This window comes from Pinus tabuliformis, chromosome J (assembly GCF_031772625.1).
Source record: "Pinus tabuliformis cultivar Carrire ecotype Pingquan chromosome J, CPIR1, whole genome shotgun sequence".
In the NCBI taxonomy this organism is placed as follows: Eukaryota; Viridiplantae; Streptophyta; class Pinopsida; order Pinales; family Pinaceae; genus Pinus; species Pinus tabuliformis.
Genome location: NC_142295.1, coordinates 1,579,238,995 through 1,579,311,083, shown reverse-complemented (window position 1 = coordinate 1,579,311,083; position 72,089 = coordinate 1,579,238,995). Strand labels below are relative to the sequence as shown.

The 72,089-nt window shown below is 37.9% G+C and overlaps 2 protein-coding genes across 2 annotated transcripts; both read left to right on the top strand.

The window, feature by feature from the left end:
- Positions 1-37,725: 37,725 nt before the first annotated feature.
- LOC149233520 (ENHANCER OF AG-4 protein 2-like) lies at positions 37,726-52,392 on the top strand. Its single transcript, XM_089379783.1, has 9 exons — positions 37,726-38,322; positions 39,955-40,031; positions 40,698-43,265; positions 43,397-43,937; positions 50,657-50,765; positions 50,943-51,055; positions 51,139-51,323; positions 51,414-51,894; positions 52,009-52,392. The coding sequence occupies exons 1-9, from the start codon at positions 38,215-38,217 to the stop codon at positions 52,114-52,116; spliced, it is 4,290 nt and encodes a 1,429-aa protein (XP_089235909.1). The 5' UTR covers positions 37,726-38,214; the 3' UTR covers positions 52,117-52,392.
- On the top strand, positions 52,183-53,550 carry LOC149233519 (uncharacterized). The gene is made up of 3 exons (XM_089379784.1): positions 52,183-52,519; positions 52,635-52,805; positions 52,904-53,550. Exons 1-3 carry the CDS (start codon positions 52,183-52,185, stop codon positions 52,975-52,977), a joined length of 582 nt encoding a protein of 193 aa, XP_089235910.1. The 3' UTR covers positions 52,978-53,550.
- The last annotated feature ends 18,539 nt before the right edge of the window (positions 53,551-72,089 follow it).

The following is a 72,089-nucleotide window of genomic DNA, read 5'->3' as shown; positions in this document are numbered from 1 at the left end:
AGATGTTGTATGGTTGCCTCTCTGTCTTGTAATGAATCGAGGAAAGAATAACGATTGCATAGGGAAGTAAACATGAGACCCACTTGCTCAACAAAATGAAATATTAAAAATGATTTGTCTACCCCTGAACCATTCCAGCTGCATTCATGGAGTTACTTAGAGTTTAAATGAAACAAGCAGAGTGGAGATTTTTATAAGACATGGAGAAGCTTTATGAAGTGGGAATTTAATGGATATGGTAATTTTAATGGTGACGTGGAAATGGAAAGAGATAAGGTGGAATATAGGATAAGGTAAGATGAATATGGGTAATATATGAGACAAATATACGAGAGAATAAGTGGGAGATGAGTGTTGTTTTATTTTATAAAATATTATTTTATTTAAAATATAAAACCAAAATAATATTTAAATATAATGATTTTATATCCCAAATAAAATAAATAAACTTGAATAAAACTTTGATGAGGGCAATTGAAAATTGGGTATAAAAGCCAATTTTGTTTATTTTGTCAGACCCTCATAAATGAGCTTGAAACTCTACATACCAAACTAAACATGTTGGGGCAAAAATTTGGCCAAAATTTATGATGTGCTAACAAGTATCATTATTGTGTTTTTATCTTTCAGTTCTGAAAGTGTCATTGAGTTCTGGGCAGTGACCTGAGCTTTGGGCCTGAAAAGGTGGCACAAATCTCATAGTCACGGGCACAAGTATGGGCAGCAAATTCCTGCATACCCATGTTGTGGAAGCGTCTGGAACCTCCTAGACACATGCTTGTCCATATCAAGGGAGCGTCCAAGGGTTTAATGGTATAAAACTTCAGTTGGTCTCAGGGGTTGGTTACCTGAGTGGTTGGGATGGCTCCCGGGGGTTCTATTTCTAATGTGGAAGGTCTTTATGGTGTGTTTCTGTTGATTCCACTTCCTTAACTGACACATAGGGATTCGAATCATATCATAGTAACTTCTCCTCACATGTTTACCTCAGTTGGTCAGTTACTTGGGTAGATGTGGGAGGAGGGTGTTACAATTATTATATCTCGTGGGGTTATTTTAACAATGCTTTTCAAGGCCACCGACCATTTTGTAGAATAGGGGTTGTCATATACTTCTCCCATTCTCATTTTCTCTACATTGAATCTTCCATTTGCAGAGGTATCAATAATAAGGTGAAATTATTTGTGTTGTGTCTCCTTATATAAGATTAAAAAAATGAAAAATATTAACATGATCTAGATCCTTGACAATATATTGCATTGAGTTTTTCATTTGCCAACTATTATTGTCCCTTTGACCAAAAAAAATGAAGTTTATCCAGCATTTAACATTATCCATTGAAATTTAGTAATTTAAAATAATATTTAAATTAATTTATCTAAAATACTATTGGTTGAATCTTTCACCTCTTATTTTGTAATGATGTCAGGAAAGGATTTTAATGTACTGCATCATTAATTTGTATTATAAAACCAAACCTACAACCTCCACTTTGTACTTGTTGAGGATAGTTCCATATGTCTTTTCTCCACACCAACTCCATCACCTTTAGCTTGATAGCATTATTGTCATTAATGGAAAAGGAGCAATAGGAACAACAAGGTATGCAGGAACAACAACAAGGCAAAGAAGGAAAAAGAGAAGCAAGGGAAAAGGATACAACAAGGCAAAGGAACAAAGGAACAATAAAAGACCAACAACAAGAGAATGCAAGGTATTAACAAAGGAACAATGTTTGATATGCACGAACAAGAGCAAAGGTGATGGAAAATGCTTCAAGAGAGATGTTTTTGCAGAGATGCAAGGCAATGAAAAATCATGATCATTATTTTGATGCAAGGCAAAGGCAAAACTCCATGATAGAAAAAACAAGACAAGACTCAAGGCGGTTGAAGCAATGGCATGAAGACAAGATGGCTTTGTTCATATAGATGGATTTGGAGAATGAATGTTTCATACATATGCTTGCATTTCTTTCACATGTTGTGTGCATATTGTTTACATTGGAGAATGCTTGCACCTTGTGCATGTGTTGTCTTGTTATAATATTTATTTTGGCATTATGTTGATATTGGTGTACCTAATCATTATAGATGGCTAAAATAATATGTGGTGGAGCACTTATTTATTTTCTAACATTCAAAATTTGAAGATCTTGGAAATGAATGAGTGGAAGGCAAAGAGTCAAGCTTGCTCACTTCACATTCTTATATGGAATACAAGCAACCAACAAACTATCTTTATAAAATATGTGATTTTGGAGGACAGAGGTGGATGTGAGTTAGAGAGCATATGAGGGTTGATTGTTTGTGAGTTTCCTTACACACATGAAGCTTATGTGAAACATATTTGAAGGGGAGAAGAGGCATAAATAAATATCCAATTGTAGTTGGTTGAGGTAGGAGCCTCCTATGGGTCGTAACCTACAAAAAACATATGGGAGTTGGATCTTCCTTGCATGTTGTCGCTTACAGACAAATTGAGGTAGCAATCTCTTGTAGGTCAGAGCCTACATAAAATTAGATGTAATGAGGGAGTAGGAGCTTGCCTTTGCATCACAACAATAAAAAAAATCATGGTTTTCACCCTTTATGGGTTTCCACTTATATGTTTTGTTATTATGTGTCGATGTGATGTTTTGGTTTACTTATTACTTGTTGTTTTCTTATTAAATCTGTTAGTCATTATATGTAAATTTTCTCATTTAATGACTCAGTTAATGAGTAACAGAAAATAAAATTAATGTCCATGAATGTATTAAACTGATTCACCCCCCTCTCAGTTTAGTCAAGTTTTCATCAATTTGTATTAGAGTCGATTCCTTCAATGTAAGATTAATAGCTTGAAGGTAGATCTTGTTTAATCATGGACTACCAAAGTGTACTTGTAACACCCTCCTCCAACATATACCCAAGCAACCGACCAGTCGGGGTAAACATGCGACGAGAGGCCACTATGATATGATTCGACCTCCTAAGTTACGTTAAGGAAGTTGAACCGACGGAAACACACCATACAGACATTCAACATCAGCTACATGACCCTCAAGAACTAATCCAATACTTCAGACAAATTTCCCTTGGGGCCCATTGAACTTTTGGACAACTTAAGCCTCAATCGCTCTCATGTTATAAGTATGACAACATCCAAAAACCTAAAGTCTCTCTCACATGCTTGTCTAATAGAGACCAAAGACTAAATTTGTCAATGCTATGCTAGTGACCCCGAGATTTGAGCCACTTTTTCAGGCCCAAAGCCCAAGTCACTGCCCACAATTGAACCATCTCTTCATAACAGTAAAAAAACATGGAAATGATAGTATTAAAGAAAATACTTGTTTCATACCTTGACTGGACCCCTACTAGCCATGAAAAAAATTTCATCAAACATATCACGAATATGTAATCTACTGGTATAAATAATAGTTCTGAGCATAGGGGTCTCATACTTAGCTGAGAATCGCTAAGAACCATTGATGCCTCAATACATCAACTGCCATTCCATCCATTAGGTCATAGATACATTGATCATTCAATTACAAGTAAAAACATGATGAAATCCATACATGGCTTCTGTCATAAAACACATACATAACCAACATAATAGCAATAGAAATACTCATGAAAGTATATCCATATAGACCAAATATAATCCATCAAAATGCTCATAGAAATACAAGGAGAAATAACCTTTCATTAATGAAGCAAAATCCAAACCCAGGATGGGACTTCCACGTTCCACCTGACCGTAGAATGATTGAGCCAAATCTATCTTCAACCATTCACCCTCGTGCCATATTCCAAGCATGAATGTGGGATCTCATAGAACACATCAATCAAAACTCATCAAGGGCTTCCAAAGGCCATCCACCTCAACCCATCAACCAGGGATTCCACCTCACGGTCGGACATCACATAACCATCATCAGATTGGTATCCATCCAAGCCTTCCAAGGCTTCCAGAGTGTTTGTTCCAACCAAGTATTCTAGGACTTGTAACTCAACCCACAACTATCATCGGGCTTCCAGAGCACTTTTTCAACCAAGTCTTCCAAGACTAGTAATTCAACCCACTAAGGCCTTCAAGAATATTTGTCCAATCAAGGCTTCTAGGACTAGCAACTCAACCCAAGCTATTACAGGGCTTCCAGAGTGTTTGTCCAACTAGGGATTCCAAGAACTAATAACTCAACCCAAGCTAAGGAAACAAGAGAACCAACCAAAAACAAATAATGAAAGTAAACTCACAATCACCATGGCTATCCAGGAAATGGCAAGGCTACGCAATCCACTATCAATCTAGGCAATCCTCCATGCCAATGACAGATCGTGACCAAGAATCCACATGCATATGCCATGCATGCCAAAACTAGAGAAGAAAACATACATGCAACTCGGTACCTGAAAGAAAATCTGATGTAGCTTCTGATCCTGATACCTGCTTACGCTTTCTTGCTCTTCCTTTTCCTTCTTACACCAAGAATCCAAGTATGCCACACCCACCAAGAGTTCTCTGAGAAAACTCTAAGTCTTCAAGATTATGAGAGAGAGAGAGAATAATGAGAGAGCTCCAAAATTGAACTGGCAAAAGGTTACCAACTGATCCTCATAAGCCTTTTTATGAATGAGGCCTATATTTTCTTCATTTTCCATTATTTTCCTTCATTTTCCTCCTCACATGCAACATGTGACCTTTTACCTCCCTTTTCTCCTAATTTCCATTATTTTCATAAATAAATGTGCCAAAAATGCCATTTTTCCTTTCCAAATCCTTAGCCATTACCTTTTCCATTTTCGTTAGCCATGAACAATCTCAAGTGATCCCCATCACTAGGATTTTTCCCAATATTCATCTTGGAATAAGTGTCACATAAACTGTGGTTATTATTTTGCCTTTATTTACTTTTATTACATGGAATTTTCACCGGGGTTGTTACAGAACCCTCTCCCTTGGGAGAACACCATCCTCGGTGTTCAACAGCACCTATAACCACAAAAATGTTGTAAGCAAAATATACTGTCGTTGGAGCTTTATAACTTGGCTCGATGCAATATTTACAACAATCAAACTGCTGAGAAGCAAACCAACATGAAACATAGCAACATAACATCGTCATGATATGATACCCATACCACTTATTGGAGATTTATAACATAGCTCATGGCAGTATTTACATCCATATATATATGTACATAAACCACCATCATCAAAACATATACCACAAACCACACCAAAACACCAAGCCAAAAATGCTTTGCCTCAACCAACAAACAAGGAAGGATACATAGCCCACACCTGATCCGCCATCTCCCATGTAGCTTCATCTAGCCCAAAGTGCTTCGATTGCACCTTAACTTGCTCGATTACTCGGTTCCGAAGCATGAGCACCTTTTTATGCAATATACACTGAGGCTCCGGATGTAATTATACATCTAGTCCCACCTACAATATAGACCAATCAATCACATGATCAACATATTTAACATACTTCTTAAGAAATGAAACATGGAAAACATCATGGACTTTCATCGTCTGAGGTATTGCAAGTTAATAGGCTACTGGCCTAATCCTCTCAATGATACTGAAGGGTCCACAAAACCGTAATGCCATCTTGGCACATGATCCACTCCGCAAGGAGCTCTTCTTCGGTTTGATGGCAAGTACACCTGTTCCCCAACTTGGAACTCCTTGAACAACCTATTCCGATCTGCATATATTTTCTACCTATCCTATGTTGCCTTTAGATTTTTCTTTATAACCTGCATTTCATGTTCCATTTCTGCCAACATATCTCGTCCAATCAATACCCTGTAAACCGGATCACTCCAACTGATGGGAGTGTTACAACTCCGTCCATACAATTCCTCAAAAGGACTCATTGTCAGATATTCCTGATACCCATTATTGTATGCGAACACTACCAATGGAAGGTGCTCTTTCCACTTTCACTGTTGATGCATCACATACTTCCTCAACATGTCCTCCAATATCATGTTGACCCTCTCTGTCTACCCGTCTGTCTGTGGATGATAAGTCGTACTAAATGCCAATTCTGTGCCCAAACCTGCAAATAACTCCTTCCAAAACTTTGGAAGTGAACTTTGCATCCCTATCTGGCACAATCTTCTTCAGAACACCATGTAATCTGACCACATATTGGATCAATACCTGTGCTACGTTGCTAGCTGAAAATGTATACTTCACCAGAATGAAATGTGCAACCTTCGTCAACCTGTCCACAATAACCATGATGGAATCATATTGTCTCATTGTCTTAGGAAAACCTATAATGAAGTCCATGGAAATGAATTCCCATTTCCACTCTGGAATCGCGATCGGCTGTAGTAGTCCACCTGGATTCTTAAATTCTACCTTCACACGCTGACGATCAAACTACCTAGCCATGAACTCTGTTACATCCCTCTTCAAATTTGGCCAATACTAAAATCTCTTCTCTACTGTCAGTGTCTTCTGATAACTTGGGTGACCTGAATAAGGTTTCGCATTAAACTCCCTCAAGATCATCTTCTTGAGCTCACTGTTGTCTGGCACATATATCCTATCTTTGAACCTGACCAATCCATTCGCTGTAAGGCAATAAATCACATCTTGTGCACCTGCACCCGTACCCGTAACGCTACATGTACCTGTACTATCACATGCACTTGTACCTGTACCAGTGCTCTGCTGTAACCTGTGCCCAATATTCGTATATGTGACATCCTATTGACCTGCCCACAAGATCTTATACTGTAGATCTGTCTCATAGGATCTCAAAGTTGCTAAGTGAGTTACCTGTATCCGTCTGCTAAGAGCATCTGCCACTTTGTTTTCTTTACCTTTGACATACTTGATCTCAAAATCAAACTCACTAATTGTAGCCAACCACCGAGTCTGCCTACCATTCATATTCAGTTGGTCAAATAGATATCACAAACCACTATAATCACTCATTAATGTTAACCTCCTGCCTAGAAGATAATGTCTCCACATCTTCAATGCATGTATAATCGTTGCAAACTCAAAATCATGTGTGGGATAGTTTTCCTCATGCTCATTCAACTTCTGTGACTCATATCATACTACCTGTCCATCTTGCATAAGGATTCCACCAAGTCCTCTCTTGCAAGCATTTGTGCATACTACAAACTCTTTGTCTAGATTTGCAATATTTAGCATTGGTGCATGTGTAAACAACTGCTTGAGCTGCTCAAAACTAGCCTCACACTCCTCTGTCCATTCGAACTTCTTACCTTTACTCTGCAATGATGTGATAGGATAAGAAATATGTGAGAAGTTCTTAATGAACCTCCTATAGTAGCCTGCCAAACCCATGAAGGATCTCACCTCATCCACATTCTTAGGAGCTCCCCACTCCATGATGCCTCTTATCTTTTATGGATCTACTCCAATTCCTTCCTTGGAGACAACATGCCCCAAGTAGTGTACCTCCATTTAAAAGAGACTACACTTGTTGAGCTTAGCATACAATTGATGCTCTCCCAACAACCTCAACATTGTTGCTAAATGTTCGACATGCTCTTCCTCATTTTTAGAATATACCAGTATATCATCAATGAACACAGTAACAAACTTATCCAAATATGGACGCAACACATTATTCATCAAGCACATAAATGTAGCTGGAGCATTAGTTAAGCCAAACGGAACAAAAACAAACTAATAATGCCCATACCTGGCCCGATAAGTTGTCTTGTAAATTTCCTCCTCTTTGATGCGTACCCAATGATATCCGACTCTCAAGTTGATCTTAGAGAACACTGCTTCCCCCTTTAGCTGATCGAACAAGTCATCAATCCTCGACAACATATACCTATTCTTGATTGTCACTTTGTTCAACTGCCTATATTTATGCATAATCTGCGAGTACCATCTTTCTTCTTTACAAACAATACCAGTGTGCCCCAAGGTGCTACACTAGGCCTAATGTGCCCCTTGTCCAACATTTCCTTCAACTACAACTTTAACTAAACCAACTTAGGTGTGCTCATCCTGTAAGGTGCTTTTGATGCTCTAGCTACCCCTGGCACTAACTTAATAAAAAAGTTTACTTCCCTGTGAGGTGGCAACTCTGTAATGTCCTCAGGAAATACATCCTTGAACTACTGTATAACTGGGTACCTGCTCAACACATCTGCATCTTTAACGTCCTTACCCTTATCACTAGAAATGTGCACTGCATATAGCTTACACCCTTTCCTGTGACTACACTTTTCTTGCATAGCTATCACCATCCTAACTAATGTAGCTTTCTTCTTACCTTATAAGACTCTTGGTTCTCCATTGTCATCAACACACTAAATGGATTTGTCATAACAATCTACCTTGGTTATATAAAGATACAACCAATCCATGCCCAACAACATACTGTATGCCCAACGGTAATACATTCAAATGTGGTGCAGTAGGCATACCATTCAAATCAAGTGCACAAGCTCTTACCCAATTATGAACTTGCTTCTTCGTACCTTTATCCAACTGCACTAACCAAGACTTTGCATGCAATTACTTACTTAAACCACACTTATTGCACCAAGTCAGAACTAACATAGCTATAATTAGATTTAGGGTCAATAAAAATATAAATAACTTGATCACAAAGCTTGTCGTCCATCTCAATGATAGATGCCTGATGATCTGCCTGTTTTTTATCCAATGCTACATAGATATGTGGAATACTCTGACCAACATCCCTAATAGTCTGTGCCACCTGCGCACTATATATCTGAGTTTTACCATCTTGATTTTTTGGACAATATCTCCTGGGATGATCCTTGCCACAAATCCAACACTATATAGGCTTCCATCCAGTCTCCTTGTTATATTCTCTTGATTGAAATCCCTATCCTCTATCCGATGCATTGAACTTCTTAGGTTGTGAAACATTCTCCTTGTTACCTATATCCTGAGGCCTTGTTTGCTTTCTATCCCATTTTCCTTTGTTCTTTGCATTACCTCTCCAGTCTGGCTTAGTCTCAGTTTTGCACTTCTATTGTTCATAGCAATGCCTTAGCTTCTGAATGAACTCCTCCAATGATCTAGGCTAATCGAACTCAATCCTGACTTTAAATGCTACTATTAACCCACTAATGAACCTATGAATCTTAGCCTTTTTGTCTATGAGATAAGGCACATACCTCAGCAAATCCATGAATATGCTAGTGTACTCATCATCTATCATGGAACCCATATTTAGCTCATAAAATTATTTCTCCTTGCCATCAAAGCATCTCTCTGAAAAATACTTCTTCTTGGATAGACACTCAAACTCACTCCAAGTCAAATCCTCCTCATGAATACATCTGATGTTCTTCACATATTCCCACAAAATGTCCACTTTACCTTTGAGACTGAATGTATGATCCAGGAGGATCTCGTCAAATGAATTGCACAGGTTCATCATCAGTGTTTAGTGGTGTCCTCAGCATTCAGTTCAATGTCGTTAGTTTCGACAGTGTTTTTTATGGTTCAGGTTGTACAGGTGATGTCTAAGGTATTTCATGGTGTTCAGTTGATATGGTTTTGTACCTGGATGTCGACATGTGCTTGCCGTCAGTTCCGCCAGGACTTGGTCATCGACATGTGTTTTTCATTCCCCTTGAAGGATTTGGGTTTTGTTCTCCACTCACAGGTTAATCATCGACGTAGGTTTTGTCATCCATTTACAAGGTTTGGTTGTCATCATGAGACAAATGTCGCTTTGTGACATTTGGTGGTAAATGGGTTTTTCTGTATTTGATGTTAAGTCCTAATGTAAAACCCTAAAAACCTAAGTCTCAACATTGCAAAATATATTAAAACCTAAACCTATGTGTCTAAACCCTAAGTCCTAGACCATAACTCTAATCCTTACCTACTGGACCTTATTGCAAAAACAAACTATGTAATAAACCTAGCATAAAACTATGTTATATAGCCCTCTGCCTATTACAAACAAAACAATATAAAAACATATGACAATCCTAAACCGCCAACCCTGACCGCGTTGGAACTGTTAGGGGTCAGGCTCATGTGAGCGGAGTATTGACATAGTTAACCACAACATTGACAATCAACAGAACCGGTCATGCGAACATAAGAGTTTACATCGCAGAGTTAATGTAACCCCGCAGAGAGTTAACATTAATTGTGGACATGTGAGCAAGTGTCATTTCATCGCAGAGTAACCGTGTTGGAGGTTTTGCATAGTGGAAAGCCACTACGTGTAACCGCAATGACGGATGTAACGTGGACACATGTAAACCGTCAAGGCGATGCCTACGTCAGAACTTTTGGGAGAAGACTGCGGAGGTGTCCATTTGTGGTTAGCTCGTGACCTATTCACATGGAAACAGTTAGCCAGCGCACTGTCTGATAACCACCAACGGTTCTGTTTTTTAGTATATGGTTATTTTGGGTTGTTGTAATTAAAATGTTGGTTATGTTAATTCAAGGACCATGCCTAATGACCCTAAGTGTCATTTCATTTTAGACCAAAACCTAAAACCATTCAATTCAGTAAATTCATGCCATGATTAGCCCAAAGGAGTTCACTTGTACCTGCAGGCCTATAAGAGGCAGTTTTGTTCATTGAACATGGAGAGAGTGGTTTTGGAATTTGTATGCAGGTTCTGGAGGTCATAGTCGTTTTTGTTTTCAGTGTAACATGGGCATCCGGAGTCGGAATTGGGAACTGTGACAGGCATTTTAAAGTTGGTTCAGAGAGATATCCTTTAACAGTGACTAGAAGTGCCTGTGTGCAAATTCATTTTAGTCAAATCTCTGTGTAATCAACCTCTTTTGTTTCAATCCTAATAAAGTGGTCGCCCATATTGAAAGCAGACCTGGAGATGTAGTCCATCAGGGACGAACTCCATAATCAATTTTGTTGTCAGGTATCACTATTTTTATACTGTTTTCACTTCTTTTATGCATCTTACTTATGTTTAATCAGCTGTCGTAAAGTCTTTCTTCTCAAGCAATTTCCTCAATTTTCGCACTTTCAGTTAACAATCAATTCAATAATGGCTAATCAATTCTACACCAGTTTTAACTTATGATCATTTCAGATCATATAATTTGGTATCAGAGTAGGTTGCGTTTGTAGAATTTTCCATTCAATGTTAACCAGGTCAAAGTCACAACAAGGAGAAGGAATCCTTGAGCAGATTGATCCAGAGATTGGACATCGACAAGTCGTTCATAAGTCGACCATGACAGGATCTAATGTAGGTGAAAATACTGAAACTAAGATGAGTGATGAACAGTTTCAGCAAGCATTCTTGACCATGCAGGAGATGTTGGGAGAACTCTACGAAGACAAGAAAGCGAGAGATGCAGCTTCTTCTTCCAAGACATCGAAGAAGGACAAAGGTAAAGGCAAGGTTGATAAACCACCTTCACCTCCATCACCTTCATCATCATATTCGTCTTCTTCTTCCAGTGCAGAATTTGAAACAGAAAATAAACCTAAGAAAACATATCTTTTGAAACTATATGTAAAATTTGAGTTACCTATTTATGATGGCGAAATGAATCCTGAAAAGCTAGATAACTAGAATAAGCAGTTAGAACTGTACTGTCGTATTCAGAACATTTCTGATGATAAAATGAAAAATTCAGTTAGCTACACTTAGAATGGGGGGAACAACTTTAATCTGGTGGGAAAGTAAAACTCAGATAGATGTAAAGCGAAAAGGAAAAGTCATCTCTTCATGGTCTAAGTTTTTAAAAGCTCTTAGGAAACAATTCTATCCTTTAGGATACATGTAGCAAGCTGTTATTGATTGGCAAAATCTGAAGCAAGGTAAAGGGCAGAGTGTTTAGGAGTTTACTCAGGAGTTCAAAAAGAAAGCATTGGCACTTGGTATTTCATTGGATACACGTGAAACTTTATTAAAATACATTGGCAATTTACATTCATATTTGTAGCATACTTTATTGATGTTTAATCCTGATGATTTTGATGAAGTGTGTGTTCAGGCCATACATATTGAATCAGGTGGAAAACCATTCAAGTTTTCATCGCAGTCATCCAAAGAGTTGGAAATCAAAGATTCCAATGATAGTAAGGGGAAGAACAATTCGAAGAGAAAGAAATCAGTGATAGCTCAGAAGGAAATACCTACTTGTTCTCATTGCCAGAGAATCATTCATGATGAATCTAAGTGTTGGAAACTTCATCCAGAACTTAAGCCCAAAAAGTTCCTTAAGGAGAAGGATGAAAAGAAGGCAATTGCAACAGTCCAGCAAGATCTAGGTTTAGATTCAGGGGATGAAAGGAGGATAACCGCCATGGTTACGATAGGTAAAACTTCTAACATTGGTTAAAGTTCGAATACTATTGCATCTTCATCAAACATAAATCCTTCAAATGAGGATAAAAGAGTTGAATTGTTTAACATAAGGATAACTTCTAAGCACACAAAGATAGATACAATGTTTGACAGTGGATCACAAGTGAATTTAATCTCTGAATATTTAATTAAAAGTTTGGGCTTGGAAACACGAAATCATTCAAAACATTACCCATTAGGATGGCTAAATAAATCAACTCAGATAAAAGTCACTAAACAATGTCGATTAAGATTTTCCATTACAACTAATTACATTGATGAAGTGGAATTAGATATGGTTCCAGTAGACATATGTGGAGTTGTCTTAGGAAGTCCTCTTTATGATCGTGATGCAGTATTTTACAGGAGAGAGCATAAATATCACCTTAAGAAAGATGAGGTTGAATTTATTGTCAGGGCACATCAAAACAAAAATCACTTGAATTTAGTTGTTGCTAATTAGCTGAAGCAATTAATAAGTTCAAATAAAAGATTTGTAATCATGTGTGTAAAGGAACAACATAAGGAAAAACGTGACGTTTGTTTAGGTTATGAGACTCAGCTTAAAGATAGTTTGATCAAAGAGGTAGAAACTATTCCAGTTCTATGTAAAACCAAACATCTTACTCATAAGCAGGGAATACAACATGAATTACAGTTTGTGCCTAAAGCTCCTCTTCCTAATGTCAGAATGAATCAATTCAATCCAAGTTTGGAAATTAATAGTTACAGGGATATAGGTCAGTATTGGGGAAAATCAGTGTTAAATTTCTCTTATATTGTGTCACCATTTCATGTTTCGAACAGTTTGGAAACCTCTTTTCAAGTGGAGAGGAAACCTATTTGTTTTCATATCAAAGCCTTTTCTAAAGCAGTGTCAAAGTATCTAAGGGAAACTTATGCATCAGGGGAAAGTGCTAATCAATGGAAACATCATTTAATGAATAAGGAAAAAGTGATTCAAACAAATCAACAACTAATTCAATACTTTCAAAGACAAACTAAGTTGCAGCAGTTTTCACCTTACAGTTTGATGGGTTTATGGCAACAAGCTCACTTAGTAATCAGGAAGTAGGAAAGTATGTCAAGTCAAGTAGCTGGTTTGATGTCAAAAACATCTTTGATTGTCTATGTTATTCCACAAAATAGATTGTTAATACATGTTGATGGTATTGAACAATATCCTGTAGAGACTGTTTTCAAAGATGATTATGAATCATTAACTCATGGTTCTTCATGGAAAGAAATCAATTGCCATGTTCATAACAGGTTGTTTGACCATCGTCACAAGTTGTTCATAATACAGATGGATGGAACAGGTCACCAGTTCAAAATGTGCCATGGTCAGCATCATCAGGGTCATCACTTGCAGGTGATTGATCGAATGTATTGGTACATCATCAGGTCAAGGTGGAAAGTGAGGGAGCTCTATCCTCATCGACTATTTGTTTAGTCAAACTTTTGTTGTCCAAAAGCTTTCAAGTGGAGAGGATTGATCCAAGAGGATTGTGTCAGATCAGATCCACAGGTTCATCGTCAATGTTCAGTGTCATCATTGGCATTCAGTTCAATGTCGTCAATTTCAACAATGTTGTTTATGGTTCAGGTTGTACAGGTGATGTCTATGGTATTTCATGGTGTTTAGTTGATATGGTTTTGTACCTGGTTATCGACATGTGCTTGTTGTTAGTTCCACCAAGATTTGGTTTTCGATGTGTGTTTGTCGTTTGCCTTGCAGGATTATGGTTTTGTCGTCCACTCACAAGTTGATCATCAATACGGGTTTTGTCATCCATTTACAAGGTTTGGTTGTCGTCATGAGACAAATGCCACTTTGTGACATTTGGTGGTAAATGGTTTTTTCTCTATTTGATGTAAAGTCATAATGTAAAACCCTAAAAACCTAAGTCTCAACATTGCAAAATATATTGAAACTTAAACCTATGTGTCTAAACCCTAAGTCCTAGACCATAAATCTAATCCTTACCTACCGGACCTCATTGCAAAAACAAACTGTGTAATAAACCTAACATAAAACTATGTTATATAACCCTCGGCCTATTACAAACAAGACAATATAAAAACATATGACAGTCCTAAATCGCCAACCCTGACCGCGTCGGAACTGTTAGGGGTCAGGCTCATGTGAGCGGAGTATTGACACAGTTAACCGCAACATCAACAGTGAGCGGAACCGATCATGTGAACAGAAGAGTTTACACCGTAGAGTTAATGTAACCGCCAGAGAGTTAACATTAACTGTGGACATGTGAGCAAGTGTTAGTTCACCGTGGAGTAACCGCGTCGGAGGTTGTGCACGGTGGAAAGCCGCCAGGTGTAACCTCAACGACAGAGGTAACGTGGACACATGTAAACCGTCAGGGCGATGCCTACGCTGGAACCCCTGGGAGAAGACTGCGTAGGTGTCCATTTGTGGTTAGTTCGTGACCTGTTCACATGGAAATAGTTAGCCAGCACGCCGTCTGATAATCGCCAATGGTTCTATTTTTTAGCATATGGTTATTTTTGGGTTGTTGTAACTAAAATGTTGGTTATGTTAATTTGAGGACCATGCCTAATGACCCTAAGTGTCATTTCATGGTTAGACCAAAAATTAAAACCCTTCATTTTAGTAAATTCATGCCATGATTAGCCAAAGGAGTTCACATGTACCTGAAGGCCTATAAGAGGCAGTTTTGTTCATTGAACATGGAGAGAGTGGTTTAGGAATTTGTATGCAGGTTCTGGGGGTCATAGTCATTTTTGTTTTCATTGTAACAGGGGCATCCAGAGTCAGAATTGGGAACTATGATAGGCATTGGAAAGCTGGTTCAGAGAGCTATCCTTTGACAGTGACTAGAAGTGCCTGTGTGCACATTTAGTTTGGTCAAATCTCTATGTAATTGACCTCTTCTATTTGAATCCTAATAAAGTGGTCTCCCATCTTGAAAGCGGACCCGGAGACGTAGTCCATCAAGGACGAACTCCGTATTAATTTTTTTTGTCTAGTATCACTATGTTTATACTATTTTCACTTCTATTATGCATCTTACTTATGTTTAATCAGTTGTCCTAAAGTCTTTCTTCTCAAGCAGTTTCCTCGATTTCCGCACTTTCAGTTAAAAATCATTTCAATTATGGCTAATCAATTCTACATTAGCTTTAACTTATGATCTTTTCAGATTAATGTAGCCACTCTAGCTTTCATTTTCTCTGAATAGTCATGTAATCTAAAGAATTTCCTCATGCCAAGCAACCATGCATCTGCATCTTCTGGTTTCTTCATCTCTCCGTCAAATTTTGGTGGCTTTGCTTTCTTAAACTCATCGGGAAAATATCCCCTATCACTCCTCTTGTAAGGATGATAACGATGACGATCATGATGCCTATCTGAATTAGAACTAGAATAATACATGTGTTTATCCCCTATCCTATCTAGAGTGTCCAACAATCTTCTATCTCTAATTGTGTTATCTCTATCTGACCTATGACCACCATGCGACTGACTACCATATGCCCCATTAGTTCTATCCTCCAGCTCATAGATGATCCGATGTGGTCCCTGTCACTGCAAATCTGACAAAATATGAAGTATCACTGCATTTACCTCTACTTGTTTCTCCCATGTCTGCATGATTTTGTGATTATTTGCCTTACAACTCCTTATTTCTTCCTTTAAGCTTCTCAGTGTAATTTCCAAATCAGAAGAGTTCCCAACACCATACTGCTCTTCAGATTCATAGGGAGAGTCTTTGTAGTCAACCATATTGCTAGCCATTTGATATTTCTTCCCGCAAGGTATATCATGACAGCTAAACCAAATCACAATAATCCAACGTACCTTAGCATAGCTCGGGGAGGATACCTTGTATGCAAGATCAACAAATCAACGTGATACATGTATAACATAATCATGACAGTATATAGAAACTTGATACATAGGCATATGACCATGCAACAGTCATTCTAGCTAGGGTCGAGTCATCAATGCATGACCTTAACAACAACACATACCACGACCTCATGCATGACAAAAACCACTACATCATTGTACTCTTGACCACATGCAAACATGAACATGCATAAGAAATACGTAACCAACTACACATATGCATAGGCACATATGATCAAGCATGAGTGAATGATACTTGGAATCAAACCTGCAATAATGATACATGCACCCAAGCATACTACAATGATACATGGGTTACACTGTGCTTATAGCAAGACGACGGTTAGGAATGGAAGTTGAAATGACACCCGCCGACCCACTGATACCTTGACTGATTCGCCTCACCTTACTACTTCGAACTTGACTTATTCGACCCACCTTACTACTTCGAACTTTCATGCTTGCCCAGCGTTTTGTTGCCCAGCCTGAGAGGAACCTGAAAGGACTGCTTGCCCTTAGAGTCATGCTTCTTTCACCTTACCTCCGACCTTGATTTACTGCTTCTTCACTCGACCTTGAGACTTACCCCTTGATTGCTTGCCCAACGTTAGAGTACTGCTTGTTACATACGTTAATTCACAAGAGGTTAATACGACATTCAGACATAGAAGACTCACATAGCTGACAGAAGCACCTCACATAGCGGACAGACATAGCCACCTCACATAGCAGCCATCACATAGAGCATCTCACTTAGCCAATCATTTACAGCCGGTCATAGCCCAGTAGTAGTGTCCGATAAATCGTAGTAGACATAAATCGACATGTAACCATTCATACAATCACAATGATGCATTCCACAATAACAACCTCTAATTTCACATGACTACATCACTACAACCATGAACAACATCATGAAAATGCAACAAGCACATGGAATTCAAGGGTGAGAGACACACATGCAACTTACATGCATGCAAGACCAACAAATAGCCCATCCAGTCCAAGGGATGAACCTGGCTTTGATACCACTCTGTAACACCCTCTTCCTGCATCTACCCAAGCAGCCAGCCAACTGGGGTAAACATGCGATGATAGGCCACTATGATATGATTCGACCTCCTAAGTTACGTTAAGGATGTGGAACCAACGGAAACACACCATACATAAATTCAACATCAGCTACAAGACCCTTAGGAACTACTCCAATACTTTATACAACTTTCCCTTGGGTCCCACTTTACTTTTGGACAACTTAAGCCTCAGTCGTTCTCATGCTATAGGCGTGACAACGTCCAGAAACCCAAAGTCGCTCTCACAAGCTTGTCTACCAGCGACCAGAGACTAAATTTGTCAGTGCTATGCCAACAACCCCACGATTTGAGCCACTTTTTCAAGCCCAGAGCTCAGGTCACTGCCCAGAATTGCACCATCTCTTCAGAAGAGTAAAGCAACATGGAAATGACAGTATTAAAGAAAAGAATTGTTTAAGACCTTAATTGGACCCCTACTAGCCATGATAGGCATTTCATCAAACATATCACGAATATATAATATATAGGTTTAAATAACAGTTCTGATCATAGAGGTATCATACCTAGCTAATAATTGCTAAGAACCATTGATGCCTCAATATATCAATTGCCATTCCATCCATTAGATCCTAGATACATTGATAATTCAATTACAAGTAAAAACATGATGAAATCCATACATGGCTGCTGTCATAAAACACATACATAACCAACATAATAATAGCATAAAGAGTCATGAAAGTACAACCATGTAGGCCACATACAATCCATCAAAATTCTCATAGAAATACAAGGAGAAATAACCTTTCATTAATGATGCAAAATCCAAACCTTGGATGGGACTTCCACGTTCCACCCAATTGTAGAATGGCTTTTTGGGTGTGGAGCATAATTATATTCTTTATTCAGAGGTATCACCACATTGGACTCCATTTCGCAATGTGGCGACAATGCCACCTGTAATATTTGTGTTGCAATGGGGATCCAGGGGGGGGCGGTTGCGATCTTTTGGAGCCCCCCCCCAAGCGGGGGATTAGGGGCAGTGCCCCAGAAGCTAAAAATACATGTAAAATTGCCTTGTAAAATATTGTAATTTCATAGTTAATCTGGGTTTTTCATTAGGTGGAGATCTGATGGTAGAAGTTATGTTTAATTTAGGGTTTTTTTTCCCTAGAAGGCAACCCCTCACTAATCCCAGGGCAAAATATACTAACCCCAAGGGCCTTAAAAACCTAAAAAAATTGCCTGAAATTGCAAAAGAATGACATGAAAAGAAAGAGAAGGGGTAGATCTTCTACATGGTTTGGACGACACGAGAAATTATCCACAAAATCTCTCGCAATCAGCTGCCGAAGTTCGAGGTAAACCACTGGTTCAAAGCACAAAACTGAATGGTAAATATCAATTGGTGAAAATGACATGGTAAATTCTTGTTTTATGTTTATTTCATGATCATTAAATGAATAAACTTTAGCCTTTACCTATTTTTACCAATGAAACAGGTATGTTTAATCCGTTTGGTGGTTCTTTGAGCAGGTTTATAGCTGACTTACTGAATTTAACGTGCACGATCGTGAATTATATCTTTGACCACAGAGCATACTTTTATCTCTGTTTCAAGCTCTGTTAAACATTGAAAAAGGAACCCCCTTGGAGTCCTCTTTAAGCTCTTTTCAGACTCTTGAAATATGAAAAGATTGTCGAGCACTTGTCCTTTTCAGCTCGTTAACAGATTGGAAACGACATCTACTCAGTATAAGTTTAACCCTTTTCTGGACTGAGATAGATTATTTACAAAAAAGGAATACGTTGATCGAACATGGTCAATAGGTTCTCTCTCATATTATTTTACGCTTTTTCGGACTTGAGAGACAAATCTACGAAAAAGAACTTGTGGAGTTTTCTTTTTGTCCCTTTTCAAACTCTCTAAACATGAAAAAGACTGAGTTATCATTGTCGTTAAACTCGTTAAAACATCAAATAGTGACAAACTTGTCCATCATGACAAGACCGAGTTTCACCTTCGCTAGACTCATTAAAACATCACATAGCAATGGATTCACCCGAAGGGTGGAATTATACAACAAGCATATGTTATCCTCCTCAAGCTTGATAAAAAATAAAGAGGTACTAGTCAGCAATGACTAGGGAAAATGGGAAAAGGGGTAAACCACTTTATGGTAGCAGGTCACTCTTGAACATGACACTTTCACTTCATCTCTGTGACTACTTGGGTTGGGTTATCTGCTTGATGGTTATCATACCTATGGTCTATCATACCATCCATTACTTTGGTTTTGGGTCAATGCTGCCAATTCATTCAGTGTCGCCGACATGTTCAAGAGAAGTCACTCAGTTAAATTCATCCTTTGCAATACTTATAAACCTTCATTTTCATGATGCCATTCCTGAACCTTATGTCGTCAATCACATTCTGTCTCAAAAAATCATCACACTCATTTCGTGTCGTTGATGTGGGATACATCAAGGCGCTCCTGTGACGAGTCGCTTCTTGTCGACGTTAGCACATTATCCAAGAAGTTTACTTAGAAACACTCTTCCAGTACCTTGAGGCTTGCATACATCAATGGCAAGTTTCTCGCTTTCGGCGACAGGTTGACATCGCTTGCCTTTTATCGAAAGACTTTGTATGGTGTTTGACATCAAAACATCCATTCACACCATGCAGAATGTAGTGAAATACCTTGATGATCATTATCATTATCAGTGATTTCTCCCATGTCTGTTAACAACTTACATCCTTGGCTGGTAATCAGTCGGTGCCTTCCCATGTTCGACTCCAGATCACAAATTCACATGGTTAGACTCGTACTCGAGAGAATGATTGAATGAGATAGAAGACCCCGGATCTAGTTTCATCCATTCAAGCTGCGATTGCAGGAGAGTACTAAATCATCTGTATGATGGCTTTACACAGATGGTCCTCCTGTCATGGGTCTATATTTGTAGACGACTATCTGATTTATGTACATGTAATGAAAAGTTTATATGCTGAGAATGTGTATGCCTTCCCCCATTGATTCATGAAAAATTCAAAATATCATGATATTATGTATTGTAATTGATGCAAGTCACCATCCGCTTCAGAACCTCCTCATCACATCGTAAAGCATATCACTCGACATTATCATTTTCGACTTCACACTTTAGGGGGCAGCTATTATAGGTCTATTTGGGCACATCACTCCCAACATTCAGATCAATACTATTAGGGCTCATCAAACCCTAATTCAGTTGCTACATGCCCTAGACAAGTCATCACATTGAATGCCTTCATTCTCGAGAGTTTCCTGGCCCGAGGCCTTCCTGAAATGACTCCTTGAGGGACCACTGCAACCTTGGTCAGGGGTAACTACATTGCAGAGAAATTAGGCCCATTCAAGCCTGCTCTGCAGAGCACCTAGGCCCACTTTGACCTGCGGTGGGTGAGATTGAGCAAAATCTTCATAGGGTTCTGGGACTATTCCTATATTCTATACTATTCTAGAAGATTCCCACCTCTTATCCTCTCACATGAGCTCGAAATTGGATAGGGAATGAATCAAATAACCTCCTATCCTCTCATCCCTTCCTCCATGGAAACTAACTCCAAAATTGGAAATCCATTCAATGCCCAATTTATGACAAAACCACCTCCATTTCCTTATAAATTGAGCACTCATCATAGTTATCAGGGGCTGGACTTTAAAGAATTGTAAGGAGATATTGTTGGTTTGAGATTTGAGATCATAAGAAAGTATTGTTATGCTGCCGGAGTGTTGTTCTTTTGGTGTGATGAAGGATGGAACTCAAGTTGGATGAGTGACATGGGATCGAACTTCTTTGGTTTCTACTTAATAAAGTTGTTTACACCTTTTCCCATATTTTTGTCTTTATGTATGATGATTATATGTGTAAATGCTTTCGATTCCATTTACTTATAGTAGATAGATCTCTTGCTTTGATTGGTTTTTGTCCTCTGTTTATGATCGCAGGTACTGATCGAGAAGATTCTGTAAATTTGTTAGAAAACCCGCACAAATGGATCTAGCTAGTAAAGGTTGAACACACAGCTTTGCAGAGCAAAAAAACTAAAAGAAAATCGAAAGAACAAAAGAATGATTCATTAGAAAATAGGTTACAATGCTCATGATATAGCATTACTGGGTGAAGATCCCAAGGTAGTGCACCATAGTGGTGATCAATGAGAAGACTCAACACCTACAACAAGTTCTGTAGAGAACTAGCCAGTTGCGGAGTGAAAGAAGGAGCAAATCAGGGAGTAAATCATGCAGAAGAACTAACCAATTGCAAGTTAAAGAAGGAGCAAATCAGGGAGTAAATTATGCAGAAGAACTAACCATAACCAGTTGCGGAGTTAAAGAAGGAGAAAATCAAGGAGTAAATCATGCAGAAGGAATCTTGCATGTAGTCCCATGCTCTAACTAAGAGTCTGCATGTAGGTGTGTAGTACTTCCAACACCCCTAAACACCAATATGGGGAAAAATAGAAAATGGGCCCTGGCAACTAAGGCCAAAGGTCACCCAAAAGACAATGCAACTTGTACTAAAATTGAGGAAAGATGGAAAACCTCGTGGGAAAAACCCCCCCTCAAAATACAATGTAATCAAAAGAAAAGAGGAAGAAAAGACAGTTGCTAAGCAACTGTGTCCTTCACTCCAAGACGAACGCGCAGAGAGGGAAACTTCTGCTCAGTGAATGTCTTGGTGAAGATGTCTGCAGTTTGTTCTGCTGAAGGACAGAACTGCAAATCAATGACCCTATCATGTACTAAGTCTCTGATGTAGTGCATATGGATGTCTATGTGCTTTGTTCACTGCCGCTGTACTGGATCCCTGCAAAATTTGAGAGTGCTCTGGTTGTCACACCAGATGACATTGGGCTGGTGGAACTAGACGCCCAACTCAGTGAGGAAGTGTTGTAGTCACAAAGCCTGAATGGTGATGTTGAGTACTCCTCTATACTCGGCCTCAGTTGAAGAGAGAGCAATAGCAGCTTGCTTCTTGCTCAACCAACAGATAGGGCCAGATCCTAAACTGAGTGAATATTCGGAGGTGGACTTGCGATCAATGTTGTCTCCCGCCCAATCAGAATCTGTGAAGCCAAGGAGATTCAATGCAGTGTCTGCTGCATAGTGAATCCCAAAGGTGATAATGCCCTGCACATATCAAAGGATGCGCTTTGCAGCATTCCAGTGTAGCTCATGCGGCTCCTGCATGTATCTGGAAATTGCCCCTACTGCATATGAGAGATCTGGTCTGGAGTGGGTGAGGTACAATAAGCTCCCCACTAGTTGTCGGTAGAGAGTGTTGTCAGTTAATGGAGTGGCACCTCCATCCTCAAGGTGGACCCTAGACAGAAAAGGAGTCGGTGCTGGCTTGCAGTCAGTCATGCGAAATCTCTCGAGGAGATCCTGTGCATACTTAGCCTGAGAGAGTTTGATGCATGTGGCATCCTGGCTGATCTCAAGACCAAGAAAGAAGTGTAATGGACCCATGTCCATCATCAAGAACCTATCATGCAAGGCCCTCTTGACTGTAGCAATGGCTGAAGCCGAGCTACCGGTGATTAGGAGATCATCCACATACAAAACTAAGATAAGAAGAGAATCATGTGTCCTGAGCATGTAAACATTCGGATCAGACTTACATCTTTCAAAGTTTTGTGATAAGAGAAAAGAATCCATCTTCGCATACCAAGCTCTCGGGGCCTGTTTAAGGCCATAAAGAGATTTCTTTAGTCTACAGACCAAAGATGAATCCTGAATGAAACCATGTGGCTGCTCCATGTAGATCTCCTCAGATAGGTCTCCATGAAGAAAGGCATTCTTCACATCCATTTGATGTACTTCCCATCCATGGGCAGTCGCAATGGCAAGTGTAAGGCGTATGGAATCCATCTTTGCTACTGGAGTAAAGGTCTCGTCATAATCAATGCCATGCACTTGTTGGAAGCCTGTAGCTACTAGCCTTGCTTTCCGTTTGGTGATTTGCCCATCTGCAGCACTCTTGGTCTTGTAGACCCATTTGTATCGAACAAGTTTCCTTCCTGAAGGAAGGGGACCTAGATCCCGAGTCTGGTTCTCGAGGAGGGAGTTATACTCCTCCTCCATGGCGGATTCCCAAGATGGATGCCTAACAGCCTCAGCATAAGACTGTGGATCACAAGACTAAACCAAATGACAATGTCAGGATGGCGATGGTTCAGTGGTAGTGAGGACAAGAGGAGGCTCAATAAACTCTTAGCTAGTCCTCTACAAATCAGAATTATCCCCCACAAGACCATTTCTAGTAGTTGGGTGGTCTTATGCATATATCTCACGTAAGCTCCTTGTTCTCTGATTTATGATAGGGGAATTTGATTCACTGTTGGAAGCCCGATCTAGGCTTGGATGTGGATCATCATATGCATGCACTGGATTTGTATCTGAAGACTCTGTCTCTGCATCTGCATGCTCTACCGCAGCATCTGCATGCTCTGTATCTGCATCTGAGTGTACTAAGTCATCATCTCGGACATGAGGTAGATAAAAGGTGTCTGCATGCGGCAATTGAGGTGCATGTGAGAGACTTTCCTCAAATTTGACACTTCGCTCAATGATGAGCTTGTCCGTAGAGGAAATCAGGAGTCAATATCCCTTCACACCATCAGGATATCCAACAAAGATGCACTCAATGCTTTGTGGATCAAGAGCTTTCCTCTTTTCAGAGGGGATCCTGACCCATGCACGGGAGCCAAAAGCATAGAAGTGGGTGACCTCTGGTTTAGTGCCGCTCCAAGCCTCAAAGGGGGTCTGATCCTTGACAAACCTATGAGGAGATCTGTTCTAGATGTAGTTAGCATAATTAAGTGCTTCATCTCATAGCTTATGAGGCAGTGACTTAGCATGTAACATGCAGGAAGCCATCTCTTTGAGAGATCGGTTCTTTCTCTCAGCAACTCCGTTCTGCTGCGGAGTGTATGGAACTGTGTACTGTAACTGTATGCTGGACTGAAGGCAAAGGTTCTTAAGTGCTGCGTTAACATATTCCCCCCATTGTCTGTACGGAGGGATTTTATCTTTCTCTCTGACTGTGTCTCAACTAGTGCTTTGAAATCTTCAAAGTGCGCAAAAACTTCAGATTTGTTCCTGAGAAGATACACCCAAGTATACCGTGAGAAATCATCAATAAATGTAAGCACATACCTTGCTTTGTTGATGGAAAGATGAGGAAAAGGCCGCATGAGATCACTATGGATCAGATCTAGAGGAGAGGATGCTCTGTGAGTCTTACCAATGTCAAAATTTTCTCTAGGATGTTTTCCAAGGACACACCCTTCACAAACTCCATTGGAGAAACTGATATTTGGCAAGCCTTCCACGATCTCATGCTTGCTTAGCTGCTGCATATACCTGTAATTTAAGTGACCAAACCTCTCGTGCCAAAGCCTACTACTATCATCAACATGTGTAGGCAATAAGGAGGATTCAGATTCAATAAATTCATAAAATGTATACAATCTGGCTCCATTGTTTACCTCACCGGTTGCAATTTTGGAGCTGCTATGTAGGTCATATATGTTCACTGCATCTGGAGTGAATTCCACTCTCTTTCCGGTGCTGGAATGAGTGATCTGATAAACTAAAAGCAGGTTTATCGAAAGTTTTGGAACATGAAGCACATCTTCAAAGCTTCCGTGTAAAAGTTCCACTCTACCTTTTTCGGTGACCTCGATAGGTGAGTCATCTCCCATGAGGATGGGAGGTCCTTTGCATGCATCCAAAGAGGAATAGACTTCCTTTGCAGCAGCCATATGATGTGATGCACCAGAATCTATAATCCATGCATCAGGGGAAGAATTAATTGCAACTAAAGCATGAAAATTGTTACCTTTCCCGTGTGGCGGATCCTCAGTTTTCTTCTTGGCGCCCCGAGGGATGTGGTCCCCAAGGTTGTGCTTCTGAAGGATTTATGCCATTTGGTCAATTTGTTTCTTCATGCAAGAGAACTTTGGATGGAATCCTCTTTGACAGTAGGTGCATCTGTTTCCTTTCTTCCCTTTCTCATTTCTCGAGCCGAAGGAGTCATTGAAGGGCTTGGTGTACCCTTCTTTCTTTGGATGGGAATGTGCTTTTCCCTTGTCTTTTTGCTACTGATTTTTCTAATTTGAATTAGATCTGTGATTTTTATTGTGGTTGCCATCATGCACAGCAAGTGCATGCGCTTTTGGAGGTTTGATTTTCCCCATGCCAATGAGTTTATCTTGCTCAAAAGTAAGGGACTCCATGAACTCTTTGAGAGAAGGCATAATGTAGGATTTACCTGTTGTGAGCCTTACTGAATGAAATGTAGACACAAAGACGGAGTATTCTAGTCTGAGCTTTGACATAATAGAGAGAACTTGGCGACTCTCCTCCTTGGATTTGTCAATTCCACAACCCTTGAGTTGCAGCAATAGATCATTATATTTGGTCATAATTATGGTCACGTTGCAGCCAATTGCAAAAGTAGAATGTTTCAAGCTAATAACCATTTCACAAAAATATCACCACCTTCCAGGTACTTTAAGGATATTGTTTTGCTTGCAATATGTTTGGTCACAAAGCCATTGATTGCAATAGAAGGAATTTGAAACATATAAGATGTTATGAACTTATGTTTGTAACAAGTTTGGGAATGTAGCAAAGGAATGCAGGAAAAAGTCTATGGATCGCTGCAGACAACATGGTAATTTACCAGAAAAGAATGTTAGAAGACCTAAAAAAGATGGATCCACCAACATTTCTCATAATTAGCTGAAAAAAGAAGAACATATAAGGTGTGGTCTTGCTCTCTTCTCATTTAAAGATGAAGATGAATGGTACATAGATAATGGATGCTCTCATCACATGACTGGAGATAAGAGTAAAATGGAGCCTCTCAGGAAAAACCAAAATGTATCGTTATTCTTGGAACTAATGTTTCAGCAAAAGTTCTAGGACAAGGTAAAGCCAAAATTAATAAAACTAGAGGAGCAATTAATGCTTTATTAGTTCAAGGGCTAAATCAGAATATTCTAAGTGTAGGAAAAATGGCAGATATGGGAAATATAATTGTGTTTACATCAACCAAGTGCAAGGTTATGAATGAATTAACTGGAAAATTCATAGCAAGAGGATATAGAAATCTAGACAAATTATATGTATTTGAAGAATGGAATTCTCATAAATATGAGAAAGATTTAGACTCAGAGTAAAAGAAGATGGTGCCTATTGCAGTCCCTTATTCTTAAATGAATATTTCTAACAGTGACTGCAAAAGTGGTGAGAGGTACTTGACCTCATGAAAACATAAGATGATTATCAGGTCCTCAGAATCAGTGATGTGTAATCTCAGGGGGAGTAATACATGTTTGTCTTGATGATGATTCCCATGGTTGTTTTTTATTTTCATGTTTCTTATACTATTGATAGTGCCTCTGGTGTAGTAACACTACACATGTACAGATAGAACATACTCGGGGAGAGATGAAGATGTGAAATTTCAACATTTCACTTTCTGTACGCGAATCCTATAAATACAAGTTGCGTATATATGTGATTTCTAAACTAAAGAATTGCGTATATATTGATATGATGAAGAAACAAGGTCCAATTTTGCTTGTTAGTTCTAGAATTGGTTAAGTACAATCTACAGAGATGACACAGGTTCGGGGGGATCATTTGTTATGATTCTAATAATGCATTGTTGACATTATGTTTCCTTGATACATAATGATGCTTATTAATGGTGATGTTGCTTATGTTGCTGAAGTTCTTGATTAATGATGAAGAAGTGCATGTTGTTGATCATATTGTTGTTAACAGATGCTTATAGTACAAATCACATGTGGTGTATGATAGTTATTAATGACTATCATAGTCTTATTGAGGTACCTATCTTGGTTATAAATGTCATATCTACCATTTTATGTAAAGGTCATGTAAAGACCTATGATGTACTCATTGTAAAATTCAGTCATGTATGGACTATTGTGGTCAAGTCCTTTGGACATGTGATGTAATTTGTAACCCCATTGTGCTTGGGAAGTTGATGTAATAATGGTGCCATATATGTAAAACCACTGTGATTGGTTTATATATGTAAGTTTGAGTCCTTAGTGATAGGAAAAGTCATATTTAGTTGAGTTATAAAATCATGTACTTCACTGTACATCCGTCAGAAATTTCAGCATGTGCTTAGGGGGAGCATGGTCAGTATTCAGTACTCAGTTCAGATCTACAACACTCAAGAGAGAAGCCTTCATTCAACATTAGTTCACCTTTTTCCCTTGATGTCAAAGCGAGAGAGTAACTTGGTGTTTGAAAAGCTTGGAGATTAGTTTGATGTGTTTTATATGTATCTACAGGTTGTGGTGACCAAACACCAAAGTGGTTGTCATCAAGTCCAAAAGGGGATATTGTTGGCATTATGACTGATGTATTGTCCTTGATGGAAACCTACTTGATGAGTTGTCCTTTTATGGAAACCAACTTGATACAGATGTCAACAGGATGTGTCTACAGATGTGACAGAGAGTTTTGACTAAAGCATAGCAGTTCAGAGGCAGAGGAATGACAAAGTTGAAATTTCAAGAAGTATATGCGGGTTCTGTTAAGCAAAAACCGCATACACACGCAGGTACGAAGAAGTAAAGGCGCGTATAGTTTCCGCACCATGGTATTCTAAATACCAAGGGTCCTTACCATGGTATTGAGCCCAGCAACATATGTTTTGATCTCATCTAAGAAAACCATCAATTGGAGTATGGTTTTGACCTGTGGTAATGAATAAAGGCTAAGTTATATAAGGAGATGAAGATCAAAGTGACAATGTGTGCAAGTGATGAATATTTCATGAAGAGCTAGATATGAAGCAAATATGCATGTAATGGGTTGTTGATATTTTGCTTGATCTAAAACTAAGTATGCACCCGGGAATTTGATGATGGATCATATCTAATAAATCTGAGATGGCAATCTTGATTATGAGGAGATTTGATTTGTATTGATAGTGACTTGACGCGTGGTTTTTTTTGTGTATGCTGAGATCTGGGTATGTCTGAAGTTTTGTGTTGCAGCAAAGGTTTGAGTCATAAATTGTAGATTTGTACGCGGGACTTATAGCTTGAAAGGCGCATACACGCGCGAGTGTGATACTGATAATTTTTGTATATTTCCTGATCTATACGTGGGTTTGTTTCCTAAAAAAGCGTATACATGTGGATATGCTTCGAGGAAAGTGCGTACATAAACTAGGGTTTTGATGAAAAGGATGTCTGATCAGTTTAAACAGCCTTGATGTGTTTTTGTTGTCTATCAATAAAGTCTTCTTGATGATTTGGGCTTAAATAATGATGCTTTGATTATGAAATGTCTGATTGAATAATGTTGAAGATACTTGCTATTTGTGATTGAAGTTCAATGAAGGTTATGTGAATGTTTCAGAATGATGCAGTGGATCTATGTGTGATTCAATATTTATTTCAGAGTGACAATGGTTCAGTTTTCAAAATTCAGTGGTTTAAGATCTATACGTGGGTATGCTTCATGGAAAGCATGTACACACGTGGGTTTGCTACTGTAAAGTAGCGTATATATTTTGATATATGGTTGATCAGGGTTTGTAGTAAAAGAATCTGGTTTTTGTGATGTGCAGTACGTTGATTGGTATTCTGGTTACAGTGTTCTGATTGTTCTGGTTATTTAAGTTGATTGATTTGGGTTTCACTTGATTTGGTTGAGTTACAACGATAAGTTTCAGTTTTGATGATTAGTTTTGGGCTATAATGTTGGTAGGGGGTCCACTCTGAAAATTTGATGAAACGTGTCTTGCAAGTTGTGATGTGTTGTAGCAGGTGGATCCAGTATGAAAATTTATGAAATGTGGTCCATGGAAGTGTTGAGGGTTCTCTTTCTGTAGTTGTATAGTTATTTTATGCTTTAGACAATTTCCTACTTGCAAAAGCTATAGGGTGATCGATTTCTCCTACACCAGGTTGTGCCAACCCTGCTCCTAAAGCTATGCATGAAGCATCCACATGAACATGAAATTCCTTATTCCAATATGGAAATACTAGAATAGGAGTAGTTACCATCTTTCTTTAGTGTGTCGAGGCTCTTTTGACATTATTCATTCCATAGGAAAGTAACATCTTTCTTCAACAATTTTTCCATAGGCGCAGTAATCTGTGCATATCCTTTGTTAATTTTTTTGTAATATATGTATGTCCCAAAGTGGTGCGAACCTGTCTCACTGTTTTTGGTGGAGGTAAATTCACAATAATAACAATCTTTACAGGATCCACCATCAATCATTGCTTGCAAACAATATGTCCCAACAATATACCAAAAGGTACATAGAATATGCACTTCTTAATATTCAAAGAAATCTGATACTGTTTGCATATGTCGAGCATCAGTCTTAAGCTTGCAACATGTTTCTTTAATATCCCAAATACTGTCCAATAATCAAAGTATACTTCTAATAACTTGTGAATATATTCTTTGAAAGCTGCAACCACCAGTCTTGAAAATATGGCAGGGGTATTCTTCAGTCCAAAAGGCATCATTATATATTGATATGATCCCCATTCTGTAGCGAAGGTAGTCTTATGCCAATCTTCTGGTGCAATTCTGATTTGATGGTATCCTGAAAATCCATCTATGAATGAGTAGACCTCATGTCTGCCTACATTATCCAACACTTCATTTGTAAAGGGTGTAGGGAAGGGATCATGCACACATGCATCATTCAGTTTCCTCAGATCCACACAAATCCTGATTTCTCCTTTAACCTTCTTTTCCTGGACTACCATGGGACTTACCCACTCTAATTCCTCCACAGATTCAATGATCCCTGCTGCTATCATTTTATCCAACTCTTCTTTTACTTTATCCTTATATTTTGGATTCAATCTGTTGGGTCTTTGCTTGACAAACTTCACATCAGGCTTTAAAGGGGTCTTCATAACTCCCAAGTCTCCTACTATGCCCTTCATATTTGAGAACTTAGTGGGCAATAACTCTTGGTATTCATGCAAAAGATCTGTCACTTTGTTGATTGTTTCTTCATCCCAGTAATCTCCTATGAACTTCAACTCATCTTCTGACCCTATATTCATCTTCCTTATCTTTAATGGCTTTGTTATATCAAACATTTCTAATTCAAGTCCATTCACTTTGCAGTAGCCTTCAAAATCTGTTATGTCAACATTGTGAGGGTCTTCATCTTCTTCTGCAGTGATGTTGTAGCATTCTAGTACATTATGTAGCTGTGCAACCCAATCAGGTTGCCAAGTGAGTGGAATTTCGTTCTAAAAAATCTTCTTTTTAACTATTTGAAGGGCTGAATCTATATATGGATAATCATATTCAAAGCTAAATGTCAATATAAACCCTTCAACCATCTCTTCCCAGCTTGCAGTACCATGTCGAAGTTCTGTTTCCAAGTACCAATTTTGAGGAATTGTCTCCAATGTATGGATGAACCCATGCACCCATTCTTCTTATGGAATCTCCTTCCATGTTGTCATACAAAGCTGGATGTGCTCTCTAGGGTCAATTTGACCATCATATTTATCTTCCAATTCTGTTTCTACCTGACCAAACCTTATCCATATCAACCTTCGACATTCCTGCCAAGTTCCTATATTCTTCTTATGTGTACCCCACCATTTAGCAGGAGTAGCTCTTAATGTTAGATCCAGAGCTAACAATCTTTGACACTCTAGTACCTGTTCTTCATATTATTCAAGAAAAATATTTATATTACCCAAACCATCATAAAAAGGTAAGTCACATACCTCAGTTGTCATACAGTGAACTGCTTTAGTAATTTTTGCACATCGCCTTGTAGACACTTCATGTAACCTATTTTGCCAATTTTCCAATTCTTCTTCTAAATCTGAAGTGCAGGAATTGTCTTGTTCCCAACCCAATTTTCCATCTACAGTGGGATTAATCCATTCTTCTTCTTTGGTTGTTATATAATAAATGTTGTATATGTCTTCTGTGTTGTACTCTTCTTTAACTAGTTCAGTATACCTTGCTCCTTCTGATGGATCTAATGGAACAATGACTCTCATATTGTTGCTTTCAAATATCATTTGCCTCTTCTTTAAGTTGATTATAACCATGTTAGCAAATGCCCAATCCAGTCCAAGTAGTGCAAGATAGGGGTTATTGTCATCCACAATTTCTATCACTTCAAAATCAATAGTAGTGCGCACCCCTTCAATGTCTACTGTAATTCCTGATAATCTTCCTAGAGGAATAATCTTTTGTTGGTTCGCCATTCTTAGCTGAATAGGTGACCATTGCAACTTCAGTTTACCCATTAATTCCCATGTTTGCTTTTTCAGGACATTAGCTTCAAATCCCAGATCTAAAATAACTTGGTCCATGTCATATTCTCCTATTTGTGCACTAAGCCTCATTTCTTTTCCAGTTCTCTTTTGTCTATGTAAATTGTTAACTTCACGCATCTCACTCCACAGTACTTCTTTAGATGCGCAGGAATTTATCAATTCCTGAAGTCCTTCTACAACTCTTTGATCTCACAACAATTTCATACAAGTTTGAAGAAAAGATTTTAGAGTATCTACCTGATATGCTGCATCTTGTTCCTGTATTGTCAAAGCTTGGCCTTGTGTCGAAGATGATAGATCGCAACTATTTTTCTGATTCTGCTATGCACTGGATGTTGAAGCTCCTGCATCCATAAAGCTTCACTTCGCTTCCATAAAGACTTCTTTTTCCCTTTGAATATCAAACACAGGGACTTTTTCAGTAGTCTTTCTTACCCATGTAGCTTCAACTTCCTTCTTCCCATCTGCTTTATCATCCCCAATCACAACTCCACTTCTTGTTACAATATTTATGCGAGGTTCATTGGTCCTTAGTTTCATAGTCATCATTTGGATGTTTTGTGTCGGCTACTAGTTCCTCTTTTCTTTCATTTTTTCCATAAGTACCAGACACTCTTCAATTACACGATGAAAAGATTTGCAATACTAACATATCGTGGTAGGATTCTGATAGTCTCTCGTGAAGTGTCTTGCTTGGCCATAGTTATAACAGATAATCTATCCTTGTCCTCGACCAGCTCCACCACCTCGACCAGTACCTTGACCTCAACCTTGATAACCACCTCGACCACTGTGTTGTCCATGTTCTTCGACTTGCATCCTATATGCATCATCACTTCGATCCATCATTAGTTCATAAGCTCGATAATTGTTTTCATCATGTCCCATTGATTTGCAGAACTTGCAATATAGGTTCCTTGGAGTCTGCACATACTTTTGCAATAAATAACAGTCTTCAGCGCGATGTTCGCCCCTAGTTTTACATATCTCACACCATAAGCTGGATCCGAGATTCAAAGGATTCGGTGCTCCACTAGCCATGTAGTTTCTGAAGAGAGGACATTGTTCCTTAGAATGGCCTTCTCCTTTACACTTTGTACACCATACTTCTTCTTGAACTTCTTTACTTTTCTTCATATCTTGTATCTGCAAAGTCAAATTTGCCAGCTGACTCTGGATCTGTTGCATACCTACATTGGTATCCCCTATTGGTGAAGCTTCTAACTTCATCACAAGTTCTAAGGCTTCGGCTTGAGTTTCTATCTTCTGTTGTGACAAAGGAAATCTTATATGTGGAAGCAGCGCAACTATAAACCACTCTTTATGTTGTTGCGGAGCTATTTCGAAGCTCACCTGATCCAATAATATCTTGAATCTTTGATCAAATTCCCAAACAGACTCAGTAGGCTTTTGTTTGATTTCTTTTAGCTCTGTGATGCACTGCGACTCGGACTTCGACTTCTTGAATTCTTTTATCAATGTTGTTTTAATGTTTGCAAATGGTTTGTTCTAATTGCTTGAATACTTCATGTACCATGTCAGTGCTCTATCCCGAAATGTTGTAACAAGCTGCGCTTTCTTCATATTTTCATCATGGACCTGCTTCGCTGTCCATACTGCTTCGCATAAGAACCATAATTGCTCTGGATCCTTTGATCCAGTCCCTTTAAAAACATGCAACTTAATATCATCAGCCATATTTCTTCGCGGTGGGGGAGGGGGATGAGGGGTAGGGGGACGGGGAAAACCATAAATACCTTGATTATTACTTGATTCTGTCTTCTATGATCTTTCAGGTTGGAAGGGTGAATATTGTGGGGTTACTTCAGGGTTCTCAGGACGATTTCCTTCACTTTTAAATTCACTTAACAAAGGGCTATAGTCAGCTTCTATAAAAGTCTTTGGATCTTGGCCACAAGATCTCTTTCTAGTGTTTATTCTATATCTTTTTCCACTTCGTGTTGTCCCAGTCTCTTCTTTGGACCTTCTAAACATAAGTGACTAACAATATGACTGCATTCGTAAAATCCCCTTTTCACACAAAATCATCTTAATCCAAAGGTTTAGAGATTTTAAGAACTTACCTTGCGGTCCTTTGAAAAAATTTCATTATGCTTCACTATAGGACACAATCGAGTCTATCGCGAACTCAATAATGAATCCTCTTAGGATGCTATCAATCTAGAATTCAACATCTCTTGAGATCATGTTGTCAGTGTTCTTGAGTCGTTGTATTAATTCAAGATTCCACTCCTTAGATTCGTCTCCTTTAAAGCAATCTTTTCTCTCAATCAATCTTGATATCTACTCATATAACTCCACATCGAACGAGCCGAAGAAGATTTCATATTGATCTTCGAAAATATACTTCTCCAACCACATCCTAGTTGACAAACTAGGGCTTCTATTTTCTTATTATGCAAATTCTCATTCCTTATGTTCTACCTAATCTTGAATTTCTTTCTTTGACAGATGCCACATAAACTTCCCTCAAATAGATCCCAGTCCCAGCAACAAAACCATTTGTTTGCTCAGGTTGGGTTGACCCAGGTTCATGGTTTACTGCGCACCAACAAAACCCTCAACCACTGGCCCTCTCGGCAACGACCTGCAAGTAAATTGCAGTCTCACCCGAAGTGATTATGGGAGGTTGCAGAACCGGGTTTCTGCAGCCCGAGGGATGCTGTGATGTGGCACTGTTGTATTTCCTGTAAGCTTTACTACTTATAAACTACTTCACATTCATTAATTACTTCACACTTATATATTACTTCATAAAATTACTTTCATCGCTTAAACATAACATAATCATCCATAAACTTCACAATACTGAAATAACATGCCGATATTAAGCAAATAAACACATGAGACACAGATTTTACCGTGGTTCATCCCAATGTGGGACTACGTCCACAAGAACTGTTTCTTATAACAGAGAATTTGGTACAACAACAGTTCTTCCCTGTGCACATAGCTATAGGGTGTTTGCGCACTAAGTTGCAGACCTAGGCCTCCGCGCACTCAATTGCAGAGCCTTTCCCCTTTCTCCGAAGAACAGATCAACAGAATACAACCATAAACATAGATTTCAATCAATACTTAGATGCCTTCCTCCTTTATTATTCATCCCTATATATACTATTACATTGAGGGATTACATCGCTACATTACCATGGGTTCGATACCATGGTTTCCAAAATACAAGGGACTATGGTCCAAAACCATCAACTTTTACAATATTATATGTTTTTTACAAAAAGGAAGGGGCTTCATTATAAAGCCCCCATACTATGCGGTGAGTTTGTTGCGCAGTCCTTGTGTGCTCTGTTGCTCTGTTGTGCGGTCCACTTCACACTAGCGCTTTATCCCCAAAATTCGGCTTCCTTGCCCAAAATCTGGCCAAGTTGGGCTGCACCCAACAAAGTTCATGTTGATGGTTTCTCATGTCTTCTTGATGCATTTATGTCTCTTTTGGCTAACTATAACCCTCCTAAGACTAATGCCTTACAATGGAATCCAAGGATGGGCTACTGTTGAAAAGCTTCAAATCCAAGATATTTCCCACAAAACTAGAACCAAAAGAACTATCCCACTGACCAACATCACAACCACAAAGGAAATCAAACTCATTACAAACCTCATTCCATGTGGTTATTATTCATACCTTGTGTGTAATAAACTACCATCCTTGTTTGATCAAGTATACGGGGTTGATGGATATTTAAGATTGGGGTCATTACTCCTTGCCATGGGTGAATCACATTTATGTTTATGGTCCTTGGCTTGACTAGAAAATGGACCCATCATCCCTTCCTCTAACTATCTCAAGATCCCGACATCTCATTCACCCAACTCTTATGCCTACTCACTTAGAATCTCTGCAATGGTCTCCTCTAGTGGTCTAGATCCTAGATGGAGAACCCTATTTGTATCTTGTGAAACATCACAATGACCGAAACCAATGCTAAACTAGATCATTTGAGCCTTTAAATGATGATTGGAGAAGTCCATAATTTCCTCTTCATGCACCGTCCTGTCTTTCACGTAGGCTTTGGCAATCATCGACAAAGAAAAATCCTGCGTACTTCTGTGGAACCCTTTCCGTTATTTTCATTCCATTAGCAACAAGAGGAAATGGGACCACTAACTGTCAGGGAAGATCAATTGCAAAAGGAAAATGTTAGATTATAACAAACCAATAACCCTTCATCTTCATTATCATTAAAATGGATTCTTTCCTCGTTCTTTGTAATATATTTTTTGCACTCCATAAATAATTTATCTTTTAGTTTACCAAAAGAACCATAATGTATTTCCTTTGCTTTTAAATTCAAGAAGCGGCGATAGATATTATCTAGAACAAGCAACAAGATGAGGTTCTCACCATTTTTATTGAGTTACCATTTTCTCTTTATTTTTCATAAAAGAGATCCCCAAGCTTTCAATGTGAAACCCTAAAATTCTCGTTTTTGTTGTGGATGGGATGAATCTTAGGGTTTGCTGCTAGTTCATTATGTGCATGAGATGGAGTGTCTTAAGTAGAGTGAGGCACAATAATTTGGCAATTTGAGACTGACCATTAGATATCAAATCATAGTTGTAGAAATATATTTTCCATAAACAAAGAAAATCCTATTTGATCTTCCATGTTATTCAATTCATTCACCATATACATAATAAAATCGTCCCAAATTCTTTTTATGGAGAATTACAATTTTTTTTTACCATGTAACCAAGCATTGCAGTGGCAAGGGTAAGATATTCTTTAGGGTTCAAGATCATATAACAATAAGGCTTGAAGCCATTGCAACATATTCAATATAAGTGCAACATGTTACTCGTGGGAATTGAATCATGATGAGGAAGATAACAACCATTCCTCCCAACCCCCCAAAGTAACCCAATTGATAGAAAACCTACAAACCCATTAATCAAAAAAACTTTAAAGTTTGTCTTTCACACCTACTAATTATAATATAATAATCTCTTTCACCAATATTACACAACACAAAAACCTATACATAAATAAACTTAAATATTATATATATCTCAACTTATATAATTTTAATTCCTATAACATATTAACTTATTCTTTAACTAATCATCTTTATTATATATTTATAAATTAAAATACAATTATTTGCAAATTTCAAACTCAAGAAAATAAAAATAAAACAAAAAAATTAGTATTTAATTTTAGTAATTTTTGTTAACATTGAAATACCGAAACTCCTATTTCATAGCCCATAGAAAAGTAAATGCTGTCTGACATGCCAGGTATTTACCTTTCGCCCTCTCTCGAGATTGCTATCTCGATGGGCTTGCTCTCACTCAGAGGGCAAAAGGTAAATGCGGGCTTGCTCTCACTCAGAGGGCGAAAGGTAAATGCGGGCTTGCTCTCACTCAGAGGGCAAAAGGTAAATGCGGGCTTGCTCTCACTCAGAGGGCGAAAGGTAAATGCGCATGTCAGGCAGCGTTTACTTTTCTATGGTCTATGAAATAAAAGTTTCCTTGAAATACCACCTATTATATTAATGTTTTACACGTGACCATCAAATTTTAATTTCCAACAATCTTATCAATATCTTGATGTAATATTTTTAATAACCATTTTTTTAAAGTACACATAGTATTATATGAAAATATCTAAAGTAATCAGTTATTGGTTTTAGTGTTTTTAGTGTTGGTGTTTTTTTTAATGTATGAAGTAAAATTTTATAATGAATAATTATTAAGGATAATTATGAGGGACATCTCGTTGGAATTTACTTATCTCATAGGTGATATTTTAATAAAAAGTGATTTTTTTTTTTTTTTAATTATGATGTGTCAAGTTATTAAACAATTAAAAATAATTTGAATTTTTACACTAAAATCTAAAAATACTTTCAATATAAATAATATTTAAAAAAATAATATCCCTAATAATTATGGACAAAGTTAACTTCAATAAAATCATATAACTTTTATTTTCCAATTTTATCCCTATTTATTTTCCGTTTATAATATATATATTTACAAAAATATGAAATTTTTTTTTGAAGAGGAAGTGGGGAAGACGTATGTGGTCGGTCGGGAGGGGGGTTAAACAAGTAGAACTTATTGGTTGCATAGAAACACGCCAAAGAGCAAATTATCACTGGAAGATGTTAATTTTTAGCTATAAAAGGGTTGGATCGAGGTTAAACGGACCCTCAAAATTGTTAAATTCCATCGCAATCTTCGCTTGCAATTGATCTTCCATTCTTTCACCTTCGATTAATTATTACTCCCAGAGATACAAAGGGCGAAACCTGCGGCCAGCGGATTCAATTATATGCCCATTCCTCCATTGTCAAGGAGCCACGGAAATATTGCTACTGTAAAACATTAACCCATAATTTAACAGGTACCCAATTGATATGAGGCATTGATACTATTGTGGCGTCAGGGGCAGGGGAAAATTCATGGTTCTATGGAAATTGTGGAGAAAGAGGACTGGCAGGGTATAATACTGGTTTAGGGTATGCCGGAGAGGGATAATAATAAAGGTTCCGTTTGTCGTTGCCGTCAGGGTTTTACGACATGGCACCGGCTAAAAGACGAGGAGGCAAAGCAGCTGCCTGCAGACAATGGAGGATTGAAGATCTCGTGCTCGCCAAGGTCAAAGGATTTCCGGCATGGCCCGCTAAGGTACGCCATTCTATTTTTCATCCGCATTTGTTTGCCCTTCTTTTTGTTTATGTATGAGATGTATCCTCTTGTTGATATTTGCATGTGCCACATTAAATTACTATCTTATTATCGCTTTTGTTAATACCCCAATGTTTTCCAGGGTTTGTATGAATGTTCATGGCTTTAGTCATAGGGTTTCAAATCTATTGTGCTGATTGCAATGACCATCGGGCATCTTTCTCTCTGATGTTTACATTGATTGCCCAATCTGTGCCGATATTCTTTTCTTATTCCTAGAATTGCAAAACCTTGTTGCTGCACACAAGGTTTCTCTGAAACCCTGCCCGAGAAATCAAACCCTATACCAGAAATTACTATCTAGACTCTAAACGCAAGCGATGGAAGTGAGTTTGTTTTTTTGGGGTGGAAAGCGCCTCCATTAAACTCTAAGGGCATTAAAATTGGCACAAATCCATCAGGCACACAAGTGGCTTGTTTTATTGAACGTTATGCCCCTGAAAAGATGAATCATTAATTAAGAGTAATTTCATGTGACTGAGTTGCTGTGACAAGGGGATAGTCTTTTGTCTAAATAACCCAGGGTTTGCACCTGTAATTGAACCTGGTGGGTAGCCTGACATTCCACTGTCTTTACCGCTGAACCTCAACCTCATTGGCGATGAAGTGAGTTTTGCTAGCCTAAATAGGCTGCTTTTTGTTTGCCCTTCTTTTTGTTTATGTATGAGATGTATCCTCTTGTTGATATTTGCATGTGCCACATTAAATTACTATCTTATTATCGCTTTTGTTAATACCCCAAGGTTTTCCAGGGTTTCAAATCTATTGTGCTGATTGCAATGACCATCGGGCATCTTTCTCTCTGATGTTTACATTGATTGCCCAATCTGTGCCGATATTCTTTTCTTATTCCTAGAATTGCAAAACCTTGTTGCTGCACACAAGGTTTCTCTGAACCCTGCCCGAGAAATCAAACCCTATACCAGAAATTATGCCAGTGATCTCCGTACTTTTCATCTTTTCTTACATTATGGTATGTACAATTAGATGAGGTTTCTTGGTCATATGGCCGTAGAAATCACCCGTCTCTATAATTTCGTCCTGTTTATTGTCTATCTGGTTTGCTTATAAGTTATAACAGACTTGTCATTTATCAGCAATGAAAATAGATTACTATCTGTGCACCTCTATTAAATTATATGGTTATCCTAGTCTCCTTTCCTATAGCCACTATGTCTTCAATAAAATCAACATTATATAGATTAAATTTCGTCTTGTTTTGTGTGTATTTGGTTTGCACTTAACAGGCTTGTCATTTATTAGCAGTGAAAGTAGAATATACTTTATGTGCACTCGTATCAAATTATGGGGTTCTCCTGTGAGTCAGGGCCTCTTCCTATAGGTACTATGCCTTCATCTAAAATTCCTTTATGTAGATTAAATTAGGTTAAGGTCCTTAAAAGAAAAATGAAGAAATATTATATTTTTCTAAACTTTAGCTTTGTTTATTTTAATGGAACTACCTGTCAAAACCCTATATTGAATGACCTATCTTGGAGAAAATTTAGTTTAATGTAACATGCAATGGGAAATAGTCTCTATTCTGATAATGGATGTTTCTTTGAATTGCAGATAAGCAGGCCTGAAGATTGGGAACACCCTTCTGATCCTAGGAAAGTTTTTGTACATTTCTTCGGTACAAATGAAATGTAAGTGACACCATATTATGAGTTTGCATTAAATACCGATAGAATGATGGTAGTTTCAGGTCTATGTTTTAGCTTTTTGTTATGGAAACTGGCAGGAGAAGGAATTATTTTCACTCTTGCACATTGATTGAAGAATGGCAAAAGAACTACAAAGTACTAATATTTATAATCCTAAGTCAATTTGTGAGTTTTTTTCTTAGATGCTGACATATACAGAGGACACTGTGATTCTATAATTTCTTTTGTTAATTTTGTTTACTGCTATTGATTCTCCAACATATTAGGAGATATTATGCTTACTAATTATATCGGGTAGCTTAGTGTTAGTATTTTTAATAATGCTGAAACAAATTTGATGTCATTGATTACTATAGACATATTGGATATACTATTCTGTAAACTTAGGATTGGATACTCAAAATGAAAAAAATGAGCTTTGGGTGTGTTTTTGCTATACCTGTGTTTCCTCAAACCTCTTTAGCTGCTAGATAAATGCCTTCAATTAATATGTGCTTGGATAATCTTATCTGTGGTTTCTAGAATGACAAGTTTTTATTTGATGTCATCTTTGTCTTTAAAATATAGGATGCAACACTGTTTTTACAAATGGGTGAAGGTTTTGGTTTTCTGATTTTATCTATTAAATATCTGTTACTTCTTTTGCAGTGGGTTTTGTGCTCCTACTGACGTTCAGGCATTCACTGCTGACCTGAAAATTAAGTTGTCTGCCAAATGTCGAGGGAAGGCTGAATCTGACTTTACTCGAGCGGTGAAAGAAATATGTAAAGCGTTTGATGAGAAAGATACAGAGAAACAGGAATTTATTCCAGAGATTGATAATGTGAAAGCTAGATCATGTATTGACGAAAGATCAAAGGAGTCTGTGGAGAAAGTACAGTTAACAAAAGATGATAAAATCCAAGAAGTAACTGATCAGGCAGAGGAAATGTTGAAAATCCACAAAGATCCATCCATGCAAATACATTATGATACTGTAATCAAGAAACATGATATTAAAAGGGAACGGCATAGGCAGGAAAACTGGCAAAAGACTCATGAGGTCGGTGATATTAAGCAAAAGCCTTCTACCTCATTGATCACACCTGCTAAGAAAGATAGTAAGATGCTCAGTGCTGTTCAGGTTGGGCTTAAAAAGCACAGTTCAGTACCATCTAAATCAGACCATATGAGGTCAGTGATAAAGATAAAGAAGTCTACAACCCATTTTGAGGACCATTTGAGGTTTGATGTTTCTGGTGCAGTTCCCACAAGCCATTTTGAGAACCATTTAAGGTCTGATGTTTCTGGTGCAGTATGTACAATGGCCGAGCCAGAGTTGAAGACGATAAAGAGAGATTTCAAAAGGTCATCAGAGATTGAAAACAATATTCATAATGGTAGAGAAAACAGTATGAATTTCTCTGACCTTGAAGAAAATGGGATACAACCACCAGAGACAGGCACTATTTTAGAGCAGAGCATGAGTGAAAAGCAATTTGGTCAGAAAAGGCATAGCATCGAAAAAGAAACTAGAAGTTCTCGATTATTGCCTGAAAGTGAGATCGAAGATTGGAGAAAAGCAGTGACAGATAACAGTGTTAGCAATTTTGAATCATTTAAACATGGAAACACTGAGGACAGCAATCAGGTTTCAAACTTCAAAGAAAATGTGAAGTGTGAAAAAGATTTTGAACATATTCATGAAAACTCTGATCCTAATGATAAAGATCATGTGCTTTCTACGTCTGTGACTGAAGATAATGAAGTTAGGGCAGTTTCAAACACTTTTTTGCATCAGAATTCCATTCTGAAGAAAAAAAGAAATCTCTTGAAGAAACATAATTCAGGATTATCAATACCACTGCACAGATTTGATGGTCAAACAAAGATAAATACTTGTACAGAAGAAGATAATTTTTTTGAATTATTACCGGGGGTAGATCATCGAAAGAAAAGAACACAGATTAAGGGAAGGAAACATAAACTCAACTTTGATGAACAACTACATTTGGTAAAAAGGGCAAGAGTTGATGCTGAAGATGAAACCAAGAAAATTGTAGAAGGTTCCAGTAAAGGAGGCATGATAAGTGCCTTTGACAATACAGGAGAAAATACTGCAGCAGATAATACATTTATGTTAAAGGAATGCCATTTGAGAACTTGTAATGTCACAAGTTCAAACATTCATGAAACTGAAGGTGATTTACTACATGGGCAGATGCCTTCAATTTTAATGGAAAGGCCTACATGTTTGCCACCAAAGGCTGATAAATATCGTCTGCGAAGTAGCTTACCAAGTGATGAAGCAGCCCTACCCCCCTCTAAACGACGTCACCGGGCTCAGGAAGCTATGTCTGCATGTGTTGCAGAAGCTGCTACCGCTTCAGTGGAACCAATGACAACTGGTGTTGCTGGACAGGATGATGCATGTGGGATTTCTGCAGATGAAAGACCTTATACTAAATGTTTTGAGAATGACAAGAAGGCAGTTAAGGGAAATGAGGAATGTGTCAAAGTAGACATGTTGATTCCAAAATCGGCAAATGAAATAGGATGTAGCAAGAAACCCGTAGCATCTTCAGATTCATATCAATCATTTATGAGGTTTCCTTCAGAGCCGGTCAGTTGGGTAGAGGAGAAGCAGGTGGATCCATTGTTTGAAGATTCAAAGACCTGTAAGCACATGGATAAACAACAGAATGGAGATAAGGATGAGAGGAATGGAAACACAAAAATGCCTAGTGAATCATCACTGTCTGATTATAAAATGGAAGAACAAAAGAAACATAGCATGACTGCACCAGTGCTGTTTTCTCCAAAGAAGCAAGATGGTGGAAATTTAGCTTCAAGACAAGGCAATTCAATCAGCACACCTCTGAACAAGGCTCATTTTGCACTAAAGGGTGAGGCTGATCAATATGAATACAAGTCAAAGAGCGTCAGGGTGAAGAAATCTTGCATGACCCCTGCAAAGAAAAATAGCAGAGGCCTTAAGAAAGATCGTGGGAAGTCTGGGTCAGAGAAGCTTAACCAAGGGCAGTTACCTAAGCAATTGGCTGTTCGCAAGCATGACCAAGTTTCCCCTATAAAATCTGGCATAGAACCTTCAGCAGAAAAAGTCACAGGGCCTTCAAAATTTAAGGTGAAGATAAATGGTATTACGACAATGAAATTGGATGGTGTGTCACATCCTGCAGAGTTACATTTAGAAAAAGCAAACAAGCTCAGACAAGTGTAAGTCTTATATTCATCCATTTGCTTTTCATATTACATTTCTGCCTTTTGTTGTTTCTTTTAAATGCCTGCTTCTTCAAGTTTATATTGTTCTTACTTTGTTGTTCTGATCATTTTGGTCGATGTTATAGGTATGATGCTGCAAAAGAAGTAAAATTCAGAACAGTGTCAAATGATTCTGATATGGAAACTCCATCTACATCTCTGAAGCATCTTATAGCAGCTGCACAGGCTAAGAGAGAACAAGCTCGTTCAGCAGTTCTACCACATTCTGTTTTAATTGAAGAAACTGAGAATTCTATTCCTTTTATTTCCAGTCCTTCACCAATCCGAGGGAGTAGTTCAGAACACAGTTCACCTATTCAACTTCACTTTGATGGTGAGGCACCTGAGGATACGAAGGATGCCATTGCCCATATGGAACCAAGAAGTCCCAGAGTTAATGCACAGCAGTGGGGCCTGTCAAATATGATGGATCCGGAATCAAGTGAAGAAGGTAAAATAGGGTCAGAGCGAAAATCAGTTGGAGGGACACTTAGTGGGGATACAGAAGCAGCAATTGCCAGGGATACTTTTGAAGGAATGCTTGAGACATTGTCAAGGACAAAGGAAAGTATTGGCAGAGCATCGCGCCATGCTATTGACTGTGCAAAATATGGCATTGCTGGGGAGGTAAGTTTCATATCTATTATTTTCCAGTTTGGTAAACAAGTAGTTAATGTTATTTTTGGCTGTGGTTTTTTCATTTGTGATAAGTTTATGATGAAAATTGTCAATGATTAAAGTGAAGAATGAATATTTTGCATGCACAATATTTCTGCCTCCATCCAATGCGACTTTTATGAGGACCCCTGATTAGCTTATTTGTCAAGGCCTTATAAGTTTTTAGTTAGAATTTAAAACTCTTACACATGGATGTGGATACTTATCAAAAGACCAACCTAGGGTTTTCAGTAAAAGTTCCCCTTGCATCCTCTACTGCCCAATTGGCTAATGATCTACTCGTCCTCCCTAACAATATTATCTTTGATTGACTGAGGTCAAAGAAAAATGTAAGGCTGCAGGATTATGTTCAAACATCAGGTTCTAAGACATTTTTCTGTGAACCCCTCCACAATATGAGGGTCTAAGTGAAACTCTACCACCTATTCTGTATAATGACTTGGATTTGAATTTAGGTCAAAGCAGGATTCCTCTGGATGATAGATCTCCTTTTACTCTGCTCAAATGCAGTCCTTTTTTGTATATTTTTTTTCACAAACTCCAGCTTCTTCTCATTTGTTTATGTGTGAGGACTTTTGTTTTGGTCTTGTTAATTGGTTGGGTTAGAGGGTTGAGTATAGTCAAGAAATGTAGAGAGCATATGCACGTTGGAATAGGAAACATGATATGCCACAGAAAATAAAATGCCCCCTTTTCCAGAATTTAATATTTTTTTGTAAGTCAGAAAGTCATATTATATTGACAAAAGTGTTAGTCATCAGAGATTCTGCAAGCTTGGGCTAACCAGCAAAGCTGTCCCCATGAGGCTTGTTCTTTCCTTGATACATTTCAGTGGCTAGGGGACTCCTTGGGAGGCTTCTCCCGTGAGATGAGAGTTTGACATTGAGAAGACCAGGTGACATTTGAGAGAGAACTCTGCCTTTACTGAATTAGAAGCCAGATTGCCTTCCACCCCTTAATTGGCAAGGAGATCTGCTAATCTGTTGGCCCTCCTTCTGGTGTGAGTGAAAATGGTTGCCCACCCTTCTGCAATGATTGCTGCTAGTTGTTGAACACCATGCTGATGCAATTGGGCTATGATTAGCCCTCGTGTGAGTGCTTCCAGCTCAGCCATGTTGTTGCTTTCCCATCTGATTTAGCCGCTGAAAGCTCGAATGATATCGCCATGGAGATCCTGAAAAGCCCCTCTGATGCCTGCGGGTCCCGTGTTACCCTTGGATGCACCGTCATAGTTGAGCTTGGTGACGTTAATTGGAGGAGCAGACCAGTGATCCAGCTCTTCTGGAAAGAATTTTGGTTTATTTCTGATTGCGTTTGGAGGCTTGACGATTCCTTTCCTTCCAGATTTCCTAGATGAAGAAGAAGGGGATTAGGGACCAAAGCCTGTTGAGAACCCTGTTCTATTCTCTTCCATAATTGGCTGGCTAAGGGACACTCACCAAATAGATGATCAATCGATTCCTGTGAGGATCAACACATGCAGCACAATAAGGATTCTACGAATCCTCTTAGTAAGATTTTCCCAAGTTAGGATGCGTCTTCTGACAAGGAGCCAACTGAAGATGTCTATCTTCGGCCAGAGTTGCAGGGCCCATAAATTCGACCAAAAAGGTTCCAGACCTGATTTTGGGTCTGCGAGTATATACTGTATGCTTCTTTGACACTAAATGTACCTGCATTTTTGTATGCCCACCTTAAATTGTCTGGGCTGTTTTTCTTTTTTGGTGTTCTGCAATCAAGAGCCCCCTGCAAGCAAGAACGATTAGTTTCTGAGTCCTCCTCTTGAGCCAGAGTGGGAAGGGTCCATCTGTGTCTTTCCTGAGAAGGGTCTTACTGCCAGTGTTGCGAGACTAACGTCTTGTTTGAGGCACTAGCTTGACGCTCACTGAGGGGGAGTTGTAACTCTCGGCAAAGACTTGGGTTTTGTACCATGGATCTGTTTGTGTTTGCACATTTTCCAGATGTGAGAACCCTGGATGGTGGAGTTCAATCTAATGAGATCCTGCTTGGCAGTGTTCTGAGTGTATTTTGAATGCCATAGTTTGGCCCATGGTTCAGTGGTGTGCTTGACCCATCTCCCTCTGATCATTGTCCCCATGACTTTGTTAACTTTTTCTGGGTCTTTTAGATCAAGCTCACCTCCTTTTTTTGAGAGGTAAAGCTTGTCCCATTTGACCGATGGCGAGTTTTGTTTGATGTGAGAGCCTCTCCACAAGAAATTGCACTGAATGTTTCTGAGAGCTTTGAGGACCCAGAATGCGGTGGCAAGGGGAGAGATTTGTCCAAATTGATGGTTGATCCTGCTTGTCAGTGTTCCGAGCGTATTTCAAATGCCATAGTTTGGCCCATGGTTCAGTGGTGTGTTTGACCCATATCCACCAGATCTTTGCCCCTGTGACTTTGTTAACTTTTCTGGGTCTTTTAGATCAAGCCCACCTTCTTTTTTTGAGAGGCCGAGCTTGTCCCATTTGACCAATGGCCTGTTTTGTTTGATGTGAGAGCCTCTCCACAAGAAATTGCGCTGAATGTTTCTGAGAGCTTTGAGGACCCAGAATGCGCTATATATTCCTTTGGGTGGCAAGGGGAGTGTGAAAAAAGAAGATGAGAGATTTGTTCAAATTGATGGGTGATCCTGAGGCCATGGAGAATGAATCCAGAATTCTTTTAATGGAATGAGCTTCCTTGACTGAGGAGTGATTGAAAAGGAGAGTGTCATGAGCAAATTGTTGATGGGAGAGGGGGTCGGGTTGCCGTGTAATGACAGATTTTAATGCTTGACCCAATCCTTCTGCCATAAGAATGAAGAGAAAGGGAGAGAGGATCTCCTTGCCTGGTGTCTCTGCAGGGCTGAAAGGTGTCCGATGAGGAACCATTTACAAGGATAGAGAAGAAAGTTGAGGAGATCAAGGACATAACCCAGGAGGTCCAGGGAGGACTGAACCTGAAGGCAAGCAGGACCTGTTTTATATAATCACAGTTGAGAGTGTCGAAGGCTTTGGAGAGATCCAACTTGATGAGCATGCCGGGAAGCTTTAGAGAGTTGATGGAGTGGATGGCTTCATGGGCAAGGATGATGCCATCAAGGATCTGCCTGCCTTCAACATAACCTGATTGCTCTGGGAAATGAGGTTCGGGAGGATGGCCTTTAGGCGGTTTGCAATAACTTTGGAGATAATTTTATAAATTACAGTCCAGAGTACTATGGGCCTGTACTTACCTTCTGTGGCAGCTTTATCTTCCTTAGGCACTAGAGCAAGGAAGGTGGCATTGAGGGCTGGCAGAATAGAATGAGATGCTCAAGAGTCCTCTACCAATTCAGTAATGACCTGATGCAGGAAGTGCCAACAACTTTTGAAGGAGACTGTAAAGCCATCTGGTCCCGGGGCCTTTCCTTCTGGCATACTAAGAAGTGCTTCATGTACTTCTTCCCCCTTGAATTCTCTGAATAGAGTAATGTTGTGTTCTTGAGACACAAGACGAGGGATGTGATCAGTTATGTTCTGTGAGGATATTCGAGAAGTGGCTGACCAGAGTGGCTTCCAGGTCTTCCTGCTCTATTATGTCCCCATTGTCCAGATGCAGCGAAGCAATGCGGTTATTGGCTCTGTGTTGGATGGTTGAGCAGTGAAAGAATGCTGTATTTCTTTCTCCATCTTTCAGCCAAGAGATTCTGGATTTTTGTCTCCAGTGGATCTCTTCTTGTTTGTAGCAATCCTCCAATTGCTGCATGAGTTGGCCTTCTTCCTGATCTGTAAGTTCTGATGTGCGTCCCCTTGAGATGATGACCTGCTGGAGAGAGGATAATTGTTCTTCTAGGATTAGCTTTTACCGGAATATGTTTCCAAATTCTTCCCTGTTCCATTTACGGAGAAGGTCTTCGATTCTTTTCAATTTTTGCTGGAAAATGTACATCTTGGTACCACAAACTTTTATGCTCTGCCACCAGTTCTGGATTTTGCTGACTATTTCAGGGTCTGTTAGCCAAATTGTTTAAATCGAAAAGGGCGTTTGAGAGGCTTACCAAAGGAGTGCCATGATACTGCCAGTGATCTGAGTCTGCTGAGGTGAGTATCTCAGCTGCAAGATCGCTGCTGCCTGTTAGCCATTGCCTGGCCACCAAGAATCTATCAAGCAGACAAGATATCTGGGCAGCACCTCCCCTCCTGTTGTTCCAGGTATAAAGTCCATTAGATGTCTGTATGTCCACCAGATTGGAGTCCTCTAAGAAGATTTGAAGCTTGGGGTTGAGGGTGCTACGAAGGGTGGCTAGATATTGAATCATTTCATGTTTCCTTGAAGGAATATTGGGACCATATATGTTGGTCAGGTAGCCATGTTGATCCGTGTCTAGAATGTGGAATTTGACTGTTAGGGCATTGCGGAGCTGATCATGAAGCTCTACTTGAATAAGATGCGAGTTCCAGGTCATTCCGAGTCCTCCTGAGGCAACTTCAGCACTTACAGCTATGTGTGGGCTTGCTTCCAAACTTTTTGCATGTAGGGATCGAAGTCATTTTCTGAGGACTTGGTTTTTTGAATTAGCAGCATTGTCAGAAGAGCCTGTTGCACTTTCCGATGAAGAATGCGGTGCGTAGATTCCATTGGGCCTTTGCCTTTTGGATTCGGAGCTGGATCTAGGAGTGAAGCCTCCAGTCTTGGTCCATTTGATCCTCTGGTAGTTTGCTAAACACCTTGAAGCTGTTGCCAGTGGTGGCTTGTGTCTGTTGAGCTTGTTGCATTCACTTTTCTGTTGTGACGCTTTTTACTGGGAACTTTGGTAAAACCTTCCTCTTCTGGTCTGCTTGTTTCGTGGGTTTCTGGCCTTGATGCATTTAGGGGACAGTCTGTAAAGAGATGGCCATGTTGATGGCACTTATGACAGCGAAATGGAACGTGCTCGTAGTCTAGAGCTTGAGTCCAGGTACTGTCTTCAGATTCTAGAGCTATTGCTTCAGGAAGTGAGCCTGAGATGTTCAGGTAGGCACAGATCCTTGCGTAAGAGGAGTGGAAACCATTCTTTGTTTGCTCTGACACGCAGGCAAACTGACCCAGTTTATTGCCAATATCCTCTAAGGTTTCAGGGTCCCAGTATTCAGACGGAAGAGAATACAACTGGATCCAGACTGGAGCCCAAGAGCAGTCCTCCATGTCTTGGTTGAATTTGGGTGCCCAGTGTCTCAGAAACAAGCCTGCAGAGCTGAGAAAATACGGGCCTTCTTCCATGACAGCTTTCTGATCCTCATGGTGGCTGAAAACAACTGTGAAGAAGCCTTTTGGGCCTATCTTAACTTCATAGTGAGCTTTGGGCTTCCTATGTTGCACGATCCAGTTGAGGAGGGCGGTTTCAGATGGCCAAATACCTATGAATTTGCCAATCAAAGCGGGGTCCTGCATGAATTGAATGGTATCACAGTCCACTTAGCTATACATGAGTGCTTAGTGAGCTGTGATGTCTCTGGAGGCTTGGAGAGGAGGGCAGGATCGCCATCCTGCATGACTTGCAGAGGTTGGGAAGTCAGATCCTGATGCTGAGGATTGTCTACAGTTGGTTGCTCCAGAGTCTGCAGAGGGGCAGAGGAGTTGGGAGCTCCTCCTCCCAGGGTCACCATTGGCTTCACGCTCAGGGCCGAACAGAGTTACAGAGGTTGAGTGGAAAAAAAATGTCCTACAGAATTTAATGTTACAGTTAAGGTGAAGCAATGTGTCAAATTATACCGATTATATATGGATAGTCAATTTCTCCTCGGTGAGTGTTCATCTCAGAGCTTATGCTTCAACAGTGGTTAGGATGGACTCCGGAGTATTCCTGCATATAATGATAAATGCCACACTGATATGATGCAGGACAAGGCATTCTTTGTTTTACAAGTATCATGTACAAGTGAAGAATTGTGCCAAATCTGTCTGGTTATTCAGATGTGATGCTTTGGCATTATTATGTAAAGATTCAGTGACTGCATCCCAGAGATTTTGATTAGATAATTAAGAAGTATAGAGAGCATATGCACATTGGAATAGGAAACATGATATGCCACAGAAAATAAAATGTCCTTATTTACAGAATTTAATGTTAAGGTGGAGCAACGTGTCAAATTATACAGCTTATGTATGGATAGTCAATTTCTCCTCGGTGAGTGTTCATCTCAGAGCTTATGCTTCAACAGTGATAAATGCATTCCTGCATATAATGATAAATGATAAATTCCTGCATATAATGATAATTGCCACACTGATATGCTGCAGGACAAGGCATTCTTTGTTTTACAAGTAGTATCATTTACAAGTGAAGAATTGTGCCAAATCTGTCTGGTTATTCAGATGTGTGCTGTTTTGGCATTATTGTCTTTTTAAGCATTTTTTTGTTTCAACAAATTTTAGTTTATATCATGTTGAGATTTCTAATTGTTTTAGTCAGAGTAATAGAATGCACACTAACTGGTTATTAATCCTTTACATGTCCAACTTTTGGAGGCTAATTTAATAACTGGTCATTCTTTTCTGAGATGATTTAGTAATGGAAACACAGTTTATTATATTTGTTACATTACAAATGGGGATCTAGACAGTTCTCTAAACATTTTATCATAGGCTTCTTCAATATTTATGAGCTAGAATGTCAAGATACATGATATATTATTAGATATATGATGTTCAGGTGTATGGTGCAGGTTGTAGAGCTTATTGTTCGCAGGCTGGAAAATGAAGCGAGTTTCCATCGGAGGATAGACTTGTTTTTTCTGGTGGATTCAATAACTCAATGTTCACACACGCAGAAAGGTGCTCACATTGTAAATGAAGTTGTATTAGTTTTTCATTATGAATATCAACTAACTCTGAAGATAACTTAATTTTTTATGAATACAAGCCTTTGCTGTGGAAACATTATTAAGATTTTATATGTGTGAGGATCTGACTATGGGAAGTATTGTGTTCTGTAATGCCAATTGGTGGCAGGTATTGCTGGAGCTACATATCTTCCTGCTGTTCAGAGTGCTCTTCCACGCTTGTTGGGTGCAGCTGCTCCACAAGGTAGTATTGCACGTGAGAATCGTCGTCAGTGTCTTAAGGTAAGAATCTCTCATCATCAAAATGCTTTGTATCTTAGCTATTTTATCTGCAGTATTTTCACTTGCTGGTTATGTCTTTCAAGGTTTTGAGGCTTTGGCTTGAACGGAGAATTCTTCCAGAACCTGTTCTGCATCGTTACATGAATGAGATTGGATCTTCAAATGATGATAGAGCTGGTGTTATCTCATCAAGGCGTCCCTCTAGAGTACAGCGTGTTGTTGATGACCCATTGAGGGAAATTGAAGGGATGCTTGATGAATATGGCAGGTAATCATATCAGCTTTATCTTTAACATAATTTACTCTCATTTCTTTATGCTTAGAGTCCATTCTAATATAATTTGTTTTGTTCTTTCAGTAATACAACCTTTCAGTTACCAGGTTTCTTGATGCCACATATATTTGAAGATGACGAGGAACCAAGTGCAAATGACTTGAAGAAAGATGAGAACAATTCACCCGTTGAAGCTGTTAAAGTGCAAGAAGAGCCAACAGAGAGCTCTGTTGATCCTATGGAAAGACATCGGCACATCTTGGAGGATGTTGATGGTGAGCTTGAAATGGAAGATGTCTCCCCACCAGCAGAATATGATTCAACCTCCTGTGGAGATCATTATATACCACCAATGATAGCACAAGAGACTGCTCACTGCTCCTTACCTCCAGAGCAGAGTAGCCTTTGCCCTCCTCCCCCATTACCCAATGATCCACCTCCATCCCCTCCACCCTTGCCTGCATCCCCACCTCCACCACCACCCAGTTCTCCTCCCCCTCCTCTGCCAACTTCTCCCATTATTTGCCCACCACCCTTTCCCCAGTCATATGCTACACCTTTAAATGTAAGTGTTTGCTTTGCTCATGCATTTTATGCTAAGTTCATGAAGTATGAAATTAATTGCTTTTGTATTTTGTATTTCATAGAAGATATAATGGTTGCTTGTGGTTGTGAACAGGACTCTCAACTTCATCTCTTATCTGGAAATACTCAGCAGTCTGGACAGGTTGTCAATAATGCAGCAGTGTTTGATTCTTATAGTTCTACAGGCTTTCCATCATCTTAGATACATCCTGGCCAAAATATTGCATCTTTCAATTCTACAAGGCCTTTTGAGTTTTTACAGAGTAGCATGCCCGGGGTCCCTCATGGTGCACCTCCTGTCCAACATTTGCAAATAAGTAATAATAATGTCTCTTATACTCAACATTCATACTGTCCACCGCCTCCTACTCTAGCACCATCTAATCAGTTCTCCTATGTAAGGGCTGAAAGTCGACATCCCTTGCAACAAGCTTGGTTAGATTCTTCTCCATCTCCTATTCCTGAATGTGAGAAAATATCTGTTCAAGATGAACAACAGAGGTTTCTCCAAAGTGATAGAAGCATAAGACCAGAGGATCATTTGTTGAACCAACAGGCAGGAGGGTGTAAAACATTATGTACAAGTTCAACGTTTGGACAAGAAGGTAATAACATAAATTAATGCTTTAGCATTTGTGAAACAAATGACCTGACAATTTTTGAATAGCTTGTGTATTTGCTGGTAGTTCTTACTATATATCTTCTGAATTTTTCCTGCAGTCAACCCTGGAATGCCTTGGCCAGCTGGAGGAACACAATATTCTTGTGGGTTGCAGCTGCCAGCACAGAACCAGATGACCATAACATCTGGAATTCCACAACCAAGTATGGATATGGCATTTAACACTTACTCGGGTCAGGCTGCAGGGTTAACAGGCAGCTTGGTTGCAGGTGCTGTATATTTTCCTCAGCCTCAATAAATTTGCTGAGGGAATCTTAATTTCCATATGTTGGACTAAAAGTAAAAACTTGCTTCTCTGTGAATGTAGCTCCGACGAATCATGTTTTGATCCATATGTCTAGATCTGGTATTTCTTCTGCAAATTCTTGGAGGCATACTTGATGCAACATATAGGAAATGAAAGGTGTGAAATCTTTTTGAGATTTGATATTCTAATTTCTGCTTTGCTTATAGGTTTATGATGCATGTATTGTATGCTTTTTATATGAAGTTTTTGTCAATGTTTTTAATTCCCTTGTTATGCATTTTAACAGATGTCCCTACTTCAAGTGGAAGCAACTAAGCTATGCAATGCGCAAGTTTGTTCCTCAAAAGAACTGGTGAGAGAAGATTCCTTATTCTGGAGAAATCTGTAGATTTGATGTATGTTGTTAACTTCCTTAGGCTTTGGATATTGCCGGCAAATGGGTTGATGTTAACTGTATATACTGTAACTTGCATCACTATCTGCATTTTGCAGATGCATATAAAATTGTGCTTCTCTCATTCTTTCTGATAGCAAGTTTCCCAAACCTCAATGAATGAGTCATATGTAACATTAAGTGATTGAATCACAGATCGTAATTTGAGTCTTGTCTTGGCATTCTGTTGGATTATAATCTTCTAATCAGAGCATATTGTACATCTCCCTCAGGGATATTCAATATACACAGTAAATATAAAAATATCTTCCAACGGGTTGCCTTCTGAAGGAAAGCAATTTTGGAATTAAGTGGCCACCACATATTTCTTTGTAAAAAAATGGCAATTTTGAGTTCAATGACATTGTAAAATCTCAAGAGCTGGTTAATCACACTAGAGGCATGCACGTGTGTTTAGAATAGAGTCTAACATTCAACATTATGTGTGATTGTTGATGTTGATTGGGGTCTTAAAGTGACTCCTTAATTGCACTTATTGTGATCTACTACTGTGCTATACCCCTATAAATTTCTGGTCCAATCACACTGCATTTAATATTTTATTTTTATTACAAATGTAAGTGGGAGAAACTATCATTTTAATCAATTAGTGTAAAAGGGAGCCAACTACAGTAGTATGCTGATGGTTCAGTGGATTGTCGAGGGAAGTCCATTTCAAACAGAAAATAACACAATAATTAAAAACAAAAGCTCTCCTGTCTCCATTATTGGGCTTTGTTTTCCTGCGTTTCTGTGTTTCATTTCCACTTTGTTGATTTTCACTCTTTGCATTACTGAATGGTGTAGACCCAACAAACCATGTTTTATGTGGCTGTGCTTGTAGATACCCACGTAAAATAATTATAAGCTTCAGTGGTTAGGAAGAAAACAGTCAAGTGTTTTTGTAAATGAATTTGTACACTACAAAGCCCAATAAATTCATTAGTACAAAAGTTTATATAGAAGTTGAATAATTTTGTATTTCAAGTTTCAACTATATAAGATAACTGAACGTTAACTATGGCTGTCCATGTTATGACTTGTTAAGATGTATTTTCGTTTTTCAGGGATGGTCCCTAGTCTATCTGGGGATGCCCCCTTGGTAGTTTGTGGTTGTCCCCTAAGGATTAGAACCAAAATCCGTGTTTTCAAAAAATAATGTCAGTCCCCAATGTCAAACCCCATTGTTCTTCTGTTGTGCCCATTTACTTTTGCAGATTAAATTTAATTCTTTCCTTCAAGAACAAACGAGGAGTCAAAAGGGGATTTCATGAGCAGGATTTAAGCAGAACATTTTAGGGTGGTCAACAAACATCAAAAGATCAAAGCAACCCATTCAAGTGTTTTTTATTCATTTGCAGATTTTCCGATTTTTGAACTTTTTCCATCCCAATTTTGACAACAAACAAGGAGGCCTCTTTTCCAGAATAGAGAGAAACATGAAAGGATTCATGAATCCAATGAACGATTCAACATATGAAGCATCCTGCATATGTTCTCGACTTGTCCAATTTTCACACTCACGAGGTATGTTTGCCCCTGTTTTGTTGAAAATAGGGGTGTAATCATCATTTTTGGGTATGGCTGATCTTACGTTGTATCATTATTGTTAAGGCTGGCATTGTACACGTAGGATCAAAACTATGGGTGAAGTGCCCTAACCTTTGAGTGGGCTATTTATATAGCCACTCATCTATATTTTTCATTCAAGTGATTCATTTGTTCTCAATAAAGTGATTTGGATAATGGCATCACTTTAAATTTCTCTCCCTGCTGCACTTGTTCTTGGGTTGTTTTCTCTTTTCAGGGTTGCACTTATCTTGGGTACTATCTTCTTTGCAATGTTCCACTTCCCTAGTGATGGTTATTTGTTTTCTCTTTTCAGGGTTGCACTTATCTTGGGTACTATCGTCTTTGCAATGTTCCACTTCCCTAGTGATGGTTATTTTTTTTAATTGCAGGATCAGGGTTTGTGTTGGTTCCGTTTAATTTCTCGTTATCTCAATGAATTGCAACAAATGGAATCTTTGGTTGATGCATGTCAAAACAATGATCCAATTGATTGATGGTGGTTTTTTGGTGAGGACACTCTTAGTTACCCACATTTGCCATATGACATTTTGATTTATAAATATGAAATCATGAATCTTATCTAAAATGCATCGTCCATGATATTTTTGGTCAGGAAACCTTTCTACTGCAAATATGTTATTTTATTCTGATCATTGATAATCATTACACAATCATTTCTCTTATTTAGTAGAAAATAGTTCCACCCTTAGATCATGGACGAAGCACTCAAACATAATAGTATAATATTGAGAGTCTAATAATAATGCGAACCGTTTGCAATGACCAACTATTTACATGTTATACACCTTGATGTGCCATCACTGTGTAGCCTTTCTCTCATTTCGAAGATGATATTACGGGTATATGTTTTTTTTCTTTTGGTTTTAATTGAATTGTAAAAATATCAAAGTGGGAAATTGTGAAGCCTTTCTTCATTTCGAAGATGATATTTGCGGTAAATTTTCTATTCTTCAGGACATATGATAGGTAAACAAATTGTGAATAGATCATATATAACTCATTCACAATTGTAAGATTTTGAACTTAGGTGGAGAGGGTGTCAATTTTTTCTTTCAACTACTCTTAAGCTACACCCAATTGACTCTCCTAGATGTCCTTACATAAATATGGTTTATATGTATGGTAAAGTTCATGGTTTACATCTATGGTCAAGTTGCCAATAAGGAAACGTACTTGTCAAATTCAAAGCACCTTTTCAATTTTAGTAAGTTTCTTCTGACCGCTCTTTGCTATTATTGCCTTTTAATGTATCGATAGAAGAAAGTGAAACACTTGAGCTCGGGATGGGGAACTAACTTGGGAACTAATTTCAATTCTCTCAACTAACTTGGGAAGATTAATATCATTAAGCAACTGGACCTCGTTAAACAAGATGTTTATAAGCGATATGCATTAGGAGATCAAGAAAGGAAGGTTAATATTATTTTAAACAATTGGACCTCGTTAAACTACAAGCGATGCCAAAAGATGTTTATAAGCGATACGCATTATGAGATCACGCACATTATGAACCAGGTATGTGTTGCCAAGAGATGTTTATGAGCGATAAGCAATTATGAGGTCATGCACATAATGAAACAGGTATGTGACTACCTTTCTTAACATGATATATCAAGGCTAAGAATCAAAATAGCTTTTGGCACTTCTAATACATGATTTTCTAAACTGGAACTCTCTCAATACATCTGCCTTTGAAGGAAGAAACTCAGATTAGTATGGATCTTGTTCATGACATGTTTATTGATCTCCTTATGGCTTTGTTCTTTATCGGGATCTAGTTTCCATTATAGGATTTACATTTGCGTCTGAGGGCTGTAAAGCGGGGATGGTAATATTTCCTTATTGGGGTTGTATTCCTCTAGGGTAGGGTAAACTAGCCGGGTTTGTGGGTAGGATATTGGAATACAAAATGCCAGTAGTTTGTCTGCCTTGATGTTGATAGGGTAACGTTCATCTATAGTAAATGGAGATATTGTCCTAAAAAATTTTGCTCATTGCTTTCCATGGTTATACTTTTTTTATTAAGAACCGGAATAGATTGATCTTAGCTCTGTATTTAGGAAGTTTTGAAAGGGATCAATCTCTTTGGGTTCAAATCTTTCAAATCTTTTAGCATCTTGAGAGATTTGATCCATTACATCATTTAGGATCTATGTTCACTATAATTATATTCACTCTAATGATAGATTGTTCACAAGCTTTCCTGTTGCAATGAGTGCCAACTATTGTTGCTAAATATATTATATTTTAGTTCACCTTCATCATTATGAGAGGGGTGGGGAGGAGTGAATAAATATTGTAAATGTTATATAGCGAAGGCTCTGTTTTTTCTTTGGTTCATTCTCGTTTTAAGTAGGGTGGGGACATAATCATTTGTGTCAAGGAGGGGTGGGATGACGATGACGAGTGAAAAAATATTTTGAGTGTCATTTAATTATTGTTTTTGTTTTTAATCGTATAAATTAATTGCATTGAATGCTTAGTTAAGAAACTATTATAAATAAAACCAATTTAGTACTGTCATACAAAAATATAATGTAATAATACCAAGTTACAAAGAAAATATGAAGTATAAAATATAATGTAATAATACCAAGTTACAAAGAAAATAAAATTAAACAATAAAGATTGGAACAAACATCCTCATCAACACAAGTCTAAACAATAACCACACATTGTCATTAAAATAACCATAAATAATAATAAAAGATTTAACGTTTTTCGCATCATTAAAAATATTATATGCATGGTTATTGGAACAAACATCCTCATCAACACAAGTCTAAACAATAACCACACATTGTCATTAAAATAACCATAAATAATAATAAAAGATTTAACGTTTTTCGCATCATTAAAAAGATTATATGCATGGTTTCATAAATGTAGGAGTTGTAATCATTATTATTCAACTTTGAGGTGCTTCCACATTTTAACAAAATTCCAATTATCATGGTTATTCTTCTAAGTAAGCTCTTTTTGAGATGGATATTTTATTGCTTTTTTAAGTATCATCTTTTTGAGATGATGGATATTTTATTGTTTATTTGCACGAATTGGTTTGAAGGTCATCTTATTGTAGATTTGTTCACTTTTAGGGTTTGCTTATTGTCTTTTACTTGATGGTGTTGTTGGTGAAGCCTTACTCAACTTGTTGAGATGATGTTATGACTTAGTTGGATGAGGTTCAGGGGGCATTCAGATTATTGGACACTTTCATTTCCAAATATACAAGCAACTCAATGAAATGTTGAAGGTTTGTTGCAAGGTGACCCCAAAGTGAATGGCATTGAGGGTGATTGTCCAATCCAATCCCATGTCTCTTCGCTTTTTGTTGAAAGTAGATGGTTCTCGTGTTCCACCAAAGACACGTGATAATGCTATAATCTCAAGATGAACCCTCTAAGTTGCTTTTAAATCACAATGAGCTAAGTACATGGAGCACAATCTCTAAAATTTGTTGATCATAAAACCCAAAGCAGGTTTCTAGCTATGCCATTTGTGTCCATGAGAGGGCATTATTAGATATGGCTTTTTTATGTGCTTTTTTGAAGGTTGTAACGAACGAATTTTCTTGGCAAAATTTCGTGTCATATTGAAATAAGACATTTTGTGATATGTATCACATGTTAGTTTAATTTTATTTTTATTTTTATTATATATCCTATTTTTATAATATCTTTTAGAATATTATATTTGAAGGAAATTTGTTTTGGGAATCAATTGTCCTTCAGTGTAAAATTGTGGTAAAGAATCACTGTTTTGTAGTTAACTTATTTAGAAGAAGACCGAGAAAAATAATGTATGTTGACTCCTTGCTATAACATATATTAAAGCAAACATACAATTTTGAAGATGTTTGTATTATCTTTTGCATTTCATATAGGCGTTCAATGTTTGTATTGAGAACCTTTACTGTTAATTGTAGGTTGGAAGCTTGTGAACGAATTTTAATAGTAATTTTAAATTGTTTGTAGTAGGCATTTTTCGTGAAGAAATTAAGGAAGTTGGGGGGAAATTACAAGTCATGGTCATTGGGAAAATCTCATTTCATTGGTAGGGCATTGGGACATAGTAAAGCTTACGTATTATCAACTCTTAGCTATGCAAGTTAAAATGAAGTTATCTTACGCTAGGAGAATAAAAATGGAGTAAACTAATGATTTAATGTGGGTGTAGGACAAATTGGAGGAATTCACTAGTGTTATCTATTATTTTAAAAAAGCAAGACTTGGAACAAGGGATGAATTTTGCGTTCAAAGGAAGAGAAATTTGGAAGGCTATTCCTCGATGCTTTTTCCCAAGGATTGACTACAAGTTGGTAAAACATATCAACCCTCCTATTTTGATTGGTTTCTAGATGACTAGTGAGGAATTATGATCTACAAATGAAATACATGAGTATTGACATAAAGGTTATTTATAGGAGTGTCCTTAAACTTGTATATATGTCCATAATATGTAGAAAAGTCTCAATGTTGTAAGTAGAGAAGAGCTAGATGGTATAATTAATATGTTACAAAAAATTATTAGAGAAAGAACTCTTTATAGAACTCTAGGTGTTTTTAGTCCAAGATAAATTCTCTTCAATGAGATAAAATTAAATAGGCAAAAGGAAACTTATATACAAAGTGTGTGAACTTGAAAGCAAAAATCCTTATTTAATATAATATGTTGGGTCCCTATAATACTAGTGATTACCCAATTACTATTGTAGTTATACCCCTTATTAATATTGTTGTGCCTCTATTGCCCCCATATTGTTATTATTGTGCTCCATAGAATTCCTCTATTGTTATTTTTGTGGCTTTATATTATTATTGTTAGGTCGGTTGGATTATATTGTGACTCCTTAGACTCCTATATATAGAAATGAGGTTTTGTCATTTGAATCATTTAAGAATTGTTCATTTATGTAATGTAAATGAGGTTGCCTCCTCGAAGAGGCTGAACTCTAAGGCATTGATATATCTTTTCTATATTTTCTTGAGCTGGTTTCATAACATTCGATATCAGAGCTTTGGATTCTAGGGTTTCGCTGCTCCAAACATGTCATCGTGGCATTTTCACTATAACTTTTTTTGTGACGTTTCAAAAGTCGCAAAAAAAACCCATTTGAGAATAAATCACGCTGAACCTTGGGTCTGAATTTCAGAGCTTTTCGCACGATATTTGCGGAGATATGATCTGAGGAAGTTGGTCTTTTTGCAGACTCCTGAATTACATTCAAAACAGGTGACCTGGGGAAAATCATCATAACTTTCTCTCTGGGGATCAGATTGAAATTTCGTAAGAAGGTACATAAAGAGGACGAAATGTAGTTTCTTGTATGCATGTTTCAGATCCAAAGGTTGAAACAGTGACTCGTGGCTCGTCGTACAAGTTCGCTCTACTGAACTAGTATATAAGCAAGTCATTGTGGGAGATTTCACATAACACTTCCTTGGAGAATCCAATTTGGGTCAGACTTGTGGCATTGGAAAGACGACACAAAGGGCTACTACAACTCACAAATTCAGAACTAGATGATTGGAAAGTACAGAGACACATTAGAGGCAATATCGAGCTCCTACAAAGTGAAAAAATGTGTGTAGATTTTCTTAAATTTTTGCTTAAGCTTGGTTTGAAAATTTATTTTGAAGAAATTCAAAGAGCATAGTAGAGCATTATTATCGTTCACTGATGCCCCGAGGAAAGAAAATGCAAACACCTAGTAAGGAACCTGAAAGCTCTAGCATGACTCATGAAGAAGAGGAAGAAATGCAACATGATCAAAATTATAAGACCAAGTGCAACAACTGTCCCTTGCACAAAAAGGAACAGAATCTAAGATGGATGGTTTAAAGAAAGATGTAGAAGCTAAGATGGATGGTTTAAAGAAAGGTGTAGAAGCTAAGATGGACTGTTTAAAGAAAGGCGTAGAAGCTAAGATGATTGACGTGGAAGCTAAGATGGATGATTTGAAGATAGATTTGAAGACAGACATGGACGAATTGAAGATAAATATGAATAAGTTGCTACAAGAAATGGTCCCTAAGGGTGAAAGGGTACTAAAGGAAACTCATGATGAAAACAAAAGAAATGTTAATCATGATTCCATAGACGCTAATGTTGGATCAAAGACTCACCATATTCCAAAAATCGATATGAAGAAGTTTGATGGCAAGGATCTTGCCACATGGATATTACAGATGGAGCAATTCTTCGATATCAATAATGTGCAAAACACATAAAAGGTACGTATGACAACTTTATATTTGGAACCAAATCAGTTTGTATGGTATCAATGACTTTGCTCTCGTAAACCATTTATCACTTGGACAATTTTTACGGAAGAATTGATAGCACATTATGAGGATACAAAAAACAACACTTTTTTTAGCCAATTGATAAGTCTCAAACAAAAGGGTTCAATAATGGAGCACATTGAGGAGTTCCAAAAATTGAACATAAGGGTAAAAGATATTCCAGAGAAGCATATGATTGAGGTGTTTATAGGGTCTTTAAAGGATAATATCCAACATGATGTTCGTCTTTGGGAACCTGATTCATTAGAGAAAGCATTCAGGTTAGCAAGAAAAATGGAAAGCAAAATTATGGCAACCAGGAAGCATACCACTCACAACTATAAAGACGGAAGTGTTGTTGCCTCTAGTCTTCCACAACCTATAAGGTTGACACCACAACAATTGGAAGAAAAAAGAGCAAAAGGGCTTTGTTACCGTTGTGATAGCAAATACACTAAAGGTCATAAGTGTGCTGAGAAGAAATTATTCTACATAGAGTATGAAGAGGAAGAAGAAAATGAGCAAGAAAGGTCAAAGAAGAGGATATACTCCAAGAACAAAGCCTAGATGAAGAACAAATAAATCCGACCATATCTTGTAATGCATTGGCGGGAATTACCACTCCTCAAACCATCAAGATAGAAGGACAAATTAAGAAGAAAAAGGTAATAATGTTGATTGATTCAGGAAGCACCCACAATTTTATTCATTGTAAGGTAGCAAAAGAATTGAATTGCTTCCTATATCCAGTGCCATAATATCAAGCTATCCATGGGAGAATATGTATTGACTAGCCCAATGCTTTCCATTCCAATGGGAGGTGTTGATGTTGTACTAGGAGTCCAATGGCTACAATCCCTGGGTACAATAGCTTTTAATTTTCAAGAACTTTTCATCACATTTTCCACGGAAGAAAATGAAGTTGAATTAAGGGGTATTATAGGGAAACCATGAAAGATAATCAGCTCTAATAGTATGACAAAGCTTCTAAAAAAGGAGCAAAGAGGTGTAATTGCACAATTATGCTCGCTAGATGTTTCCACATCGGAATCATCTATTTCTCCATATCTCCAAAAAGTCCTGGACAATCATTCCAAGGTATTTGAGACTCCCAAAGGTCTCCCACCTGTGCGTGATCATGATCATGCTATTCATCTGATTCCAGGAAGTGTTCCTCTGAACATCAAGCCGTACAGATATCCCTATGTCTAATAGAGTGAAATTGAACGTATGGTTGCAGAAATGCTAGAGGCTGGTATAATTCAACCAAGTCAAAGTTCTTTCTCTACTCCAGTAGTATTGGTGCACAATAAGGATGGCAAAACTTCTAAAAAAGGAGCAAAGAGGTGTAATTGCACAATTATGCTCGCTAGATGTTTCCACATCGGAATCATCTATTTCTCCAGATCTCCAAAAAGTCCTGGACAATCATTCCAAGGTATTTGAGACTCCCAAAGGTCTCCCACCTATGCGTGATCATGATCATGCTATTCATCTAATTCCAGGAAGTGTTCCTCCGAACATCAGGCCGTATAGATATCCCTATGTCCAAAATAGTGAAATTGAACGTATGGTTGCAGAAATGCTAGAGGCTGGTATAATTCAACCAAGTCAAAGTTCTTTCTCTGCTCCAGTAGTATTGGTGCACAAGAAGGATGGATCATGGCACACGTGTCCGAAGTATAGGGAGCTCAACAAGCTCACTATTAAAGATAAGTTCCCCATTCCTGTCATTGATGAATTACTGGATGAATTGCATGGATCAATTTATTTCACCAAGTTGGGTCTTCGTTCAGGATATCATCAAGTCAGAATGAAGACTGAAGACATTTCGAAAACAACGTTTAGAACTCATGAGGGTCATCATGAATTTTTGGTCATGCCTTTTGGCCTTACCAATGCACCTTCAACATTTCAAGGTTTGATGAATTCAATTTTCAAACCATTCCTTAGAAAATGTGTGTTTGTATTTTTTGATGATATACTAATCTACAACAAGTCTTGGAAGGATCATGTTGAACATGTTGACAAGGTGCTACAACTATTGAAGGAGAAACAATTATATGCAAAAAGATCCAAATGTTTCTTTGGAGTCCAGGAGGTGGAATATTTGGGTCATGTTGTGTCTCATGAAGGAGTTAAGGTAGACCCTAGCAAAATTAAACCCATTAAGGAATGGAAAATCCCCACATCCATAAAGCATTTGCGAGGATTTCTCGGGTTGACAGGTTATTATCGCAAGTTTGTTAAGAATTATGGGAAAATAACAACACCTCTAACAACATTATTGAAGAAAGATGCATTTTCATGGACTCCGGAAGCAACAAAGGCCTTTGAACATCTTAAAGAGGCAATGTGCCAAGCACTGGTCTTAACTACACCGGACTTCACAAGAACCTTTATTGTGGAATGTGATGCTTCAGGAAATGGAATTGGTGCTGTTCTAATGCAAGATGAAAGACCTATTGCTTTTGAAAGTCGTCCAATCAAGGGAAAGTTTTTAAGCAAAGCTATTTATGAGAAGGAAATGTTGGCAATATTCCATGCACTTAAGAAATGACGACCCTACCTAATGGGTAGACACTTCAAGGTAAAAACGGATCATGATAGCCTTAAATACTTTTTACAACAAAGATTATCCTCTGAAGAGCAACAAAAGTGGGTCACAAAGATGTTGGGTTATGACTTTGAAATCATCTACAAAAAAGGGAAGCAAAATGTGGTGGCAGATGCACTCTCAAGAAAGGATGAGGATGTGGAAGCATTGTTGTTCGCCATTTCTATTATCCAACCAGATTGGATAAAGGAAGCAAGGGAGGAATGGAAGAATGACGAAGAAGCGTGGGCACTTATTCGAAAGTTACAACAAGATTCCAGTATGTCTAGTACATTTAGCTGGCAAAATGATTCGTTATGGTACAAAGATCGCTTATACCTCTGTAAGAATTCCTAGCTAAAACAAAATATTCTTATGGAATTGCACACTTCTCCCTTAGGAGGGCACTCAGGATTTTTTATAAACTTACCACAGGGTTAAGAAGGAATTTTTTGGGATGGCCTTAAATCAGATATTCAAAAGTTTGTGGCTGAATGTTTGGTTTGCCAACAAAATAAAGTTGAAACAATTAAGACACCGGGTCTATTACAACCTTTATCCATTCCAAGCGAACGTTGGGAGGAGGTTTCAATGGATTTTATCACAGTTTTACCCAAGTCTGAGGGAAAAAGTGTCATCATGGTGGTAGTTGACAGACTTACCAAGTATGCACACTTTTGTGCATTATCACATCCATTTAAAGCCAGTACAGTCTCTACTGCATTTATGGAAACAATTCAAAAGCTACATGGAAACCCAAAGATTATTGTAAGTGACAGAGATCCCATTTTCAACTGGAAATTTTTGGACAATTATTTTCTTGTCTTGGTATTTAGTTAGCTCATAGCTCATCTTATCATCCTCAATCTGATGGGCAAACTAAGATAGTAAACTAATGTTTGGAAGGATATCTTCGTTGCTTTGTATCTGATAAACAGACACAATGGGTCAAATGGTTGCCTCTGGCTGAATGGTGGTATAACATTTCCTTCCATACAACAACAAAAATTACCCCATTTATGGCACTTTATGGGTATCAACCATCATCCATCACATCATGGGTATCAACCATCACCAAAGTATTATGGTCCGTACAAGGTGTTGCAAAAGATTGGTACTATGGCATACAAATTGGAGCTTCCTGCAGCTTCTCGATTACACCCAGTTTTCCATGTTTCATGTTTAAAGTGTTGAAATTTGGTACCGGAGGACAGGTGGTTCTCTTAGGCTTTGATCTTTGGTCTAGGGAAAAGTGTCCAAAAGAATTTAATTTTTCTCCTAAAGTGACTTTATAATTTTATAAAGTTAAATCTAATTTAAAAGTGACTTTAAGTGATAAAGTTATTAAGTCTAATTTTAAAGTGACTTTTATAAAGTCAATGAAAAATTAGAAAGGAAAAGTGACTTTGGAAATAAATGACTAAGTGGGTCTTTATTAAAGTGGGGTGAATTAAAAAATAGAAAGTGAGATTTAAATGAGCATTTAATCTCAGCCATTGATCTAAATCTATTTCAGCCATTGGATTTAGAGATCACCCAAAAGTCACTTTGATCACCCAAAAGTCACTTGGAGTTATATTAAAGGAGGAAAATGAGGAAAATGTCATTCATTCTTTCATGAGCAGATTGGGAGAAGGAGAGCAAGAGAGCAAGAGAGATTTCTGAGCAGGGAGGAGGAGACAGCAGCTTGGCACACATTCCAAGGCAGCAGTTGAGCAGATTTGTACAGCTGATTCAACACATAGTGAAAGACAGATTTTTGCACAAAAATCGAGGAGCAGTTTGCTGATTTTTTTGCACACAAAACGGAGGCCGTACAGCATTTATTGCTGTCCTGTTTGCTGTAATTTCCAGATTGCTGTGAGGCACGGGAAATGAGATAAGTTGTAAATTTGCTTGCTGATTTTTTGCTGAATAATTCTCACTGTAAAAAGGCAATTTTCAGAAATAAAGAAGAGCTCTCAAACTGGTTTTCCGCAAGAGTTGTAGGGGGTTTTTCCAGGGTCAAGTTGACCAAAAATATCAGTGTTTTAATGTGTTTTAATCACTGTTTTTGATTGCTGATTTTTAATTCTGCAATTTCCAGCATTCTGAAAATTTTCCAGAATTTGTGTTTTTCAGCAATTTTTTTTTTTTTTTTTTTTTTTTTTTTTTTTTTTTTTTTTTTTTTTTTTTTTTCAGTCTGTTAAATGTATGGTTATGGGAATGGGCATTTAACTACATGAAATAAGGAGAAACTGAAAACCGGGGTGGGAAAACAGAAATTTCTTCATAAAGAAGGTTATAGGCGACAAGATCCCAGTTCAAACAATATTGCCAGAATTTGACGAGGAAGGAAAATTATATTGGAACCGGAAGCAGTCACAGAAACAAGAACTCGACAGCTACGAAATCGTTCAATTTCAGAGTATCTTATCAAGTGGAAGAACTTATCCGCTGAAGATTCCACATGGGAGGATGAGAATTTTATGCAGAAGTATCCAGTACTACTCAAGCGTTGAGGACAACACTTTTTTGAAGGAGAGGGGCATGTTGGGTCCCTATAATACTAGTGATTACCCAATTACTATTGTAGTTATACCCCTTATTAATATTGTTGTGCCCCTATTGCCCCCATATTGTTATTACTGTGCCCCATAGAATCCCTCTATTGTTATTTTTGTGGCTTTATATTATTATTGTTAGGTCGACTCGATTATATTGTGACTCCTTAGACTCCTATATATATAAAGGAGGTTTTGTCATTTGAATCATCCAAGAATTGTTCATTTATGTAATGTAAAGGAGGTCGCCTCCTCAAAGAGGCTGAATTCTAAGGCGTTGATCTATCTTTTCTATCTTTTCTTGCGCTGGTTTCATAACATAATATGTGATACAAAATTGTGTAAACTATATTTATACACACATTGAAGAACATCAGAGCCCAATTTTTCTTTTTTCTTATATAAGATGGAATATCAAAATTTTAAGTGTAAACTATATTTATAGTAGTCTTTCAAATCAACTCTTTGCAATTAAAATTTAGTGGAATGATTTTGTAGTTACGATCATTCACAAGGATGCAAGCGAAAGATTATATTTCAATGATTCCTTGCTGAGCATGGCTGGTTTGAATGATAAATTTAAATATTTAATTGTGTCTTACAAATAAAGTAAGATAATTCTTTACTATTAAATTGTAGTAGTGTAATCAACTCTTTGCTTTTAAATTATAGTGGAATGCTTTTGTAGTTAAGATCATTCTCAAAGAAGAAAACAAAATAACATATTTCAATGATTCCTAGCTACATATGGGTGGTAAATTTAAGCATGCAAATTTTTAAGGTCCTTTTTCTTGAAGAATGCTTTTGTCACTTTTTACGTTTGGTGTAGGTTCACATGTAGAGATATTGAGAGGTCACTTTAAGGACTTTTGGAATTAATTGCAAGATGTAGGTTGTAGACTTATGAAGGGGATTTTTATTTGTGCATGGCTAATGAATTTGCGCAATGAAATTATGAAGGCCAATGTGATCATAAGGCACATGTAATGGTAAACTATATATTTGGATGATAAGGCATGTCGAAGCATCAAGGCCCTAATTTTACCATAGTCATAACTGCATAAGCAACAACGAAGTCCAATGCACAAAATATGAACGAGAAGTTAACTTGGTGACTCCATGAAGGGATGAAACCCTTGTCTAAAAGGATTTTGAAGTGACTTGTTGTTTGTAAATGTTACAACATCAATTTGCTTTGGATGTAAGGCAAATTGAATTTGTTCATCGTTGTTTTTGTAGTTTTTAAAAAAGAGGAGAAATTGCGCATACCGAGGTAAATAATTTTGAAGGACTACCATTTGAGTTAGTTTTTCTCAAGGCTTCATTACAAGTTGGTAATACATATCATACGTCATTGTCGAGTGGTTTTTGGATGGCTAGTAAGAAGAGTTACAATTAGAAATAGAATATATGGTATCAACAAAATGTCATTTATGTAATAATTGTTGAATTTGTGTACAAGTTTGTAATATGCAGTCTTTTGAGCATTGTAAATATGAATTGTATGAAAAATGTATAAATTAGACTAGAAATGCTTGAGGAAAAGTGAGATATAAAACTTGATCAATAAAAAACTAAAAAATTCGCACTGAGTTTTTGTTCTATGATAAATTATTATCACACATTTATATACATGAGAAGCATAAAAATGAAGGTATGTAAAATAAAATAGGAAAATGTGAACCTTTATACATACATTAAGATAGTTTAAAGCTCAAATAGTTTATTTAGTATCATAATAAAGTTACATGTACACAATTTATATTTTACACATTGAACATTCGCTGATCATAGAACATGGCATGGCTAAATTATGAAAAAGATTCTCTTGGAGATGGTTGCTTTGGCTCAATGATCCTACTTGATATCAAATCTATTTTGTCAGTCTCAATTGTCACATTCTTACTTCTTGATAGAGTTGATATTAAGTAACTTGGTTTTTGATTTTGATCAGCGTTTCAGTTTTAAAATGCTACTAGCATTTCACATATACTACATTGAAGTCTTGCAAAATATAAAAGAAAATGTAAAATCACTATTAAGAAAACAATTAAGCAATCTCATGCAATCCTTAAGATGCTTTGTGAATGATTTATAATTTCTCTTGGTTGATTTCAACTTCACCACTTAAGTCAATGAAATCCAATGATGAATTTTGATCAAATACAAGTTGAATAAGAAAGGTAGAGAATTGTAGAACAATTTTAGTTCATAAAATTTTAAGTGAAATTTTGATTAAAAAAGCTTTTTTATGAAATAGTGCCAATACATAAAGGCTTATAGTATCGACATTAAGATACATAAACTTCCATGCTTTGCCACTTAACTCTTCAACCATGGGAAGGGGGTCATATGGAGGAGTATAAGTTGAGGCCAAGGTCAAGGGGGGAGATTGCAAGATTTATATGTAAGAGAAGAAAACCATGCAAGTTGTTCAAACTAAATTACCAAGGTGTTTCCATTAACCAAGCAAGGTAGTGCTCACATTCTTTTTATTATTATTAAGGATCCAACCTTAAAGTCCACATTCTTTCTTAGTCACACCTCACATATGACAACAAACAATTGCATGATATAGGAGTAAAGTTCATCCAATAAGTTTGTTGGAAATGGTCAAACTCTCGAAGACAACATTTGAGGGAAAAATCCTCCCCTCGCTTGCATAGAGGTGACACCCTTCTTTTATATTAAAGAAAAGGACAAAATTGCAGATAGAAAATGCCTAATACAAGATCATGTTTATATAAAATGAGTATTAATAATGATTTAATACAACATTCACATAAATATAAATAAATGTTGCATATTCATTAGGCATCATTTTTTGGCATAATAGAAAGTAAAGCATCACACTTTTGGATGGATAAAATAAATATTGGCCGCATTTATAGAGAACTTGAAAGGATAATTGCATTTGAACACATAGCGATGAAAGTAGTTACAAACTTGCAATTTTAAGCTTAAAATTCAAAGTCAAAAGATCACAATAGCTATGAACTCCAACTAATTCTATGTGGAACCTTTAAAAAATATGCAAATGTTTAAGTAAAAGTTCATAATATCTAAGGAATAATAAGAAAAGTTCAAAATAAGGAATACAATATCATAATAAGAAATAAAAGTTCATAATAAGGAATGGGATGGGGCTCTTGTGGATGATATAAATTGGAAAAAGATACTTGAAGAGAAAAAAGATTGTAGTCATGAATCAACCTTAACTTGCAAAAAGACTCTTAAATGAGAAGGTTGGATGATTACCAATTGAGAGGAAATAGTGAAGGGAAGGAAAGACCAAAATAGACACTTCAGATGCTCGAAAAATAACCTTTGTTTGTTGAAGTTTGCCTTTCTTAAATAATGGATGGCAATTGAAGACCTTGCGCTTTACTCATATTTTCATAATGGGTTATTCAAAACTAACATAGATCGATTTTAACTCAAGATCCAAAGGGAATCAAATCTTTTTAGGTGCAAAACTGTCCTTAAGTTTTGCACTCAAAAAAAGGTTTGCATCTTGAGAGATTTGATCCCTCTCGACACTTGATAGATTTGATCCTCCCAAACTATCGAAGCATACATGGCGAATGCTAAAGGATTTTGGGGGGTCACCTCCCAATACCACAAACCACCGACACCCCCCGAAATACCACCTCCGCTCTCGCTAACGCTTATATCTGTCGCCAACCATCTCCTGCCAAGTGTCATTCCCACCGCCACATATTTTCCGCCGCATAATCGTTACCTCCTACCACTTGACTTTTTCCTCTCGTCATGTCACTCAGTGATCCATGTAGACACCTATTTATAAAGAGGAGCAGAAAAGAGAGAGAACCAATGTCTCTTACAGACTTTGACAATCCAGATGCAGAGTTCATTGTTTTTAAAAGAAAGAAGAAATATCACAAAGCTACTCAAAAATCAAATTCTCCAATTAGTCCTCTGTTTAGATCTCAAATAATAACTATTCAGGATGAAACTGCAGATGAAGAAAACATAGAGCAACCAACCACAATAATCTTATCAGGGACACCTATTACTCCTTCTACTCAAGTAGAAGAAACAATACAATCAACTATTGTTGAAGCAAATGTCCAATCTCCAGTGTCCACCAACTCACAAGTTTCTACTCAGCAAAGTATCTTTTCCAGATACAAGGAAGTATGAAGAACAAAGCATTGAAGGCTTATACTTACTCTGAGTTTTGGAAGCAAACAACAACGACTTAACATAGACTACTTTCTGCATTTGATGCAGAGAAAGGATGGTTCTAGATGGCTTTAAAGCAAACATCTTTTCCATTAACACTAACAAAATACATGAAACAGACCAGATTGATCTACATAAGCAGACTGGGGAGCTCATCTTTTCATCACTCACCAGCTCAACCATGACTGTTTCTAAGTTACAATCATCTTTAAATAATATGAACTCTCAATTAAAGATTGAAAAAATGTCCTCATTTGCAAAGGATAATAGAATCAAATCTCTGGAGGATTTGGTCATAAAGCTAGGACATGATCCTAAAGATGTTAAAGCAACAAAAGAGTTAATCAAGAATAAAGAAGCAGATATTTAGGCATTGAGAAAACAACTAACATAAGCATCCATAAACTTCACAATACTGAAATAATTGCAGATATTAAGCAAATAAACACATGAGACACAAATTTTACCGTGGTTCATACTGATGTGGGACTATGTCCACAAGAACTGTTGCTTATAATAGAGAATTTGGTACAACAACAGTTCTACCCCGCACACACAGCTATAGGGTGTCTGCACACTAAGTTGCAGACCTAGGCCTCCGCGCAGTCAACTGCAAAGACTTTCCCCTTTCTTTGAAGTATAAATCAATAGAATACAACCATAAACATAGATTTCGATCAATACTTAGATGTCTTCCTCCTTTATTATTCATCCCTATATATACTATTACATCGAGGGATTACATCGCTACATTACCATGGGTTCAATACCATGGTTTCCAAAATACAAGGGACTATGGTCCAAAACCATCAACTTTTACAATATTATATGCTTTTTACAAAAAGGAAGGGGCTTTGCTGTAAAGTCCCCATACTATGCGATGAGTTTGTTGCGCAGTCCTTGTGTGCTCTGTTTCTCTGTTGTGCGGTCCACTTCACACTTTATACGAAGCGCTTTATCCCCAAAATTCGGCTTCCTTGCCCAAAATCTGGCCAAGTTGGGCTGTGCCCAACAAAGTTCATGTTGATGGTTCTCATGTCTTCTTGATGCATTTATGTCCCTTTTGGCTAACTAGAACCCTCCTAAGACTAATGCCTTAAAATGGAATCCAAGGATGGGCTACTGTTGAAAAGCTTCAAATCCAAGATATTTCCCACAAAACTAGAACTAAAAGAACTATCCCACCGACCAATATCACAACCACAGAGGAAATCAAAACTCATTACAAACCTCATTCCATGTGGTTATTATTCATACCTTGTGTGTAATAAACCACCATCCTTGTTTGATCAAGTATACAAGGTTGATGGATCTGTAAGATTGGGGTCATTACTCCTTGCCATGGGTGAATCACATTTATGTTTATGGTCCTTGGCTTGACTAGAAAATGGATCCATCACCCCTTCCTACAACTATCTCAAGATCCAAACATCTCATTCACCCAACTCTTATGCCTACTCACTTAGAATCTCTGCAATGGTCTCCTCTAGTGGTCTAGATCCTAGATGGAGTACCTTATTTGTATCTTGTGAAACATCACAATGACCGAAATCAATGCTAAACTAGATCGATGGAGCCTCTAAATGAT

What these genes read in the sequence shown, in the direction of transcription:
- LOC149233520 (XM_089379783.1), top strand. Translation starts at nt 38,215, where the DNA reads ATGGCACCGGCTAAAAGACGAGGAGGCAAAGCAGCTGCCTGCAGACAA. An exon ending in AATATGGCATTGCTGGGGAG is followed by an intron (nt 43,938 to 50,656) that starts GTAAGTTTCATA and finishes TGTATGGTGCAG; the next exon opens with GTTGTAGAGCTTATTGTTCG. An exon ending in ATGCTTGATGAATATGGCAG is followed by an intron (nt 51,324 to 51,413) that starts GTAATCATATCA and finishes TTGTTCTTTCAG; the next exon opens with TAATACAACCTTTCAGTTAC.
- LOC149233519 (XM_089379784.1), top strand. Translation starts at nt 52,183, where the DNA reads ATGCCCGGGGTCCCTCATGGTGCACCTCCTGTCCAACATTTGCAAATA. An exon ending in TTCAACGTTTGGACAAGAAG is followed by an intron (nt 52,520 to 52,634) that starts GTAATAACATAA and finishes TTTTTCCTGCAG; the next exon opens with TCAACCCTGGAATGCCTTGG. An exon ending in AACAGGCAGCTTGGTTGCAG is followed by an intron (nt 52,806 to 52,903) that starts GTGCTGTATATT and finishes CTGTGAATGTAG; the next exon opens with CTCCGACGAATCATGTTTTG.